Genomic DNA, 60,868 nt, shown 5'->3' with positions numbered 1-60,868 from the left:
ACAAGTTAATTTTTTGTGGAAAAATCAAACCTACTGCAGAGACCGAAAAGGAACAGAGGTCTTCTGAAAACTTGACTCGAGACGTCAGCTCACTGGCAGTCTTGACAGCAAATGGAAAGCAAAGTCTAGAGGTGGGGGCTGCTCTTTGGTCTTGGTGGTTGAGGACTGGAAGAGCCCTGAGGTGGACTCCTGCACAGCATCAGGCCATGGGAAATGCCACCAAGGCCTCAAGCAGGTGGGACACAGCCGTTCCTCAGCCATCAGTATGACCATGGGCTCTTTTCCTCTGGCTTGTGTGGAAGCAGGTTGAATGTTCAGGGTGAGCAGATGTATTTTATGGGTTCATATACAAAACCCATTATCATTGAAACAATAAAGACTCTGAGGGCTTAGCACTTCTGAAAAGTCAAGTTCGTGGTGTTTTCAAGGTTGACAACCTGAACTGAGATAGAGAAAAACTGAAGGACACAAAGTAGTTTGATGTGATTTAGTCAAGGGCTCTGACAGAGCCAGGGCTGGACTCTGGGTGTCTCAGGATCCTGTCCTCGATGCCAGCCACCAGAATGTGCCACCAGGATTAGAGAAGGCGCGCAACGATAATGGCTAAGACTAAAAACAATGAAGGAGAGCTGCTTCAAGGCAGAACAGGCTACCTCTGTCTTCTCATCAGACAAAACCCTTCCACAGACTCTCCTAAGGCACAAATCACTGCGTGTGTGCCATCTTTCTAAATGAAATGTTGCTACAATAACAAATCTCAAGTGTCCCCTGAAGGCACGCTGTTCGATATTTATAATCACTTAATAAACACATGAGAAATGGCACAGTACAGCCCTACATAATCTATGTGCAATGATCCTTGGTGACAAAGTGTAAGTGACCAAATCCCTTTCCAGGTCTAATGATATTTTGCTCTAGTAAGCCAGTGATATATCTCGTATGGCAAAAATAAAGCACTCATGCATAAAATTAATACAGTAAGCTCTGAAGTCATAAAGCTTTCAGTCTGTGATATATTAGATGGGAAAATGACAAACCTGTAATTCAAGTTCTTCTGGTGCCTTATTCCCGATAGGTTGTAGGGTCACCTAGGCATTGCATGATCAAACCGGGCCATTTCAAAAGCATATGAATTATTAACAAACCAGTTAGGAAGCCCATTAGGGTCCTGTGCATAAAAAGCCCTGTGAGGACACAGGTAGCAGCTTTTCTTCATAAAGGTCAAATGTTTCTGTTCTTTCCAAACCTGCATGAGAAAACTTACAACAAATCACCTCCATCCATTTTGGTCCCCTCACTCCTTCTAGGAGAGCTCGTGATACAACCAAAAGCATTTGGACACTTACTGAAGTATCTGGGACCTCTTTCTAGGCAGATTTCCCTGCTATTTAATAGCACAAATTCGATTCCCATGTAGGCCTCCGATATAATTGGGAACAGTTTGCTAGAAATCCATAAAAAGCATGACAGCAATGTGCACATGCAGTCTGTGCCATGCACTGTTTCCAGAAACACCGCCTTATTTTTCACTCCCGTGAACCTCCTCTACATCTCACGCGTACCAGCCATCCCAGCGCAGTGGCAGACTGGCTGCTGGTTGTCTCTGAGGGGGTGGACCATGCCTGGACCACGGTTGGGCTTGTGTGCTGTTGCAGACTCACCCATCACATGTTGCGTAGCCCTCTGGGAGCTCTTGCAGTGTCCTGGTCTTCTGTACCAGTGTGAACCAGTGTCAGAGAAAATTTCTCCAGCTACCTGGAAGAAGTGAGGAACCATCCAGAAAGCGAGAGCAGGGGTGGTGAAGCAACCAGCAGCATCACGAGTCTGCAGCATGAGTGAAAGCTATGAAAATGCATTGCCATTGCAAAGCCTGTTCCACGCAGCACCTTGCTGGAGCCCTGTGGAAAGCAGGGCATGTAGTTGCAAATACAAAAACCTTTCATAAAGATATGCTCAGTAGTGTCAACTATTGAAATTACCTCTCTGCACGTGTGTAGCATACCTTTTCATCATTGATTGTAGTAATTCAGGGACGAGAAATCCAACCCGAAGACAATTTTTCAAACTCCTTCCATAAGAAAAATGCAGACACTGCTTGCTCCAACTGTGGGTGCGGCAGGGATCACACACAAGAACATACTGTGGACTCCATCGATCTGCAATCCATCCCCTGTTTCAACCAGAAAAATAATTCTCCTTTGCGTGTGAAATGATTGAAGTGCTTAAAAAAAATCAAACGCCAGCTCCTCAATCAGGAACGCTGCCAAGCTATCGAATCAATAGGTTGTTAGATACTTGAAGTATGGGAATATGTGGAAGCTATCAAATGATTTCTTTGTTAATAAACTGCTACAGTAATTACCATTAGAATAGAAATGGAAAGATACAGATCAGAAATGGAAAGCTGTGAATGGTTTCTCATTAAGTGAAATTAAAGCGCATGGGATTTTTTTTCTTTTGGCCTTGATTCTGCAACATTTTGAACTCACATACCCAGAGCTGCCCATGCACCCAGCTTTGTGTCCGCCAATTTCACCTAAATATCTTCAAGTCAGTGAGCCTCCAGTAGAGGAGAGCTTACCTGGAGAATTAAAGTCAGGGGCATGGGGATGTTGCACCTTGCAGAACTGAGCCCCATACACGGCGTAGACCATCCTGGAGCAGCTCAGCCTGCAACAGTCATCACAGAGGTGTCCACACTGGGGCTCAAATAAGACCAGTGCAGATGTGCTCCATGAGCCACAGATTTTAGCGCCAATCCTCAGTCTGAACAACAATGTGGTACTGGGAAATAAGATTGACAACATTCAGAAACTGGGAGCTGCTGGTTCACAGAGCAGTGCCTCACCTTGCATGTAGCATGTCTGCTCTGCTGCCCAGCCCCTCAGCTCTGCGAGGGGTGGAAAGTGGGATACCATGAAGCGTGGACAACCGGATTAGACGTGTGGAAGGCCCTTGGGGAAACTGGAGACCTGAGGGCTGAGTCCTGGTTTGGGGTGGACAAGAGAGCATGGGAAGACTGAGGGTGATGGTGTGGCTCTCCATTAAGGTCTTGGTAGGTGGCTCCAAGGGCGAAGAGGTTTAGCCCATGCTGACAGTGTTAAACACAAAGACAACCAGCATGAGCATATCATGACCCAAATTCTTAATTTTCAAAGGTCTGTGGCGCTAAAACATAAGGTTTCAGTTAAAGAACATGGCAAGTTCTTCAAATCATAAATACATCAGGAGCCCTCCCTACCTCTCCCCGCTTGCTACTTGTGGTCATTAGTGTAATAGATTTTTTCAATAAAAAAGCTTGACCTTGTCTAAAGTGCAGGTCAGAGAATGCAATGAGATACACTTAGGGTTCAGCTTCACTCCAATTAGCCAGACAGCAATTGTCATGTTGGCTTCGGGGCGAAGAGGCAGAAAACCATTTGCTGCAGGTCGAGGAATAGTCTAGCTGTTAAAGTTAGCTCAGCTGCCCACACGACAGCCTGAACTACCCTGACATCGTTCCTCCTTAGCTTGCCTATAGCTGAGAGAGCACATGGGTGAAAGCACATCTTCCTTCATGATGCAGAAGATGAAGAGCAAGTAGTCCACTTGACAAAAAGAGCAGGTCTCAAAAATCCCAACTCTTTTCAAGAGAAAAAGAAAGGTTGTGGAGGCTGGAAAACACCTGAAAAGTATCATTCAACATCTGCAAATCCCACTTCAGCCACAGTGCTTAGACAGGGCAGTATTAATAGCCCCACAGCTTTGCACGTACAGAATTTCAAGTGCTTCCAGACCTAATGTATTTACTGAAATTGGTTGTCTTCTACTAGCACATAAAGAAGAAGGGGGGGGAAAAAGGACTAATGGATGTACATTAACCTTTTGGTACTAGATTTCCCGATACTAGCTACTAATGCAAAATCCATTAGAAGGAAATGTCTGGGAACCATGGTGCGTAAATGTTATAATGCAGTGAATGAGTCTGTAAATATCTGAAGCAGGCATGGCAGGGATAGAGACCCATGCAAAGGTGGTTGCAAGTGCAAGACGATTAAAAAAAGCTCTCTGATTTGCTTTGGGCAGAGAAGCCCTGCAAAAAGGGCCTGGAGAGGTGAAGATTTAGAAACTGAGCTTTGCAGCTGTCCCTTTTGCAGGAGAATTTTGTTGCTCACCCCAAGGGCAGAGCTTTGAAGTGCCTGCATAAACCTCTTCCGTTACCACACAAACTCTTTTCCTTGCCTCTGTCTCTTCCTCCACTTGCCTGCCTATGCAAGCATTGCCCAGCGTGCTGGTCAATGGGAGATGTTGTAAGGGAGATGAAATGTCTTTCTTGCTCCAACACAGCCTTTCACCATGGGTGCCTGGCTGATGGGCAGTGCCACACCACTCCGTATGGACACGAGCTCTTTCTCCCGTTCTCGTGCTGGCCTGGGCAGAACCAAAATGATGATTTTCACCCTCTAGGTGTCTGAGCTCCTGCTCCTGCTTGTCATGGGAAGAGTAATCCCTCATCGCTTGCAGAAGAACCACAAGGTGTTTCGTAATAAAACACAAGCATCCTTCTGGGGGGGATCGCCGCAAAAATAACTGCCTGGAGAAATCAATTGTTTAGTCCCCCAAGCAGGTACAAAATGATCCTTTTTTTTTTTTTTTTTTTTTTTTTTTTTTTTTTTTTTAAGAACATCGTTTTGAAGATGAAAGAAATACCAGGAACAGCCTGGGCACGGTGTGAAACAGGAGTTGAAGAGGTGGGGGTGACCATGGCATTGCAGACACAAAACAGCCTCAAATACCTTTCTTTGAGGAATTCTTTGCTTGCTGGGTGCGCTGCTTCGAAATTGTAACATTTAAGTGCTTTTCTTTCAGGGATGTGAAGAGAAAGGGGAAAGAATGAGACCAGGAGAAGTGAATATTGTCATTTAATACACAAAGACAGTTTCAATAGTTACCTTAATGTGCACTAATTAGGTGTGGGAATATGCAACACATCCCAAGGGCTGATTATAGCCTCTTTCCGTGTTGCATTCAGGCATGTTTCACCATCATGATCGAATATTTTAAAATGTACAATGATTTATCACCTGTAGGGCACAGAAGAAAACTGTGATTTAGCCTCCTTGGCAGTCACAGCTAACAGCCATCTTCCTAAAACAGACGAGGCCACAGTTCAGTTTCATTTACCATCTGGAGCCAGCCAGAAGCCGTCAGCGCCCATCTGGAACTCCCTGTGGCTTCCAGGATGGGAGCTTGGACCTGGACAAAAACTCCCTCTCTGGGTGCTGGAGCTCCCAGTGCTTGGTTCATCTCACAGCTCCCCATGAAACCTCTTCAGTCTCCAGTTGTCATCTCTGTCCTTTCCTCCAGCCAGCTGTGAAGTCCTTCAAGGACTAAGTGTAGGTATGACTGGGCATACACCACCACCTTGAAGGCAGCTTGCACCTCGAATGGGGTCAGAATGAGATCCTTTATAACAGACACCTTTGCAACCTCTTGGCCTTGGGGCTTTCTCTAGGGTCCCAAACAGCACAGCACCTGGGGTGAGCATGAGCTAAGCAGAGTTATCTTCCACCTATGGCCCTCTTCTGCTATATCTTGAGCATTGCCTGCTTAAACACAGAGCCAGTTCTCCTCCTGCCTCACCAGGGTGCACATTTTTTGTCTTTATAGGATTACAGCATGCTGTCTGCAGGGAGAAAGTGAGTGAGAACTTCACACCTTTGTGTGTTCGTGAAGACTTTTCTCTCCTTTTCTGCTCATGCCTGTCACTTCTTTGCTCAGGCCCATAGTGCAAGTGCCATCTCCAATTTAACAGATCACTACGGTGTCATCCAGAGATTGATCCAGAGCTGGTAATACCTTTCCTGGCCTTCAGTAGGAACTGTGGTTCCTTCTGACTTGTGGGTCTTATACAATTTGCCCTTTGAATGGCGTATGCCACAACCACAGCATCTTAACGCAGGAGCTGCTGCATCCGATTGCTTATTCATTTGTGCATGAATTTGGGGGCTTCAGTTTCAAAGCCCAGGGCTCCATTTTGCATTCACAATCTGTCTTTGGAGTCCAAATCCAGTTCAAAGTACCTGATACCAGCAGATCACCAAGTTGGGCGGGAGTGCCGATCTGCTGGAGGGTAAGAAGGCTCCACAGAGGGATCTGGACAGGCTGGATCGATGGGCTGAGGCCAATTGTATGAGGTTCAACAAGGCTCAGTGCCGGGTCCTGCGCTTGGGTCACAACAACCCCATGCAATGCTACAGGCTGGGGGAGGAGTGGCTGGAGAGCTGCCTGGCAGAAGAGGACCTGGGGGTGGTGGTTGACAGCTGCCTGAACATGAGCCAGCAGTGTGCCTGGGTGGCCAAGAAGGCCAATAGCATCCTGGCTTGCATCAGAAATAGTGCGGCCAGCAGGACTAGGGAAGGGATTGTCCCCCTGTACTTGGCAATGGTGAGGCCGTACCTCGAGTACCGTGTTCAGTGTTGGGCCCTGCACTACAAGAAGGACATCGAAATGCTGGAGTGTGTCCAGAGAAGGGCAACGAAGCTGGTGAAGGGTCTGGAGCACAAGTCTTATGAGGAGCGGCTGAGGGAGCTGGGGTTGTTTAGCCTGGAGAAGAGGAGGCTGAGGAGAGACCTTATCGCTCTCTACAACTACCTGAAAGGAGGCTGTAGCAAGGTGGGAGTCGGTCTCTTCTCCCTAGTAACAAGTGATAGGACAAGAAGAAACGGCCTCAAGTTGTACCAGGGGAGGTTTAGATTGGATATTAAGAAAAACTTCTTCACTGAAAGGGTAGTCAGGTACTAGACCAGGCTGCCCAGGGCAGTGGTTGAGTCCCCATCCCTGGAGGTATTTAAAAGACCGGTAGATGTAGTGTGTAGGGACATGGTTTAGTGGTGGACTTGTCAGTGTTACATTAACAGTCGGACTTGATGATCTTAAAGGTCTTTTCCAACCTAAACGATTCCATGGTTCTGTGATTGCGGGTGCTCAAAAACAAGTGAAAAATGTATAGCTCACTCCAAACCTGGTCCCTGCTGATAGCTGACTACAGCTGAGCTCACTGTGCCTGTCCATTTTGCACCCAGATACTGTTAGGACCTACCTGCTTCTCTGCATGCTAATAAGGTTTCATGCTGAAATGCATGGGCCTTGTAAGGAGGAAATAAAAGCAAGCTTATGGGATTTTCCTTGGATTTGACAAATGTAGGTGGAACACAACAACAACAAATGAAATCTTGGCCCCTTTTCTCCCCCCACTTTCTCTGCCTGTTGATGAGACCATCCTCAGCATCTGCAGAGACCGGTGAAAACTTGCCTTGCTGGTGGGACCAGTTGTGTGCTACGCTAGCCCAGGGTGCAGGGTAGGCTAAGTGTCTCCACCCAGCTCCTTGGGCCAGCCTGGTGTCCTGCGATGTGTGGGAGAGCAAGTCTGTCGCTCACAAGACCTGAGCTAGCTAGGGACACCCCGCTTCTGAGCCACAGACGTACGCTGCTGCACAGACCACAGGAACTTCTAATTCAGTGTAAGCAGTTTCTCCATCTCTCATTATTGTCGAGGTCAATTTCATCAAGCAGTTTTTCTAAAACCAGAAGCCAATAGTCCATGCAAACTCTTGAAAGAGTCCACAAAAAGACATCACTGGAAAAAAACAAATGCTTATTCCAGGCTGTTCCTGGATGTTTTTACCACAGCTTGTTCAACGGGTACACAGCAAGCGAAAAACAGAGACCAGAAAACTTGTACTGTGAGTGGATTGAGCTCGGGAGAACATTTGCCGCCAATTTTTCAGTTAAACAAAACTGTGAATTTTAATTCAATAAAAACCTTCAGCCTACAGCCACAAATAAAAATCATTCAAGCTTGGCTGAGTTTAAAACCAGAACCTGGCACCTCTTCAGAAGCACGTTAGAGAGCTTAGGGTAGAAAATCTTCCCATTTTGAGACACGCAGCTGCCAGTACTCAACTGCTGAGAGCTGGAATGAAGCATTGCATTGGGCCCAGGCTCCAGAAGCAAAGCACATGGAGGTCATGAGCAATATTTACATTAATAACAATATCGTTTGTGTGGGGGCTTTAAAAACTATGCATACCGCTATGAGTGGCTGTTTTGAATCCAGGTTACATCAGCCATGCAGGTGACCCTGACTTTATACAGTCAACCTGAGGGCACGTGAAGGAGTTGAACCTGGAGTGCAGCCTGGCTCCTTTGCCCTCTCTCCATGCTATTATCCCCTGCTCTCCTAGAACCAGCCTAGGGGACGCAGCAGGGCAGAACATATGGGCATTACATTGCTGCACATCATAAAATGAATACAGGGGCAGAGAAGATCCAGCACTGCAGACTTATTGAATTAAACATTATTGTGGCTAATGCAATCAATACAGCATTGACTGCGTTATCCATATTAATATTTAATTCAATTAAAAGGCCCCCCATTTCTTTTTTACTTTTTAATGTTCTTCCAGATCTTTTATGCTGCAGAAAAAAAACTTAAATTTTGCAACAGACCATGAATTCCAGCTGGACCCAAAATATTGCTGATCTGGGTTTCCCCTGGCACCAGCTGTTCAAAGCTGACCCTTCCAGCAGAGCAGGGGACAAGCATTTCCCTGGCCAGGCTGCCACTAGCACCCAGTACAAACCCCACAGAGAGACTGGGACCCCCTCAGGGGAATGTCAAGTGCACGAGTGTGTAGGGCAATCAAAAAAGCTCACTTTCCAAGGCCTTCATAGTACAGCCGAGCCCCAGCTGGTCACTGCCAAAAGAGGCAGTCTCACACCAGCTCCCCCCACCAAATACTTTTTTGGTTCCTCTGAGAATTAGTACAATTTGCTAAACTAGCAGGAAACTAACCCAGCCCCACACTTGCTGAAGAAATAAGTAAATTTTTATCAGTTCAGCAAGCTGAGCAAGACAGCCAGCTTAGCTGTCACTTCACATCCCATTTTTTTACATATATTTTTAACCCCTGTCTCACCGTGTATAGAAATAAGCCCCAAAGTACACTCAGACCCGAGAAAGGGCTGCTGTGGTTTACAGCTGTGCCCTGTCAGGGAAGAAACCTCTCTGCTTCTTAAACACACTTGGACGTCCAGGGCAGCTATTGTAACGCAGCTAACCGTGGCACTGCACAGTTAACTTCTCCCAGCTGCAGTGCACAACGCTTCCGACATCCACCGGAGCAAACATTGCAAGCCCTGCTGCGCAATAAAACCGCGGGCACCAGCAATCCCGTTACCTGTCACTGCCTCAGCATCTCCGCTCGGTGAATGACGCCAGTGTCTCAAACACGCAGCGGGAGCTGACGTTTCTCTGCTACTTCATCAGACCAGACCTCCTGCCAGGAATTAAATTGAAGCACAGAAAATGCATCTTCTCCATAGGGAAAAAAAAGAAAGGTGAAAACCTTCCTCCTCTTCCTCCACCTGATTACATACAAAATGTTCTGCTTTTAAGGGCAATTTAACACTAGTTAAACTACCGTTAATTTAAATCAAACAAGTCTGAAAAGATAGAACATGCTGCACTGCCATTAAAAACAGCTGAATCTTCATTTGTTCCATCCCAGACACTGTTGCCCATTTCCTAGCCAATATTATCTGGCAGTCCAAAGACCCCTTTCTGTAGTTTTTAAATTGATATTTAAGCCTACTTTGTTGGCTTTTGCAACACAGGGCAGTCTGCTTTGGTATCTGAGAGAGTTAAACCTTTCCATCAAACTGTTTTTTCTTGCAAAGCATGGGAGAAAGTCAGAAAAGGAACATGGTGCAAAACGGATTAATATCAATTAATCTGACATCAAATTCACCCCCTTTCCAAGAGCAAAACAGGTGATCTTCCAGCACTGAAGTACAAAATAGCCTAAGGAGGAAAAAAGAAAAGCTTTGCTCTTCCATGTTTCATAGACATGTCCTCAACAAGATCCCAAGATGCTGCTATCCATACTTTGCTGGCAGTGCAGCGGACCCACCAGACAGCCCAGAACAGACGCTCCCACCCAGAAGCACCACTGGCACCGCAGCACTGGCAGTTATAAATTGATTTTTCCCCTTCTCTCCACCACCCTGATGGTAAAGCTAGCCCATATGAATCGGAAGCAACACAGAAAGCACAGGCAGGGAGATCAGATGATCCCTACATTTACACATTTTCCCTAAATAATACACACCAATGTGTAGTTTTGCAACAGTCTGTGGCTTCCATACAGACAGCTTTGTCCTGAGCAGAATATTTGCAAGAGTTTCATTAGCCAAAGTGCTGATCTGCTGGAAGACTGCAGCATAGAATAACTGCTCCAGATTAAGTTTACAAACCCCCGCCTAGAATTATTCCTTTCCTTGAATTAATTCTCTTCAATTGCTCTTGCTCCTTCTGTGAGCCTTGACCAGGCTGATGACGGATAACTTTGTGGTGGGTCCCGCACAGCTGGTAAGGTCCAACCTCAGCTCAGACGCTTGCAATAGAGCAGAAGAGAGGGGCTTTAGTTCAAGCCTGACAAAGGTTGTGCAGAAGCCAGGTAGGTGAAGCACTTGCTGACATCTTCGTTATTAGAGAGATGCAAGACTTTGGACCCTCGCATGCTTGTTACTCATTCGGAAGAGGACTGCATGACGACCCTGAGCACCTCCTAGGCACGCCAATTCTAATTTGAGAGCAAAAGCAGCTACCGCTGTTCGGTATTACTCGTTTGCCTGTTGTTTCTGTAAAACACTTGCAGAAATAATGCAACATCTGGCTCTCCTGCATTGCTCTGATAAGTTCTTTTTATGGGCCACTCACTTCTACCTCAGAAAAGTCACTTCTGAGTATCTCAAATAACAAATTAATCCTCCATGTTCAGCAACAGAGAACAGGTTTTATTTTGTAGCTGGACGAACAAAGTCCAAGGAGAACTATTTCCCCAGGCATCCCCACTACAATTAGGCTTCCTCTGACTTGCCCACCATATATTACTTTCTTAAGAAAATTAATCTCTCCCCCTCAAAAATGTATATCATTTTAATTACTTCAGACAGGGGGAGAGATGCTTTAGGGATAAGAAAAAACGATGAGATCTTTAAATACAAGCAATCAAATAGAGGTAGAAATGGCCAAAAGTATGAACTATTCTATAATCACATTCCCCAGGATCTACCCAGGACACTGATGCAAGGAAGCAATCTCTGTACTCTCAAGTATCTTTCACTTCAATACACACACAAAATCCAAAAAGCCCCCACAAAACAACAACAAAGAAAAGCAAATGAACAAACCAGCCAGGCTTCATATATTCTCCCCTAGACCACAAGCCACAGCCATTCAAAAAGATTATACTGTATTTATTAAAAATGTTATCTTCTATTAACTGTTAGTGATGTTAAACTGATGTCACTGAACCGCAGACATTGCTACTGAAGGGGTTATCAGGTGTCCCTGATCAACTAATTCATAATGAGATAAACAGATAAATTTCAAGGGAAGCTGCCTGAAAATCATTGGCCTTTCTGAGACTCACAGCATTTTTGAGGTATAAATACTAGATTAATAAAACCATCTATAATCCAGAATGCAAGTCTTGGACTTTTACCTCTTCAAATGCCCCAAACATGAATGCACATTAAGTATATGCACTTCAGCAGAAGAATACTAATATAAATTCATGTTATAGCTAAGGTTCTTTAGAATTATAGAATCATTTAGGTTGGAAAAGACCTTTAAGATCAAGTCCAACCATTAACCTAGCACTGCCAAGTCCACCACTAAACCACGTCCTCAAGCACCACATCTACATATTTTTTAAATACCTCCAGGGATGGAGACTCAACCACTTCCCTGGGCAGCCTGTTCCAGTGCCTGACCACCCTTTCAGTGAAGAAGTTTTTCCTAATATCCAACCTAATCCTCCCCTGGGACAGCTTGAGGCCGTTTCCTCTTGTCCTATCACTTGTTACTAGGGAGAAGAGACCGACCCCCACCTCGCTACAACCTCCTTTCAGGCAGTTGTAGAGAGCGATAAGGTCTCCCCTCAGCCTCCTCTTCTCCAGGCTAAACAGCCCCAGTTCCCTCAGCCGCTCCTCAAAAGACTCGTGCTCCAGACCCTTCACCAGCTTCGTTTCCCTTCTTTTGACACGCTCCAGCACCTCAATGTCCTTCTTGTAGTGAGGGGCCCACAACTGAACACAGTGCTCGAGGTGCGGCCTCACCAGTGCCAAGTACAGGGGGACGGTCACTTTCCTGGTCCTGATGACCACGCTATTCCTGATAGGGTGCTATTGACCTTCTTGGCCACCCAGGCACACTGCTGGCTCATATTCAGCTCTCCATTGACCAGCAGCTTTAACAGATTTTCTTTGATGAACTGATCTACTCCCTGCTTCAGACTGTGCCGAAACATACTGCACCCAAAACAGGCTACGGCTGTCAGTGCCACAAGTCTGCTCACACTGCATGAAATACCTCTTCTATTTTTGAGCCTGCTTCCTACCAGGTTCCTTTAATGCACTCTTCTTGAACTAGAAGAGACAGCAAGAAATGATCCCTACACACTCTTTACCAGATGCCTCATGATTTTATAACCTTGCTTTCATCCAATCCAAAATTCATCCAATGGATTAAGGGACTTGATTTATCCTTACTACGAGACTTTTTTTTAGACATGTTTTATCAAGTGCCATCCCTCTGCTTTTAATGATTAGCAAGAGTCAATTAAGCTGCGTCTGTGTTACCGACCTCTAGCTTTTGTGTACTTACCTATTGCTTCAGTAGTGTTCGACATCTGCTGCAATTTTGGCATCAGAGTCTACTTATGGCAGTTCTGCGAGGCTCTAAGTGCAGAAGTCTGCACAAGCTGATCACACTCAAACTCCGAATTCCTGAAGAGACCTGAAGGAGACGGGCCAGAGTTGATCTTGAATGCACTTCAATGAGAAGGGTAAGTAAGGATCACTCCTCAGTAGGATATGGAAAGATTCTTAATGTGATTTGATAGTAACTCTGCTTGAAACCACCACTTGATTCAAAGGAACAAGACCTTAGGAAAAGTTCAGTGCGGCTTAAAAAAAAAAAAATCATGGTAATTTTCTAACAGAGTTTCTTTTGAGCTGCCAAGGAGCAATGGCTCTTAAAATCTGTAAATCTGCTGCCCCTACTTTAGGACATAGAACAGGATTACTGATGGGCCGAATTTCTTCCTGGTACACAGCAGAAAAGCTCCACTCTTAAGAATTTTGCCGAGACTCACTGCTATTTTTGCAAAGAATACCGCATTAGGGATATTGATGTGCTATGAAATGCCAAGTTAAAATGTGCTACAATTCTTAAAATAAATGACCAAGTCCATGCAGTATCGACTCAGTACCTTATTTGCTGCCAGTGTTTATCTGCACAAAAACCCAAAACACATTCATCCCATGGGTTGTTCCATTTATTAAGGAGCCTTGCATTTTTGCTCGCTCACACAGACTTGCAAGTACTTGAGAACTGCATTTAGTGAAGAGCAATGATTCAGTCTAGCTTAAGTGACAGATCAAGATACTCCAGCTACTGAAGTCTAGTAGATGCTATGGAAAACTATACCTGTTATACGTGAAGTGTATAGTTCTAAGAGTTCTATAGAGCATATTGAAAATTGGTATAGGATCTCCAATGGCAATGGTTACAGAAAACAACTGTCTCTTACACTGAAGAGCTGGTGGATACGCTATCTTCACAGCTGTATCAAGTTCACAGAAGAGTACTTACATTTCCATCTACCTGTTGAGATACATACGGACTATGTACTTATTCTGCAGGTAAGCTCATGCAATAAGATACTCCAAACTTACTGGCACCAGAAGTTTTATTATTACAAGCAACGCAAAAGCAAACACAAGAAATTTTGTTTTATCCCACAACTATCATTCTCATTGTATATTATTACCATTTTTAAATGAAGAATTCAAATACTAAGGCAACGCAAAAGATGCAAGACATTACATAAGAGCACAGAGTAAGGAAGTAATATTCCGACAATAACTTATGATCAATTATGAGAAACTGATTAAAAATTTATTGTAACAAATATGAAAGAATCAAATATTGCTCCAATGTAGCCAGCTAAGTTTAAGTATGATTGTGCAGAGTGAGGCATAATTCTTGTAATCATTAAATTTTTTTCATTAAAGTATCCATGATTGCAACCATCCATACTCACAGAATATTTTTTTATTTTAATAAATTAAGAAGGATCCTGATGCTTAGAAACCTTCCAAAAATAGAACAGAATTTGAGTTAAAGCATAAAAGAGGACAGAAGTAAATAAAGCATTACTCTTGCTACAAATAAGGAATTTTAGACCAAGATTTTTAAAGAGAGTGTTTTCAAAATTGTCTACTTCCAAATGAATTTAGGCCATTAGCTCTACTCTAATTTCTACAAAGCTTATCCCATGGCCAAGAATTTCCTGCAAAATTCAGTTGTAAGAAGTTATAAGAAACATCACGTCATCCGACAGAAGAGATGTCTATCCAGGCAAATGACTATGTTCAAATGCATAGTCTTTTTTTTAAACAATACAAATTCTGGCCTGGCTGGGAAATCTTGACACATACAGTAGATCTTGTCAATGGGTATTAAACAGAAAAGAAACAGGGTCATGCTCTATGACCTAGGAAGGGCTGTTTTAATTTTGCAAAATCTTAGTTACAAAATGTCAGTGATTACTACACTTAGGTTAAATGCAAAAATAAAGAATACTAAATAACCCAAGGCACATTTTTCAATGCAGTATATTTATCTTCCTCCTCCATTGTAAATTCATTTATTCCAGCATACCAGTGATCTTAGTAACTCATTTAAATGGTCAAAGCTCTCCTGTATTTCCTAAGTGTGAAACATAAATCATAGCTCCAGCTCCAGACCAGTGTTCACCAGAGCATTCCCACTGCTCAAGATGCACCACATTTTAAAACCTTACTCATGAGACCTACTCATTTTACAGGCAGGAGCTGAAATGACATCACACAGTCTATAAGCCAGCTGGAGGGGGCCATCCAGACTTTGCCCTGACGAATTTTCTCTGGCTTGAATTTAGAAGACACATCATAGATTACATACTGAGTGCAAAATCTCTGGTCAGAAGTAGATTCTGCATGGTAAGCCACCGTGTTGATTGTCTGCGTCACGTCGCTGTCTGGTTTTGGCTGCCTAACCAGAATTTGTCCTCCTGCTGCTTTGACCAACTCCACAAGATCACTCTTCTGGTGATGCTTGAAAGATCCCAAAAAATAGAAGTAGCATCCATCAAACAACTTGGGCAACTAAGTGGAAGAAAAAAAAAAAAACAAATATAAATACAGGACTTCACAACTGAGCACACAGGAAAAAAGTGGAAAGGAACAATCAGTGCCTACAAAAAAAATACAATTTAAAGTGACCAATACTGGAAGCTAGAACAGTAACTTAACATGTAAGGTCCTCAGTGTAAGTATGCAATCAAGAAAAGCTTGCTTACATGGTAAGTTCTTGCTTACGTTCAAATATATTCCAGCACAACAGGGTTTACTTATGAGCTAGGAATATTTACAGCTACTGTTACAATACATTTAATGGACTTCTCCAGTGTAATCCAGAAAGTAACCAGAAATTAACCCAGTTACATGTAAGAGTGGCCCTATATGGAAACAAGAAGTAATAAAAACATTTTTCTTTCAACTATCAGATAATTTCAACTAGGTTCTAAAGTTGAGCAGAGAAGGCCAAAGCAGCATCACTTCCCATCCCGTACAACTTCTTCCACGAATGTAATAACAGCGCTCCCTCTGACAAGGTTATAGCAACATATCCACCGATAGAGAAAAATGACAGCTTTATGGGTGTTCGCAGTTCTTTCAATCACCTTGCACATAATCAAATTTCTCTACAAGACCACATTAAAATTTTACATCTACTGAACCTGCACATGTGGCAAAGGGCAAAAACGCATGAACCAAAGGTCATTAAGATAATCTGTCTCAAGCAAGAAAACCCACCAGCTGTTCTCTGTTGAGCCGGCTTCTTTGTGGGCCACCTTGGATTTCATACTTCTCTTCTTGTTCTCGAACTGTGGTTTGTAGGCAGGCTTGTACCCCTACAAAAACCACAATAAGGAAGGCAAAGATTAGAGATCCCATGTTTTAACAGAGGCTTGCATGTCATTTTAGGGACTAAAGAGTTGCACTAAAATAAAAGGACTACTCACAATGCAAAACATAGCATCAAAGCTTCTGTGCTTTAGCAATTTGCTTTTAAACTTGAAAAAATTTACAACAGCAGCTGAAGATGCAAGTTAGATGGAGAGAAGCAATATCACACTAAAATCACTGCTGTAAACACTAGGAATTATTAGCTTTTCCTCTTACCCACTAAAGGTCAACCACTTAATGTCAAATGTCAAATTGTTGATCATTTGGGAAACTTAAAGCCAGCATGTAGAACCAACTCCGCAGTTATGAAATGGAAGCAATTGCCTGATAAAGAGCAATTACAAAGCAAGCACAAAGCTGTTTCTGAACAGCTATGGCCTCAAATAACAAATCAGATGGGATTTCAAGGTCTCCAAGATCAGCACAAACCAGAGATTTATGCTAGGGTTTAACAGTGGCATTCATTTTTGTTACCACTGCTGCATAATGAGATTGTCTTTTAGAGTCAATGTGTTTTTACATTGTTTTAAGGTTAGTTATTTTTTCCAATACTGAATGCGCTGATGCTAAAGTATCACTAACATCAGTTAAACGTACTACCTGACCTCACTTTGGAAAGAGAAATTGCTGTGGTCACCCATTCAAGGATGGCACATTTTGCACTCATACATACACTGCACTCATTAATAAAAATTACCCAAGAAAGTAAGTTTGCAAAGCTGATTTTGAAAACTGTTCCATGAGGATTTATAATGTTGTCAAGGTTGTAACTTTTAAATTAGGACCTCACTCCTTGCACAGCATTTCTTCTTCAAGCAACTTATTTCTACTGTGCAAATATGAAACCCACAGTATTAAAAAAATACAAACTAAACAAAATCAGAAGCAAAATGCAGGGGTTTGATCCTAAAAAGGAAGAAAGCACAAGACTATGAAGAGAAGTATCACTGACAAAAGTACTGAGATACCACGGCAGCCAATAGATAGGAATATCTAATCTAGAGAAATCTTGAAAGCCAACTGTTAGCAATTTACCACCAGTTCATACAAACTCACAAAATGCAATGGGAACTCATATGTTAGTTACCAGAAGTCCTCCAATGTACTTAGAACAAAAAAGATAAACCTATACAGAAAACCACAGCTGGTTGAACACTATGCCAGCATATATCTCCCTCCATGTACAAGTATTGGGTTGATAATTTGCACTTGTTTGTTCCTTCAAGGAAAATTAACATGAACTTGTAAAAAACTAGAAGGGCAACCTAGTCATGTATTTTCCAGAAAAGCAACCTGCGTATTCATTATTGATAACAGCAATGAATACGGATAACTTATTTTCAAAGTACTCATAACTCAAAAATAAATCTAAAAGTTATTTCAATATTTTTTTTTATCATCACAACTCAACAAGACTTCCTCTGTCAATTTGCCTCTAACTTACACGGCTATTCTTTCCTTCCAAGAAAACACAGATGTTAATGGGTACCACTTACAATAAAGGAAAAACCATCTCATCTAGTCTTAAGAACAGAACCATCCGTTCATTAAGAGCATGTTTTATTTCAATCTACTATCAAAAGCTCAATTTCAAGGACTTTCACTACAGAGCTGAGGTTTTTATACGAGTACATCAGAAATTGAGCATCCAGCGCCAGCATCAGTAAATGAAGCAAATTTGATACAAAAGTAGTAAAAGACTGAATGAATACAAAAGAAGATGTTGTCTTTTTGTACTGTTACTTCCCCCCCCCAAAAGTAATGAAAATGACTAATGTTACTGGAATGTCTATTTTAGCAGAAAATGCAAAATAGGTTATGTCTGTTTTGCCTACATGTCTGTCCATTTTACACTACCAAGTCCCCTAAGGAATCTGTATGCCTCAAAGTTCCTTGCAACATGTAATGACAATCCTCCATGAGAGCAAGAAGAGAGACCCATCTGCATGTGTCCTCTTTTCATTGTATCTATAAGAACCACAAGATAAACAAGTTTCCTTGAAAACTGGAAATATGCAAACAGATCGTTTGTCTAGCCAGTGTCTGCATGATCAGCACTCTCATTAATTTTAACTTATCTTAACCAGCTAGAATCAGAACAGATCTGTGCCTTAACAGATTTATGGCACAAAAGCTCTGTATGCCAGATAAGATAAAAAGCCCCGAACATAAGTTCTCAGTGCCCAGGTGTTTCTCTTTAACATAAATATGTTAAGAGGCAACACTGTTAGGCCTACACACACACAACTTTGTGGAGCAACAGACTCTGTATGGTTTTTGGTGATGGAAAAAGTAGTACATTTTCAATTCCTGAACATATTTTTCATGCAAGATGTAGAAGCAGAACTTGCTCTGACTCACGGGTCTTGTCATATTTGATAGATAAGAACAAATGTTTTTTGGAACCGTTGTGCTCAGGAACATTTCAAGCAGTCTCATCTAAAACTTTGTCTACGTGCAGGTAGCAAAAAAGGAAAGAAAGTCATTGAAATCCTCAAGCTCAGAAGAGGTGGTGCTTCAGGCTTCAACATACTTCGTGGTAATCTTACCATCAACAGCACAACTAATCCGTACTAAGAGTGTCACTTGGAAAGAGACAAGACAACACAGGGTAACAGCGAAAGGAGAGCCCTAGGCACAAGGAAATGTGGCAAACGGCATGTCATGTGTCATCAGAATCATGGTCTAGCTATATATATATTTTTTTTTTCTCCAAAAAACTTAGTTAGCAACTGATGTTTGAGGAAGGTGCTTAGAACCCTAAGGTGAATAGTCAAGGAATACCTGTCCATGGAAGAAGGCTTCCTAACTAGAAAAAGGAAGATAAAATAATTTAAGTGATAAAGACAAATATGTCCTTTAACTGCAGAGTTTGTTCAGACTGATTTCTTCCCGAGTTGCTCATTTCTCTTCAGCAACTCCTGCATACTATAAAGAGATTTTTGTATTAAAGTTAAAGGATTCACATTCCATAAAAAAAAAAAAATCAGCAAAACAAAAAAGGGAAATACGCCCTTGTTCTCATATCTGAGATAAAATGACAGGGATCAAGCTGTGTTTCTACCTAATTCATTATCCATTTCTCTAAACAAAAGGTTAGTTGCCCATTCTTTTTCCCCCTCTCCAGACAAAACTTAGTGTCAAGTCACTTGGTGCTAGATCACTAATTTTGCATTATCATTTTCAGATGCAGTGACTCCAACTGGATGCAATAGTCTAAGTGACATTGTCGGAGACGGCATAATCAGTTTTGGTTGCGTTACACTGTCATTTGGAGGCACCAGGCATGTACAAGTTTTATCATTCTTCTAATAGATGGTACAACTACGACAAGATGACCTTGTGGTAAAAAAACCTCAATTTCACGCTTAAGAGTAGGAATACAAGGAGAAGGTTAGAGCATACTGTAGGCCCTTCCAATTTTTTTCCTTTTTTTCCACAGCTAGGGATTTTATCTTGACACCTGAGAGCTGAGTTCACTCAGTAAGCCTAGATCTTTTTCTTGAGTAGGTATTATTAATTTTAGAGTTGCTAATGTGTATAAGTGGCTGGATAACATGACAGCTCCCTTTTAATAGTCTCTCCATCCAACTGAGTGTCATCCTGGTTAAAAGGACATATAAAAGGAAATAAAATTCCATACTGTACTCAAAAGGTATATCACTTTGCTATTTTTACAGGGACATTTCCAGAAGCTCTGTTTACCTTACAGCACTCCTGTTTAAGTCAGAGGTATAGTGCCCTTTGACATCAAACAGGAGTCATGTTAAATTGATTCCCAGAACTCCTGCGATTACAGACTCTCATTTATTTAGCAGTGTATTGAAAAGCCACCAGTAAGAACTTGATGCCAAGACACTGGTCAAATGAATGGACCAAAAAAAGGAAATGCTATTATCCTAATTAAAAAGTGATCAGGACACCATCAATACTATACCATCTCCCTTCTGAAATTAAGATGGACATCGTAAGTACTTATGCAAAAAAAGTTTAAGAACAGGACAATCTCTGAAGGACAAGGACATCCTTAAAGAAGCTCTCTGAACAATGGAGAGGAAGTAAACTTACTTTTGAGAGGACACCTGTAATTTTAGAAGTGGGTAGAGATCAGGCTTACATTGTTTTCCTTCCCACATTTGCAGTCTGTGCATTCTTTACAGGCACGTCTGAAAAAAAAAATCTAGTCTGTTCTATTATAAAATAAAATAAAACCATTCAACTTACTCAGGATCTCAGCCAATCTTGATTTATTCCTTGGTACTATTGCCAATAAGAGCTGTGGACCTTCTAGGTTTGAGGTTGATCAAGTTTACTCACTTAACATGTTCTCTTCCCTAAAGAGAAGAGGGTGATTATTGCAACCATGCTTTAACGGCCCTCTAGTTTAATCACAGTAGTTGGATCAATTACCCGCAAAAGGGTAAGAGTTGTACCAAGGCAAGTGGCAATTTTTCCTTTTCACATGGACCAGAGCTGTTTCGCAATGCCCAGTTCAAGTGTGCAAGCACTCACCAATAAAGCTTGCCTGACAGAAGACCACACTGGGGCAAGATTGCATGTGCACAGGGGTCATGCAAGGTTCTTCCCTAGAAATGCAGAACACTAGAAATTTGAAAGCCTCTTAAATAGCTGATTTCACACTAGATAGAAACAAGATCATTTGCACCAAATTCTAGCAAAAAAAGAGCCTGCATTAAAGTCCCTAGAAAATATTGCAGAAAAAGGTTTTAGCTTAATACAACTGCATTTTAGCTTGATGCCACCACATTTGGCAAGAAGAACACTGCTCATTTTTTTCCCCTCATTAGCAAGATCAGTAAAGCATCACTACTTACTCTGATCCTTATTACTTCACTGAACAGCTGCCCCTACCTTCTCACCTTCTGGTATATAAGGAGCAAAGAGGTTAAAAGGGTGCCCACTCTAACGGTATCGTTAATTGACCTTTGATACAACTGTAGCTACTAGTACTGGAAATAAAGAAATCATTATTTGCAAAATTTAAGATCAGAGCCCTATAATCCTTATTCATGTAAGTCTTATTGGTTTATAATGAAACTAACTGCATCAGCAAAAACAATTTAAACAGGACGAAGTACAAAAAGCACTGGTTGCCAAGAACAAGTTGTAATCACCCACAGATACCCAGAGGTAGCTCTCAGTAACTCAATTAGCCTTAGTGGAGTTTTGTTGGATTTGCATTAATAAAGCAAAGAGCAGGGGTTAGTCCCAAAAATCTCTTAGAACAGCTAAAAGTAATTTAGAAATACAGGATAGCAACAAAGAAGATAAAATACTACATATCCAAGATCCAGTAGAGATTGCAACTGAACCTTCCTCAGGTCAGTCTGCACTGGGTTTTAAGACTTACATGCAGATTGAGTAAAGCTTGATGATATTATTTTCCTAGAAAAGGAAGAAATCTGGACTGAGGGAAAGCCTTAGGGGAATCTGGCATGGCTAGCTTCAATTTGCTTTCATCAACAGCATTACTGGTCTCTGCTACAGCACAGAAAAGAATTTTTATACTGTCTCTTACATGCTTGTAAAGTAACTTTAGAATCACAGATTTTCATGGCGTGAGGTAGACATCTCATTTGGTGAAACAAAAGCAGTCCATTTTCCAACACACAGAAATGACACAAGATGCTGCAGAGACTAAAATGAATCTGCTTAAGAATGGTAATTAACAAGTTAATCCAGGTGATATTTATTAAACATGATGGAGCATATGCTTAGGAAGCCCTTAAACATCAATTCCCAGAAGCCAGGAGCACGTAATATGAAAATCATTACTTCACCTAAAAAACCCCAAGTATCATATCTTCTTTAAGAAGCCACTATTTGCCACTGCTGTTTTCTAAACTGATCAAAGTGACTGGAGGCAGCCTATCCTAAGGTGCAGAGGTCAGGTTAAATTCCACTGGAAGTACTCATTCTCTGGATCCCATCATATGCTTTTAAATGAATGAGGTAATATTTCCCGTCCTTCTCCTTACAATGGGCTTCCTTAATGCAATGTTTTCTTCAAACCAAAAGTGAATTAGAGCAAAAGGACTCTCTGAATATGAAAAACTGAGTATCTGGATGACACAGAACAGAGGGAACAGTGGACACATTTTCTTTTTCCTCTAGACCTTATTTCAAACCAGCCCACTTCCAGCTCTGCAGTTGAAGGCAAACACACATTTAAGACATTCTTGCCCCCATTTTCTCCTCTGCAAACCCCAGCACCTTCACAGTCTAAATTTGTGCTGACTTTGAAGCGAAATTGTTTCTCTCCTCCTTTCCAGAAGGTGTAGGCACTGTGGGAGTGCAGAAGTTCAGACCCTGTTGACATGAAACACTCCCCTCAGCTGTACCCCCAATACAACTAGCACGTGCATATGCACATTAGATATTTCTACCACCTCCCACAGAGCTGCGAGTCCTTTTCTAGAAAGAGGCAGTTGAAGAAAGTCTCCAACTGCAAAACAAGCATGAAACTCCAGTGATCAAAAGTTTTGAGCTGTTTTAAGGAGGCAGGGCTTTGCTGAGTATCAGCCTGTTATCTAAAAGATGTTCATGCATGGCAGAGAGACAGTCCAGCCTGAGAAGCAGTCAGCTCAAACAGCTTTGCACTTGTCTTGTCTAATAGCCTAAACAGGAATGGGCATATTGCTCCAAGAAATTCAGAAAGATGTTTTCACCTTGAAATGTCAGTCATGCAATCCCCTAGCTCTTCCAAGTCAACTCCCAGTTGTTCCGAGTCCTTACAGGAAAAGCAGGGTTTTTCTGCATTCTTTTAAACGATCAGAGCTAAATCATTGCTGCTGCTCCAGGTAAGCAAAGCAAGTGAAGGAATAAGCAATCAGATGCTTAAAATTCTTCCAGATACTTTGCTGCAGAGACTGACACAAGCTTGTTTCGATGCATATCGTTACCGAGATAATTTTTCATTCCCTGTTTTAACAGATGACAATCAGTTTAAGAAAAAACAAGCTGAAAAGCTATTAAAGGCTTCTGCTGGTTTTAATTACACTATTCTATGCTCTACAAAAAGCATAGAGGAAATACAGCGATACTTGAATCTTTGCCTCAGCCTACTTGCAGAAGGATAATGATATGCTACTTTGTGCCCTATTACCGTCCCAGAAATAATGAAGGCAATAAAATAATGAAACCAATGAAAGATATGGCCAAGGGCAAGGACCACAGTGACAACAGTGTCTCAATTGAATTCTAAGCTGCTTTGAAAGTGGATGTGTTGCTGACAGGGTATTATATATGGAAAATACGGAACGGCAACTGGTAATGTGAAACTTTTCTGCTGTAAAGATCCGATATTGCTCAGTGGTGACATCCTTTCATCCTAATCTTCCACCTGAAGACAAAAGGGAACCCCAAAACAGAAACTATATATTTAGATCTTGGGTCTCTAATACTTAGAGGCCTTACATTTAGCTCAAACTCTGCTGGAAAATTCCACATTACCTCTCTACTGATACTAATGGATACTATATCTGTGTGTATAGACACATGTAAACAGACGTGTCACAGAATTATACAAGAGAAGGAAATTGCTTTTTATTAGAGAAACACAGCTTGAAAGCCTGCTATAACAGAAGAGTTAACATAAGAAATACACCCTTAAATTAAACAGTTTTTTTCAAGCATGCAATGTTTTTTAAAAAAAGTAGTATAATTATGTGTAGACTATAAATATAACTTTAGAAATAACAATCAAATGCAGCTTACCTTGTAGTAAAAAAAATTCAAATACTCACTTATGCAGAGTCAGCATTTCATTAAGTGCTACACTGAGCTTTGTTTTTTCAAATATTTCAGTGAAGCTTTTCAACATGAATTTACTTTAAGTGAATGGTTTACAACACTGAACTATAAGCAACTCCTTCAATTTATTTGCAGTGGCTTTGACAGAAGCAAGCCAGAATACGCACACAATTCTGGAAGTTTATTTGCATCACATTTAAGGAAACTTATCCAAACAGAAGTCAAAAAGCCACGATAAATAAAGAGAGAAATTATGGAAAAGAAAATCAAAGACCTCTTTTTCCTAGACAAATGTTCCATCAGCAGGAGTCCCATTATTTGTTATAACAATCTTTAACTTGTAATGACTCTGAAGAAGACTAATAACAGACTGGTGGGAACAGATGGAGTGGTGTTGTTAATTATAGGCACTTAGCTGCATCAGACCCCATGAGTTATTACTAACATTTCCCACTAGGGAGGAGAATCACTCGCTTTTAAGTAGTATGTTGCTTACTAAGCTGGGAGCATTAGCAGTCAGGATTGTACTAATCAGTACTAACAACATAAAATAAAACTCAGCTGCAAACAAAAAAAAAAAATGAAAATATTCCCTGAATAACCCCACACTATTTAATTTATTTTTTTCTTTTCCAATCACTTCTAAATATAAAAGTTTTTCCACAAAGATTTAAACTTGGGTCTCACTAATTACATCTCCTTATCACTCAGCTGAAGCTTTCTAAGCATCTGACTAGCAAGAAGATAAAATGCAATAAAGGAAAACGACCCTAGCACACATAAGAGAAGGCATGCAGACCTCCTGAACTGAGTGAAGCCAAGAACCTGCAAAGTGGTTCACCACAGAAACAGATTATTCAGTCTTAGTTAAACAGGGTATCATTACAGAGCACCTGCACACACCCTTTCCAATTACACAACCCAAACATTGCTTCTAGGCCTTATGAGTTTCTTTCTGCATCCCCACCTCCAAACAGGAAACCATCTCCCTTCTGCTTATCAAAGTGTCTGGAGCTTATTAAACCCATGTGCTTACTTAAGTGTAAACAGTATTTCTCCATGTTACATATTCAACAAGAAGCTACACCTATTTGTAATAATCACAGTACAAAGACAACACAATGTTTCCCTTTTGGAAATGCTTGTAAGGCCACGAACAGAAGCCACTGCAGGCGTTGCAGAAACATCTCTGTGGGGACACTAATTCAACAGACCCTTTATAAAAAGCATGGAACAAGTCCACTGACTATCTGGAAGCCAAACACACACCCTGAAAGAGAGTCCAATGTTCAAAGAGTCTGATGATGTGCCTATTTGAAGAACTACTATGCATCTTTTGAAGCTTTAAGCAGTGCCTTCATAAACATTAGTGACTGGAAAATTTAGACCATTAAAGAATCCTTATATTGTGATGTTTAGTCACACAGTAGAAAACTAGAATGAAATTTGTCTGTGAGTTTCCCATGGATAATTAACTCATTTGTAGAGTACTTATTAGCTAAAGGGACTTAGCCATAAAGGTCAAGGGGAAGAAGATGGCTTTTACAACTACTGTGAAAGCAGATACTAAGAAATACATTAGAAAGAATGAATAAAAAGCAGAAATTGGGGTGTAAGTCCACAGAACAGCTGTACAAAAAAGCACTCACTGTATAAAAACTAATTACAGATTGCATGAAAGACAACATCAAAACTACTTGCATGCTAAGGGGACACTATGCAAGTAATCTTTCCTTGGAGGTTACTATTTTAATTGAAGAGCACTCCAGTCTGCAGGGCCCGTGCGTACAAAAATGGGTATTGAAAGTTACAAATACATTTGATCTGCCTGAGCCTGTGATTGCATAAATTCTGGCAATTTTCTCAACAAACAGAGAACTTCAGTGGAAAGTACAAACAGGGGTTATGATCAGCTGACAGCCTAACTTTGGTTAGAAGTTACAACTTTCAACAGATCTCAACTTATATGTAGATAGGTAACACCTTACCTTCCTACAGGCCTTGATCACACACCCCAAGCAAGCAAAAGTTTCCTATCAATTTCAATGGAAACTGCTTATAAGAAATCCAAGAATGTAATAAATTCCTTCCTCCTCTCCCAGGATATTTTCGATAATCTTCCAAATCACTCTTAACGTAGCAATGAACAAATTCATTCCCCACTGATACTTAGGGTATGATCTACCCAATACATCTAATAATGAAATTCACACATTTGCCAAGGAAGGAGTAGTTGTATTTAATTAAATCTCTTGTCATTCAGGAGATAAAACACTTTATGTTAAGCTAGTATTGATATTAGGGCAGTTGTTGAAGAGGACAATTTTCTCTGGAATCCCATCTACAGTTTCTGGTTAAAAAGCCTGAAGAATCCCATATATTTAATACTTACATTCAAACTTGAGGACCCAACATCCAGTCAGAACAGCCATCATACATTTGACAGTACTTGGCATTGGAACATCAGGGATAACAAGATGAGTTACTAGGAGAAAGATTACATCAGTAGAACTAAAAGCACATAAAAATCAGAACCATGCCTGGCTGAAAAGCAATCACCATTTAAAGAATAAACAGACTATAATAATTTATCAACCACTTTCCAGCACAAGTATGTGACTTTTGAGACTAAGATATAAGTAGAAGCGCTATTACAAATTTTGTGGGTTTCAACATATACTTGCTGTGAAAAAGGGAAGCCACATTTTTATAGTTCTAAGCTAATACTTAAATCTTCAAAGGAGGCTCTGGTTTATAGGATAGTATTTTTTTTTTCAGTCCTTTTAAAGTTATATTCAACTTTGACAGGAATCTTACTATGGGATCTCACTGCTTTAACACAAAGCTAACAGAACTCAACTCACAATTCTGGAGTAGTAATCAGAGTGTGAAAGATGGTAGGGGAAAATTACCTTAGCATTTCTTTCACAAGCAGGAAAAGCAGCACTCTAAAGAAACACTAATAGGAGGGACTAAGACAATGTTCCCCTCCTCAAAAGGGAACAAAAAAAAACCCTAAGCCCCATAATTTGGCTCCATCATCTTAATGAAGAACAATATTTGAAGGAAGGTAGCATATGAGAAGAAATTTGTGAACTTTTAGTCAATGACATGCTCTTTCTAAAGGCACCATCTGCCTAAGACTCACTTCTGGAAGATAAAAACCTTACAAGATGTCTCTGATGAGCAGAGACCTTAAAGTTGGTAAAAGCAGTGTAAAGAGAAGAGGTCTTTGAGGAAGACTTAGGGATAAATAACAGACGATATACTGTCAAACTGTGGCTCCCCTAGAAGTCTGCTGCCTCAGTAACCAGGCAGGCTTTATAAGCATTTATATGCAACAACACACCATCATTCTACTACAGCTGTAATTCAGGGATTTCAGAAACTGCACTTATTAGGAACGATAAAAAAACCTGTTGCAGCTAGTATCTTAAAGGATTAACTGCAGAACTGTAGTTACTTATATTTGGACAGAGACATTTCAACAAGATTACATACCTCTGCTGTTAAATTCAGTACACCTTTGAGCCTTCAGAACTGTTGCTAGTTTGTTCAGCAATTTCTGTTGCTCCAAACTAAGATTGCTCCCCAGTATACCAAGAGGTCCATCTCTTGGCTGGCTGGGGCTCAGCACCTGCACGAACAGAAAATCCTACAATAAGCTGAATGTTTGGTAACATAAAGAAAGCAACTAACTTGGTTGACAGCTTCATTTAATAAGAATAAGCATTTTGAAAAACAATTCATGGCAAGCTTAGTGGACAGCGTCCATAAATAAATCTCTATATAACAAACCACCTCTAGAGGAAAAGAGCTTGACATTAGAGGTACTTCGTTTAGCTTATGCAAGGTACCAAAATAGCTTGTGCATCAGTTTTTCTTCCTTTTTTTGTTTTTTTTTTAAAGACACTGGTGGGCACACATACAGCTGGTTGAACATTGTGTAAACAGCCTTGCTGACTGCAGTGTTGAAGGAGAAAAAAATTTCCCAATAAAGCAGTAAAGCCTCCTACTTTTAGTGAAGCATTACCAACAGATACACTACCAATATGTTGAGTAACCTATATAATTAACACCTGCATTTCCTTTTACTAAAAAGTCCCTGATACATTGCAGTCCTGGAAGTAACGAATGCTTAAGTTTTTTTATGCGGATACTACTAATGCAAAATAAGAGGAGCTGCTTTCTCAACTGTTACGCTGACAAGGATGTGATACTTCAGCTCCTGGGTCTTCCTAAGTACTCCCAGATTCCATAATAGAGACATACCTTTGAGACCCAGTTACCCTAAAGCCTCAGGCTTTGGATCAAGTCATCCATATGACCTGGTAACCATCCACTGGCACACACCCCAAAGCAAATGCAAATACCGAGTGTTTTGTTTGCGACAGAAGAGCTGCATCTTACATTCGCTACACGTGGGAGGAACAGTCATATCCTTGCTGATTTAGCTGCAGTTTACTTTTGGCCAATGGGTATCTTATTACCTCAACGAGAAGGGATCATAACAGGCTGTATACCCTGGAGTAGACTAGGACTGCTTGTAGCAGCCAGGTCAGTTTAAATCATCACTCATTAGGAAGCACAAAGCATTTCACAATGCAGTAACTTGTTAAGTCTGAATACCCTGATTTTGGTCACAAGTCCTGAGAATTCTTCAGCAAAAAGAGGGGACAAACAAAAAACAAAACCCCAAAACAGTCTTCCAAAAACTGTTTTCAACTGATGAGCTGATACCTTCGTTGTTGGACAAAGGACGATACTGGAACAGCCTTTTAAAGGCATGCAAAAAGCATCGAGAGCAAAGACTGCTGCTGCTTTCAGCCAGTTTGGCAAGTAGAACAAATTTAAATATGCAGAAGAACAACAACAATAGCAAAGTTCAATTGACGATACTTCAGGAATAACACAGCATTCATTCTCCTATAATAAATCCACATTACAAGAAACATCCTTTGTTTTCCCAGAAAAAGCTATAACACAGAATATCATAGCTTGTAAGTGTCCCACCTACATTCTAGAAATATTGTCCAAGTTAGTTTCCCAACCTATTTTAAATCTCCCTGTAAATGCAGGTGATGTACTGCACTTAGGTCCAAGCCTTCAATACTTAACAGGATGAACTTACATTTTTTTAAAAAGCAAAACAAACCCCCCCCCCCCACTTACCTCAGAGGGTTGGTTAAGTGAAAATGATTCGTTCTTCACTGGTAACATTAGCACAGACTTCATCTTTTCACTTTCTGCATAGTCCACAGGCCGCAGACCAAATATATTACTGGCAAAACAAGCACAGATGGGTTTAAGTAAATAAAATGTGACTTGATTCTTAACTAACTGGGCACATTAGCTGGGTAGCTTTCCCTCCCACTTTCTTATTAATATGTAATTTCAGCTAAAAAACACCAAGCTTCAAGTAAGAATTGCATCCAAGACAGATGGATACTGAATTACAAGCTGCTGCATTCAGCTGAGGAGTAAGGGATGTTCAGAGTAGTATGTTCAGTTAAATAAACCACAGTCCTTGTTAAACTGTTTCAAGATGCACTTTGATATCATTCACAAGACCCAGAAATTTCAGCTTTAATCTTTCATTGCAGTCATATAACCAAGAAATGTATTTTTGGCTTACCCATTTGCCATAAAAGACATGTCAGAAGATTCTACATACTGTGTTAAATATTGGAGCTTGATGTGGTTATGCTTTTATGGGAAAAGCTGTCTGCTTCCTCCTTGGGAACCGAGACTCCCTCACGCTTCCAAATTTGAGCATGCATCTCATTTTCCCCTCAGTGTGCTGTTCCACAGAACACATTACAGCCAATTCATTCAAATTTTAGTTGGTTTGCCAATTTTGTTGAACACTATTCACCCTATGTGGCACCTCATAGTTATTAGATATGCTTCAAGACCCCTTTCCTCCTCCATTCTTTTAACATTAGTCTGATGGATACGATTTGCTATAAACAGAACATCAAGCACAGCCATGGCTTCTCTCCCTTCTTCAGACAACTTCACAGCTGCAGGATGGTAGTGAGTGGAGGAAAGCTTGAAACTGCAGAACAGGTATAATTGCTGTTAACAAACATGATCCTCTGCCAGCGCTCTCGGGAAATATTCTGCTTGCTTTGCCCTTTGCGAGAATAATGGCTACTCCAGCTGATCCTCTTCTCCCCACCTCATGTAGCTCTGGCTCTCAAAAGGCATAATAAGAGCTTGTTATGAAGGGGAAGCTTGTCACGGAGAACAAAGCCCTGACTCAGTATCTGAAATCCAGCAAGCTTAGTCATCAAACAATGAAACATTTAAAGAGGTCGAAGATGCAGTGGTTTTTTGAAGCGCTGTCTCTTAGTTAGCCACACGTTCCTGAGCAGAGTAGGAATCCAGGAAGCTTTATAGGGAATTCCACGTAAGGCCATAACCCAATTCAGCCCAAAGAGAAACTCAAATCATTAAGTTTTCACTCTGACTTAACTGGGGGCCTTTGGGCAGTGCAAAGCTGAAAGATGCATCTGACCTTAGCACCTTTCTATGCTCCTCACTGAGCACTGCTCGCTATCATAGCCTCTTGGGAAAACAACAATCCACAAAAATCCCACACAGAAGATTCTGGGATGGCATTTTACAATTGCTAATTTTATAGTATTACCAACCCCAAGCTATTCTGTGTTACTAATGAGAAAAGAGCTAGCATAATACAAATTCTGCAGACTAAAAGATAATTGGTTAAATCTCAGCCCAGTCCTGGGAGTTGCAGCCCATTAAATATTGTCATGCTGTTCCTGCTTTGTCATGCATCATCAGGGAAGCTCTTGCCCTTTCTTTAAATAAGGGGCCATATTCGACTCAAACTGCTGCAGGACAGTTCCTTTGAACAACACATTCAGAGAGGGGGAAAAAAAAATATGTATTAGCACATACACTAGAATCACCTTTAGACTAGATGGCTGACCTCTTGCTGTGAACTAAGCAAGGGGAGAAAATCACTGCATGTCAGCAGCAGAGGTTTCGGAGTGTCTCCCCCCCCAGGTCACAGTAAGATCCTTGACTGTTGAAAAAAAAACCAAACCCTCATGCATGTTTACCATAGATAAATATATAGGCCACCACAGTTAAATACAGAACACTTTTTGCCAATTAAACTGTACCAATAAGAGCTCCAGATACCCCCTCTGTGTTCACTTAATTTTTTTTTTCCTCCATTTTTAAGATCATTTCAGTTGCTTCTTACCAGTGTGTTGCAAAGTGCTATCCCATCATTATGCAGCATTGAAGAATTAACGGCTATTCGTAGGATGTTAAGGTCGCACAGTTAAAGTAAAATGTGACAAACTTGGGAGCTCAGGTCTGAAAAAAGGAACACCAGCCCAAGGGATGGGTTTAAGAGTTTTGAATATTTGCAATAAAGCAGCTTGTTGAGCTTAAGGAAAGTGAGAAAAAGTAGCTGAAACAGGAGAAAAGAGGGTTTACAAAATAAAAACTAAGACAAAGAACACATTCAGACCACAGATTTCAAGTATGGCAATATATATAATATGGTAATATTTCGAGTATATAATTTACACATCCTTTTCAAAAAAAAAAAAAGATGAAAACCAGATTTGTTCTTTTTAGTTAGGCACCCACTAACCACCCAAAAAGCAAGTAATCATTATCAGACCTTGCGCAGTCTCTGTTGGGCTGTTACAGTTATCAGTGCAGTTACTCAAGGAACCGTCTTTAATATATTAGGAATGTATATTATTTTTAACCTTATGATCAGGATCAAGGGCGACATCTATGCAGCTAAAAGAATACCAGTAAGGCACAGGAATGGAAAACAGAAGCTTTTTGGCAAAAACGTGTGCCTAAATCTGTCTTTATTCAGCCAAGTTGAACAAGAGAAATCATCCGCCTTGTTCAGAGAAAAAAAAAATTTGATCCAGTTTGCAAAACAAAATTAAGCAGGACATGCACATTAGGTCCACCCTAACACACACACAGCACTTTTAGAAATATCAATAACTACGTTTATGTGCTCCTACTATAGGTCTGGATTTGTTGAGAATGGGTCCAGTGCATGTGACTGCTTAACACGACAAGTTCCACACTCAGAAGGAAGACAGACACAATTGTTTCTACAAGAGAGCAGTAAGTGTCTCTGGTGCTTAAGCTAGAATACCAGGTCTCTAAGACATACTTCTTTCTACCAGAATGCAAGTGGGCTTTTTGCAAGTTGTTTTAAACACTCAAGAGTCAGATGTATCCTTTGATGCAAGCAGTCTCCTATTAGTCAGTCATCAAGGTACTGAATAGTCAGTAGAGGGCTCTTACAGCTAGAACAAATTCCAATCAAAGAATAGGATGTCTGTGCTGAGAACAAAGATGAGCCCAATGAAGAGCAACTCAATGTAATCTGCTGAGTATGACTTTACATGAGATGACAGATGATATCTTAAGGACTGACAGATCAAAGAACTTCTTATGAAGAGCTTTAGAAATGGGATTCAGTTCATGGTGCAATATCGCTGAAGTCCTAGGTACAAAGACAACAGAGGTTACCACTGTAGTCAAAAAGAAACTTAACAGCTACCTGCCAAATGTTTCAGTAAAGTTTCAGGAAATAAGCAACCAGAGGAGAGAAGATAAATAAGGAGATACATCCTTGTCAATTCTTTAGAAGCCCCAAACTTTCACATCTTTTGATACAAGCAAATAATCACTATATAATACTTCGTAATGAGGAGTTTTAAGCTGCTCCATTTTGACACCAGAAGTTATTTGCTGTTCCACAGCTGAGCATAAACCAACTTTTACCCCAGCCCCACAAAAAGAGTTCAGTATTGAATGTAAGTCCCACCAACCAGGTCCCAGTGCAGTACTGTAATCACTAATTCCCATATGAAAATCTGACCACTTTGAGGGTCTCCAGTCAGCGCCCGTATTTCGAGAGTGTGGTAAGCAGAAGTCTTTTTTGAACCTAACAGAAGGAAAAAAATTTAATCTGTGTAGCCATAAAGACTGTCTTAGATATCCAAACAGGGCCAGGGTTTTAATTAACCTGCTGTCAGCAGGAAGTTAAGCATACTGTCTTGCACTTCGACAGCAAAGTCGTGCTCTATCTTGACTTAGAAAATACAGACAAAATTATGTCAGTGTCAAAGGTCTAATGCCTCCTGGAATTAACTGCAGTTTGTAATAGTTTTCACCCCTATGCCACTCATCATTGAGGGCCACGGTCTATCCCTAAGCATTCCCACAGGTTTGTTGAGAATCAGACTCACAACTACTAAAAGACAGCTAACACCTAAAAAATTAGGGCAACACAACAATTTTTACTAATGCTAAACTTCTTGTACATGAAGAACTGTCAAGATAGCCCATTTGAGTGAAAGCATTTACGAAGTACTGTGAAATTGCAAATGCACAGATCTAATTTTTCAAATCACTTGGCTTGCTGTGAAGCAAGGAAAAAAGACAGAATTCAAAGACTGAGCACATGAAAAAAAGCTATAAAAATATAAATTAGCTATGTGTAGGAGATTAACTTAAAAAAATTAACTCGACCAGCAGGACAATTAATAGGTCCACTGGTCCATATAATATTTTTCATTTGTAGTTCATATTTTTCCCAGTCAGTGAAAACCTGGCATGGCAAATGAAGTGCCACAACTATTAAATCTTACAGATTTCAAAAAAAATTTTTTGCCAAGGAATACTGATATCCCAGGATTGCTTTTGGCAAAAGAGGTAGCTCTCATCTGTATTCACTTGGTGCAAAAGATATGTAGCTGCTCCATATTACATAGTTACTTCTTAATGCACTATATATTAACATGTAAGGAGAAAAAACTAGCCTGAAAGACACTTGGAATGAGATGTACTTGATGGGTCTGTGAACCTGATGATCTAAATCTGAAATTGTGAAGTCTCAGCTCTCTGATGGCTAGGATTATGCTAATATCTGTGCACATCATGAATTGAGGTCCACTAGAAAGCAGCTGTATTTGCTCCCAGATACATGTTACATCCCTCCACAGACCAGTGGATCTTATCTGCCTCTGGGCCTGCAGTCAGTAAATATTGCACATCTTTAAAAAAATATTTCATCTTGCACAATTGAGTATCATACTAAATTTCAAAACTACTGCTCTAAGCAGGCTATTCAACACAAGCTCTGTTTTTATTCCAGTAGATTAACTCTCCAACACACAAGGGACATTAAGACACAAAACTGAGTTAATTCTACAGTCAAAACAGCAGCAAGACATCAGTCACTTTTGTGAGGTTTCATGCTATATATTTCATAGTGTCCCAAGTAACATTTGAATACATTTATCATGCTCACATTTTACTTAGCTTAGCTAAAAGAAAAGACTTCAAGTAACCACAGTGAACTAATCAAACTTTCCTCCCTGGCCCCATGAGGTAATGAAGAATAACTTTAATATGCTGGTATAGAGAGGGCCCTCTCCTGGGCTGAAAGTTAGTTCATTAAGAGCCCACAAAAGGACTAGAGTTTCACACACTCCAAAAAATGCAAACTAAAATTAGACAAATTCATAAGTTTGACAAAATTGGTTTGGTATAGTCTTAGCTCACACACTGCATACCTCTGAAGTTAAGGCGCTCCTCAGGTATATTCCTAAAAAAACCCAAACCTTTGAGAAAAGATGCAAGTTCTACTCATCACTGCTCAATTTCTATTTTAAAGATCCTAGAGTAATAATGTGAAGGTGAGCAGATCCTGCATTAAGTACAAAGAGGCCAATTATAACTAGTCATATTGAAAAGAACTATAATTGCACCATCTTAAGTGATCACCCTGTTCTTGCCTGCTGTTTTTAAAACTGTGGTCTGCAGGTCTCGGGGATCTAGGAAAAAAGTCACTGAAGAAAAGCAAGCTTCTTGTCAGATGTGACTTCATTATAAGGGTACCTGCATCCACTAGAAAAAAATATTTAAACCTTCTACATTAAAGAAGGTTCAAATCCACTTACCTAGACCAATCCAACCATGGTGTGATTAGGACTACAACTACCAGAGGCAGTGGCAGAAAAAAAAAACGTGTAAGATTTGCAAAGTCATGATCCAGGGAGGATCATGGCACAATTCATTGCTGAAAGCTAGCAGAGCGCAGGAAGGAAGGGAGGCACAAGACATTCTCAGAAGTCTCAGACATACTGTTCTTGTTTCTCTTGTTTCTTGGTAGTGTTTCAAAGAGGTCAGTAAAGTCTTACTGTTCAAAAGCCTCAACACTTTGCTTGTACATCCCTTTCTCTGTGTCTCTAATGCTCTCTGTAGAAATCGGGGAAAAAAACCCAAACGACCCCTTTCCATCATCAATGCAACAGTAACAAGCACAGTAGCATTTCAGCCAGAAACAGAGAGTCTACAGAAGATTTGGAATCCTCAATTTTTCCAGCGGGGACATACAGGACTGGATGTTTGCCAAAGCACCTGTGGTTCCTTTTGCCAGACAAATGAAACAAAGATTAAAGGCAGCTAAATTTGTTCCCAAAAATACTTTAAGTTAAAAGAAATGTATATATATTTATTAACAACACACATTAGAGATTCCAAGTACCCTTGAGATTAAGTCAAGAACAGTGCATACTTAGAAGTGGGTTAGAAGCCATTTTTGATACTTAGAGGTACTGCAAAAGGGAGCTAGTTGCAGAGCTGACACATATCCTATGTCACATTGTTTTAATATACAACTGAACATTACCTGTATTCAGTGAAAAGCTAAGACAGAGTTTAAGGTTTACATAAATGTCTCCTTCCATGACTAAAAAGCTTCTGTTTCAGTAGAAAGTCATGTTTCCTCATGTAGAATGAGCTGAAAGAGGTTCGGCTTCATCTCAGTTTGCGTGAACACATGCAGCAGAGACTAAGGCTAATGAGAGACCCAAAGAGTCCACTGTTGGCATTTGGAGCCTCAGCTGTGCAAATCTACCAGTGCTTAAGTCCTGTCAAAACCTTGCATCAAAGCTGTTGACTGTGCTATGCTTTCAAATACCAGATAGACAAGTGATAAGTGTCACACAACCAGTTCCCGATATTCAAGTGGCTTGAAAATTAGTTTCTGAAGCTGTCAGCTTTTCAAGATGTAATGCACTGGTCTTTGCTGTTCAAGAACAAAGTCAAGATGAACAATTGATCCTTGTTTTACTTTTTCGTGCTTAAGTTTCGTGGGTTTGTTTTGCTGTTTTGTTTTTTTTAAACTCCAGTATATTCAAGATTCGGACTGCTTTTGAAAACCCTATGCTTTTCCACAGAGTACCTTAATTCTGTAAGCTTCAAGAGCGAATATTGAGAGCTGAAGTGATTAAGCTGAATTTGTTTATGCTTCTTTATGCAGCTGGCAAGGAAATTCATGTCATGCAAGACTTCGTCCTATCGTATTACTATATACACACACCTATTGACGACATGCATTGGACTCAAATCTTATACACACAGGCCCTGGCACAACAGCAATACTACAAACACCCAAAACCACATTTAGTGTCTGAAATAGTAATAGTCTATGAAAAACTTGACAGGCTAACAGATTTTAGCACCTCGCACAAATGCCAAAATCTTCAGGAGGCATAACCGTATAGAAGGTTCAACTGAAAATATTTCTAAGCTTTTTTTTTTTTTAATTAAAAAGTGTACCAAGGATTAGTGTTTTGATCCAGAATGGAAAAAATAAAAAACCACTCCCCAGATCTCAGCCTGTGTCTATGTCATTTGTGAAGGTAGAAGAGACTGGACCAAAACACCTTCTGCTAGCAAGTAGTGTAGTAAAAGTAAAGAGAAAAACCAGCTGTAGCAGTTCAAAACTCATCTAGCTCAGCATCTTAGATCTGACAGTAGCTGTAACAAGATGCCAGCAGGAAAGTGTAAGAAAAGGGTAAGCATATTTTGTTACTTTCCTAGTACAGTCTCCAGTACTCCAGCTATCTATGACTCGGACATCCTCAGAAAAGCTTAGGACAAAGCAATATGGAAAGGAAACACCTACCTGGAAAAGGAGGGCATAAGTATAGCAGACCATACGTTTAACACCCACACCCTCACTTCAAATAAATCACATTTATTACTAGCTTTGCTTCATATTTACTTAATGTGCACCTTGGAAGCTGTAGCTGTAGCTAATGCCACAGTTAAAACAACATTCCACATCTACTTACACTGCATCACGGGAGGCACCATGCAAAAGCAGCAGCTCAACGATCCTCACATGCCCATTCTTGGCAGCGTCATGAAGCGGAGAGTCGTTCTGATACCCCGTAGTATTCACTAACGCCTTGTATTGTAGCAACAGCTCCACCACTTCTTTGTGCCCATGATTACATGCCTCATGCTAGTAAATCCATAAGATAGGAAACGCAAGTGAAACAGAATTCACAGGAAAGACTTCTGTCACAGCAGTTAGCACATTCATTTTCAAACACCTTTCAGTAGATGGCCGGGGAAGACAATGCAAGGATACTGCATTACACTCCTGACATGAATTAACCTTGGAAGCTGGCACTAATAAAAAGCACAGAGAAGAACTGAACAAAGGACAATTGTGTGCAAATTAGACTACAGGGAACAAAGCCTCCCAGATTACAGACTCTGTCAAGAGTATTCTTCAGGAGAGGAAGAAGTCATGGTTGAAAAGAACCTTTTGTTTATTTTCTGTAATTCAAGTGAGCAATTTTTTCATTCAACTACTTGATATATTTCCAAAATGGTAAAAAACATTGAGGACATTAAGAACCCATAAAATATACACCTTGTCTGCAATTGATCGTTTTCTAGTGATCATAGTTATATTTTCCGCATTTGCAGAATAACAGGCTAATAGATTTCTTGGCATGCCCTACCCCAGCAAAATAGAGTTGGATTTGGGCAGGTCAGTAGCTGCTAATAAATTCTTTTAAAATTGTTTATCATCACCTCTTCACTTTGCATAATTCTTTCTCACCTAAATGCATGTAAAGGGAACTAAAATATGGGAGAGGAAAGGAGGGACGAAATGAAATCTGATTAGAAGACAGATGACAGACAAATGTCTTCCAACACTCACCAGTGGTGTCCAGCCAGCATTATCTTTGACATTGGGATCTGCCCCATTTTTCAGCAGCTGTTCAACAGCTGCTAAGTCACCCTACATAGGAAAAAAAACCATAGTTATTAAAAATTAATGAAGAAGACACACAAAGAAAAAAATTTTAAGAGATGCAGAATTATAAATTTAGCTGCAATAAAAATGTAATGATACAAGTCTTCTCTTTAGATATTGTCAGGATGACAAAATCTCGACTGGTTTAGAGACCACGGTTTATCATCACTGTTCATTTAGAAGCACCTACACACTTTACACAAATATATATTTTTAGATAAAAACAATGCACAGAACAGAGTTAACTCAGAATAAATGGACAAGCTTGTGCTGATTGCAATCTATCCACTAGAGTCAGCTGCAAGGATTAAAATCAGGAACATTTATTCAGAATTTCCTTGTCCTTCAGACTGGATTTTTTTCAAACTGATCTAAATAACTGGCTAGAAACACGCATGGGTGAAATAGATTAATAAGCCTGACAAGCTTCTATAAGCTGTTTTCCCACAAGTCAAAATGAAAAGGGAAAGTGTTTTATTTAACGCTGCAATGACTACCCCTGTCGAATCTCACTGACGCTTTCTCTGACAGTCTACCAAAATAGTTTTCATTTGCTTTTTGGAAAAACCCTATATTCATTTTTTGCTATAAGCAAGGAAATGTATGTGGGAAAGTGTGGAAACTGATGCAGAGATTATGGGAAGAGGCAAGAGGCTGAGTAGAGACAAGGTGAAGGAAGCAACTGGGCAGAATTTGTTAATCAGAGGTTTTGACACTCTTAAAAGGCAACTGTAAGAGAGAAAGTTGGTAGTAAGATTGGAGCACATACAGATGCAGCTATAAATAGGCAAGAAGCCTCCTGCGGAAGCTGAGGCAAGGAAATCTCTGCAGTGCAGGTCTTCTTAAAAGCAGGTGGGAAAAGTAACCCAAAGAGACTAAAACCAAACAGACTCTGACCCCCCCTTCTCCTTTCACAGCACTGTCTGCACCTTAAAACTCACTTTGTGCCACGTCAGCCAGTTCCTGCTTCTGGCATTTATTACTACAGAGCAGCAGTTGCAAAGGTCTGCCCTACTGGAAGAGGCTCCATGAATTCTGTTCCAAAATTTTTGCTGCAATGCCGGGAACCCTCCAGAGCTGCAGGTACACAACTAATGGGGCCAGGCTGTCCCACACCTCTCAGCATCAGGTACCACCTCTCAGGCCCAAGCAATGATTCACCTGCACTATTATAGATTAGGAGCAGTTACGCACCATTTCTCAGCTGATGGAGTAACAGGGAAAGAGGAGACTGCAAAGTGTCATCTAATGACCAAAACTACATAAATAACGCAAGCTTTTCAAAGGCTAAATTACCGTAGTAGTCCTCAAGTTTCTGCATGGCTTGCCACCAATGTCCCAATTCTTTTTATTTTAGGTTTTGGGGTTTTTTTGGGTGAGTTTTTTGGTTATGTGTTTTTTTTGTTTTGTTGGGTTTTTTGTTGTTGTTGTTGTTTTGTTTGTTTGTTTTTTTAGGATCCACTCCAGCCAAACATTTCAAGACAACCACTAACACTTTACCTAGACCAGGCTATTGTGATCCCCAATGAAGAGACTAATATACAAACTGTTATCTAGCTCTTGCCCTTGGCCAAACTTGCACTATATAAAATATTAGGACCTGGAGGGAGTAAGAGAAGTTTAATCCATGATATACAGAAAGTTCCGTGCCCTTAAGTATTGGCAAGTCAAGGAATTCCTGTTACACCACAGTGTACCTTAGAGAAAGTGAGACAATATTAAATTAAGCTTTAAATGCAAGAAACAAAACCCTTAATCCCATTTTTTTGTTATCAAGGAACACTGGAAAATGAAATAGCTTTAATCTTTACTCTTTAGTTAGAGAAAATATTAAGACAGACTCTGCTCAGCAGAAATAAATCCAGCAAGCAACAATTGGAAACTCCAAATTCACCAAAAAATGCTGAGAATCACTGGCTTTACAACAACCAAACAAATTAATACATGAGAGATAAATTTCAGGTATTATATTCACAACCTAGATGTCCCAGCAAAATGTTACCTTTCAAAGCAATTAAAGAATACACTGCTGTTAGAATACTTCATGGTTGCAAGGTAATAGACATGCATCAAATCTGAAGAGTTATTCAGAGGCAGCTAAGACAGTGCTCAGCATTAGATCTTTTTCTACAGAGAGAAGATACAATTATCTATAATGAGTGAGATCTGAGCTTATCACTTAAAGTTAAGTTTGCAAACACGTACAGCAAGGGTTTGACATTTCAAGAGTACTCCTTTAGAGCAGTAAGCATAGCTAATAATTTGTGTGGGCATTAAGTAGTATCACAGCTTTTCAGAACAGTTACGTGAATGTTGATTTGTAAAACATTACTGCAGTTTTATCAAAGGAAATGTTGCTGGTATGGACACCAGTACTGACAACATCCACAGAACAAAATCCAGGTCTAAGTCAAAATCAGGAAATTGGTGTTTTGCCATTTACCAAAGAAAAATATTGTCATCACCTCAGCTGTAAATGGAACCTGCTCCCTGCAATCCAAACCTAGCAATGAGAGTGACAGAAAGGGAGGGAAAGCTGTCACGCCAGCTGTATTGCGCAATGACTGGATGGGTGCTGTCAATCAGGATTACAAGAGATATGTTAACAAAATACCTCATAGCTAGGAGAACATGCCTTTTGTCTCCTCAGAGGCTCTTCAGTCAGTTACTATATTGTGAATATTTAGTTAAAAAGAGGAAGGAGAAATTTCAAGAAGCAGATCCTCAGTAGACATGTGTTAGGGTCCCTCCTGCAAAGAGGACCGCCATCATCTGATAGTGATCCAAAAGTAAAAACAGTGCAGTTAACACATTGACCAGTTCTATCAGAGTTGATGGAATTACTTAGACATTTAAAAGTTAATAAATGTTTTGCTCAATTCTACAAGAAAGGCTAAGCACCTGGCAGGTGCAAGTCCTAGCCACAAATATCTATATAGCATGTGTCTTTCCTCCACAAGAAAGTGGAAGAGACTACACTTATACCCACCTATTGCTTTGAGATTATTAATTCAAACATGCTTCATAAAGTTGTGCTTTGACTAGCATTGACTTTGTACATTTAGCCCCTTGAGTTTACTTGATCTAGCAATGCCAGCATAAAATCACCAGTCCCAACTACAGAGTCATAACCTTACCAGATGATACGAGGAGGGGCCCTCACAGCATGTCTTAGCAGTCTAGCAACAGCAGAGTGGAAATGTAATTGGAGATACTACTTGTTCAGAAGTAGAGAACAGGACAAACACGAGGTAGAAAAATGCTAACATTAACAATGCACACGAAAGTGTTTATTTTTAAATCTCATTATCAATGAAGGATTACAACCAGCTTCTGAAGAGGCAGAAACCATTGCAGAATGTAAAATTATCCTTTTTGAAGAAACAAAGCAAGGGACATTTTAAGCTCATAACCAAGCTTATGTATAGTGACAACGCAATGATGCAATGGGTTTGCTCTTCCTTTGCTACAGCTTAAGGGAGCTCTGAAAAATCATAGGAGCAAGAAAGGCACTGGGGCCCTCTGTTGGCAGATCTAGAAGACAGCATTAGCTTACACAAAGAAGGATATTTACACAGCTTTACAAACACTTCCCTCCCAATGAGAATTTAGTTCCTGCAGACACAGATGGCATAAGCCCAGAAAACCATCCTCACTTGGCTTAGACAAGGTTTTTTTCCTTTGTGGTTTTTTTTTTTCCCAAGTCAATTGTGTCACGATGTTAATGCAGACAGATGGTTAAGAACAACTGCAAGTGTTCTTTAAGCCCTATTTTCTAGGTGGTTTTTTTTTTTCTGTTCTACTCTTTACTATTGCCATTAACCATAGATATTTTTCACCCAAAAGTCACATTTAAATTATTAAGTTAATGAAAACGTATTCTACCAGCTCAAAAAAAGACAGACCCAAAGACTTAGGGCAGTACATGAAGATGAAGCTAAAAACCTGTACCACATCAATCAAACACTTCTCCATCTATTTACAAAGGTAACCAAGTGACTTCAATCTTTAGGTCAAACAAATGAACAAAAAAAACCCTTTCAAATCCATATATATTTCCTTGTCATGGCGGGGAGGAGGAAAAGGAGGTTATTTGCAACTCATAAGTGGTCAAAAAGGGCAAAAATGCATTGCAGAGTGCTTATAATAATAGTGAGCGCTCCAACCAACTCCTTCCAGGAATCAGTGGTTCTCACCTCAAATTTCTCTAATTCCCTACCCAGCAGACCATTTATTAACTAACAAGTAGCTATGCTTAACCTTTAACAGAAAGAAAAAATTCAGGAAGTTTAACCCATCTCAGAAACAAGAGAAGTAACAACCAAGCATTATCAAAAAAGAAATGCAATTTGTTTCTAAGCTTTCAAATCAGCACTTGGGAAGATGGATTGCTTTGACTCATGGCCAATTTTCATATTCTTAAGTTCTGCATTTGAAACTATTACACTGCTTCGTATTTGTCTTAAGCTACCTGCTGGATACGACCCATAATCAGGAGGCTGCTTAGCATTCCAATACCACTTGGCTTTAACATTAGAGTCAATGTCAAACTACAACTTCAAAGCAGTCTCAGGTGCTATACCTGCATCTGAGTCATCCTGCTAGTTTCTGCCAGCAGACCTCATTTCTCCAATGAAATGGGTATTATACACACAGCTAAGTCACCTGCCACACAAAATCACGAGGTCTGGACAAAAAGGCCTTGGACCAACAGATGCATTCATTCACTGTGAAGCAGCTGGCAGGGATGATGCTATCCATCCACTGCCTTTTGCTCAGGGGAGGCTGGGAGTGTCCAGCTGCGCAGCAGCACAACTCCCCCCTTGTACCTAAAGGCTTAAGAGGAAAGGCAGGAGGGGAGACATTCCTCCCATAGACATGTGTGACGCAACACTCAACCATGATATATACCCATCTGGTACCAAAAGCGAGGAACTGCACAGCTGATGAGGTCAGAGACACCTGAAGAAGGATCTAAAAGGTATTCTGATGTTGGCCATCACATGCTCACAAAACCACAAAAATCTTTCCCTCTTTCTAATGTGTCATTAACTGGTAACAAAGCAATAAAAAGGAAGAACAGTCTCACAGGCTCAGAAGGAATTATCTAATAGTTATTAGAGTGTTAAGTATAATGCATATGAAGAGCCCAGGACAGCAGGCTAGCCATTGGTGAAGCCTTTATGAAGGCCCTCTTGGTCAACTGTCAAAACTAAAGGGTCCCTGGAGCAAGAGGTACCCAAAACTGGTCCCAATGCTCCTTCTCTCTTTTTTCAGACTAGGCAGATGCTCTGCACAGATGCAATTTCTTCTTTCCTCTGAACAGGGACAACTCTCTAATTGCTTTTAACTTGAAGCATAAAAATCAAAATCTTTTCCCAGCGACCTGCCATCCACTCCTTTGTAACTGTGCGGCTGTTGCCACGGTCCTCTGTTATCCTGTTGCATTACAGTTTGCTGCTCCTTTTCCTGGAATCCATAGTGGCAGCGATTCCACACTGTGAACTGGCCCATCATCTCCCTTGTCAATGAAGAAGGAACATAGGCACAACCAAGACCTGAAATACTGTACCAAGAAACTATGATTTTTTTTCCCCATTGTAGAGTGAAGACTCTGTACTAACTAGTTAAGTAGTACTATGCTGCATTTTTAATTGCCACAGAAGAGCTAGTCCTGTGAACAACTTGTTATTTTACTGTTAAAAAATTCCTGTGTGGTAGGGCTGTTGATTGGGCAATTTCCCACCAGTTTAGAATATTAGGAGTGCAACAGGTCACATTTTGTATTTTCACTAATTGGAAGTTTTACCTTTAATGACTATGGAGGAAGATAAACATGACTGCTGTTTGCTATGGGAAGAGCAGCATTTATTTTAACTTATTAGTTTAACTCAGTATTAAGTCCATCCACACTAGAACCTTTCTTGAGAACCATTTTGATTTCAGTAAGTTAATAACTAGTAGTAGTGAATAGGTGCAATCCCTCAGAATCATTTGAAACAGCACAATACATTTAATTTTAATGCCTGATAATGTTGTTTATCATCTCTTAAATAAGGAAAATGGGAGAACTCAATTAGCTTTAATTAAATTCAGGGTATTAGACCCTAACAGCTAATGAAAATAATACAGATTTATTTTTATAATTAATGAAGTCCCAGAGAATTAGCCTTTATTTCACTTTGGGGAGAGGGTGGCAGCTACAAGTCTGTTTCCCATTACACACATGGAAAAACATTACTGGCTGGAGAAAGAACAAGAAAAAAAAACACCTATAAAACAAACTTAGTCTTAATCCACTTTGACATGGACTAGTAACTGTGGCAACATTTACTGGCTACCAGGGGATGCAGCACCTTCTTAGGAACACCATAATATACCATGGTTAAGCTATATAACAAGAACAAAGAACACCACAAACGAAAGTTGATAATCTGTATAACTTCCTTCTACAGATGAGGACCTGAGGCTCAGAGACAGTATAACAACTTTCTCAGAGTTGCATTGGAAGTTTGGCAGCGGGAAACAAAGATACATGCAAGTGAACTAAGACCATAACCAAAAGACCACTCTCCTTGCCTTATTTTAATTACTTTTAAAAGAGAATGGTAACTTTGAAATCACCCTGAAGCCCTACCTAGTTAAACAAGCCTTTACTAATGAGCACCTCAATGCAAATGGATTTGACAAATTAAAACCACAGCAGAACTAGCGAGGAACAGAAGCAACTTCCCAGTTTAGCTCAGTAATTATAAACATTAAAAGAAGACATCAAAATGAATTCACACACAGGACTGAAAAAAGCATTCATGTGTCCGCCCGCCCCACTGCCTGCACTGCAGCTGGAGGTCAGCTTTTCAGCCCACAGAAATAGCCCTATCCCTTCCTCAGAGGGCTGTACCAATGCCAACAAGCAGTGCCAGCCACGCTACTAACCTTGGAGAGCCAAAACTTGTTTATTCTTTTTGTCTGTAGCATCAATCGTTTAATTTTTACTCCTTTATCTTCAAAATTCTTCGCAATGAAAAACCACATCATTGGCATATCACTGTTTACTCCAAATCTCACAATAAGTATCAGACATATTGCTGGAAACCATACCTTTGAAAATTTGTCAAGGGAGATCAATTTTTTTTTTAGAATCAGTCAGTCATAGTAGTATTCCTTACAAATTTGCAGAAAATCATGGAAGGATAATTTGTAAACAGTGCTTTGATAAAGAGGAATATACAGGACTTATGATCAGAGGTAACAAGAGATCTATCCTTTAAAGCTCTTGAGTCCTGTGAGGACAATGTTTCATTTTCTCCTCCCTAATTCCATATTAATGGCATCAAGTAAGATATTTGAACTCAACTCAGCTCAGCTGCCACTTCCATTTAAAAAGGTCTCGTGCAGCAGGAGTGGCTTATTAGAATGCCTTTGAAAGAGGACACAGTTATTTATCAAGAACAGCCTTTGTCTCAACAAATAGAAGTGCTGCATAAATGTCAGGATGCTTACAGGTGAATCAATTCTACCAGTATAGACAGTTTATTAACCACACAATATTTCTATATTATGATTCAGCACAAAGTACATTTAAATTGCCAGGCTACAAACTCTTTGAAATGACCTCTCAGAAGAGAGCTGCCATATTAGTGCATCTGACAGAGCTTGACTGTAAGCATTGAACTCACCCTACCTGCATGCAGCTTTTACATAGTAACAGGGAAGGACAGCCCTTGCAGAGAGCAAAGCCATGAAGTTCTACCACAGCAGGAACTGGCTAACATAATAACAGCAAATGAGTCACAGCTGTCATTACAAGAATAACATTGATCCTAAGTCTACCGAGAACATCCCAACTCTCTCCTAATTCTCCCTTCTCCACTCTGTGTGAAGACAGCATGCTCAGAGCATAGGACTCAGCATGGAAATCACAGGGTGCAGCATTTTGTTCCTGTTGAGCCAGCGCTTGCATCAGATGGAGGATCTCAAAGATGATGAAATAGTTCACCTCAATTAAGGCTGCATAGAGTTATCTTTATGTAGGTAATTCAGATCTTGTCCTGGCTGAGCTACCATGTTAAGTCAAACTCATCAAGTTCTCTTGGTGAGAACTCAAATACTTAGCTAAACTCTTTATGACAAATCACAGAGACAGCTTTCTGGCACCATAAGGCCAAAAGAATTGAATGCTTATCACTTCCTAGAACTCATAGGTATAACTGACACTGTAGTACACTGATTTTCCCAAGTATAACCATCTTTGATCATTCCAATAGTAATTTCTTTATAAAATCAGAGAATCAGATTGGAAACTCCCCAATAAACCTAGAAGAAGACAGACCACAAGATGAGATTCCCCCCCTAGAAATAGGATATTGTAACTGCTTTCCAGGATATTTTTAATACAACATAGTCTTTCTAAACCCATGTTTAAAGTTGAACTAAAAGATGATGGTCCTACCTTGATGGAAGCAACATGGAGCAAAGTCTCTCCTTTGTAATTTCTTCTGGCAATTGTGTTACCACCAGGGGACTTCAACACAGAAGGACTATATGGTATTCCTACTTGATTACAAGTCTTAGAACTAGATGGGGTAGAGGGACATTTTGAAAGTGCGGGACTATTTATTGCTTGAAAGACTGCAGAGCTTCTTGTCTTCATTACGGTGTCAGTAAGTTTCAATACAGAGGAAGAAATCTGAAGTGGCGTCTTCTGTTCAGTTGCTGGGGAGACAGGGAAACCCTGCGGTAACTCCTCTGAACAATTTGCCTGTGTGCCTGACTTCCCAATAACGCTCCTCTCAGTTCTTCTTGGTCTTTTAGACTGAGAAGTACCTGGAAGTCTGGATTGCTCCCGTCCACGTTTTAAAGGTGTAGTTTCATTTTCTATTGACAGGGATGTCTCTGTAGCACATTTTTTTTCCTTGCTGACTTCTGCAGGGCACGCAACCTCACTGTTATCTTTCTTCACTGAGGATTTTACCTGTGGTGATATTTCCACATTTTCTCTATTTTTGCTGGAGTCAGCTTCCTTCACAGACTCCTGCTGAAGTGTCTCTTCAGGGCTATTTGGTTCTGGACTGCACAGGACTACTGGTTGACTGCAGATGGTCACACACTTTTCCTTGGTAGTCTTCTCCTCAACTCCTCCTTTCTGCTCAGGCTTCTCTAAGCTCCACACTTTGTTAATGTCTGCTAGACGTTTCTTCTTCATCTTCTTACTCTGTCTCTGTGTTGGCTTTTTTGTTGGCTTGGAAGGCTTTTCATGAGGAGGGGAAGGAAAGAAATCATAAATTGAAGACGTGTCTTGACAAAGGTCATCACTTTTAGTCTCAGGCTGACTCTTGTTCAGGACACATCGGATCTTCCTACTTCTTGGGCTGAACCACATTTTTATCTGTTCCTTCTTATTCTTTTTTCCAAAGTCTGAGTCAGTTGGTGTGGACTTATCTTCTGTTGAATCTAAGTGCATCAGGGAAGAGGAAAAATAATTTATAGAGTACTCTTCAGTAGAAGATCGCAAAGAAGAAAGATCAGAATAACAACCGTAACAACTGATGAAGTGTTACTAAATACAACCCATGAGTGCCTTCATTTCTTCTGAAAAGACACATGTAATGGCACACATCACTCTGGAGTTCAGGGATCCCAGCGCAGCTAAAGCTATCCACCAGGCAAGTGAGCACCCCAGTAGAGAAATTTCCTCAATAGATTGGGCTCACAACGCAGCACGTGCACAGATGATTTCTGACCAGATTATAGAGAGGAGAGAAGCTGGTTCTCTCACTGGCTTCTCCTTGGAAATACGTTTAATAAAGTATTCTGTGGATACATAAAAGAGCACAAAACATCTTCTAAAAAGATATTACAGTTCATCTGAAGATGAACAGGAACAATAACTGCAAGCAAGCAAAAATAACATCCTTATAAGAATGCTGAACATCCCTGAGACATTTTGACTGATTCCACAGATATAGCAGATGAATCAGAGGAATGTATAGAAAATCTGTAAGTAATTGTGTCCTGTCGTTTGATCCTTTACCCCTTGGTAGTAAATAATTGCAAGGAAACTTCACATCTTGATGATCTCAAACATTTCTTTAAAAATATGCAGTGGAGCAAGTTTGTAAGTCACATCGTACAGCATATTACAAATCAATAACAAAGATAACGGAGGAATATCCTGTACTCCCAGTGCATGAAATAACAGTTGAGAACAAGGACTACAAATGGTGTCCTCAATGGCTTAAGAAAAAGTTAAGGAGCATAAAGTGACCTCTAAGTTAGACATTAATTTAATTTGACAACTCTTTCAATACAAAAGAACTATAACAGATTTTTTTACAGATGCCTTCGTGGAAACGTAAGTTATTTTAGGTTATTTGGACAAGTCCTCCGAAGTAAACACACGGCTCATTCTGTTGCCTCCAACCTCAGGGATAAACTACGATTCACAAAAGTCTGGTGATTTATAGCAATCAATCAGAAAAACCAATATTAATTTTGCCTAGTGAGGCAAGTAAGGTAATATTATTTTTAAACAGAACTAAGACAAAGATTAGTGGGTTTTTAAAATATTCTTAAAATAAACTATACCAAGTCTTGATTATTAAAAGTGAAACACAGACACTCACTGCAAAAATGTGTTACTTTCACTTCAGTGCGTTAACTTTCTATGGATAATTTGTCTTCTCCATGCCTTGTCTTCTATTTTTGGCGTTAATAACTATAAATTCACAGATAGCAGACAAACTAGGCCCAATCCCTTAGCCACAAAAAACGTAAGTTTGAAATTTCGCTTAAAACAGAACCATATAGCTAGTAATTCAACACCAAAATAGACATTTGCAGTTTTCTTTTAGAACAATATTTCAAGGTTAAATGTTCCCTCAATCTTGATCTAAATTACCCTACCTACCCCTTGAATTAAAATATGCTAGATATTAGAAGATTTAGCTAGAGGAATATGTAAGGCATCAGACCAAAACTGTCTTTAAGAATACAGATTGAGGCTAGCTAATCAATCATTTAGGTACCTAAAGATAATCATCAAGCACAGAACTGCAGCTATTTGGTTTTCCTGTAGGGCTAGGCTTGGTGCAAACAGGAAAAAAAGCACTGAAATTGGGACTGAAATCTCATAACTAGCTAGCCTTCAGAAAAATATCATATCCAATTTCCTTCTGACAATAACAACTAAAAAAAAGGAAGAGCTTGATTGCAAACAGATGCAAAATATAAAACACAGTTACTATTTACTTGTCTTGCCTTCACTGTTTACACAACCAGCAGATTTCCTTCTAAAATATTTACCTTGCTAGAACTATCAGTCATCTCCAAGTAAAGAGCAAGAATAAAATCAGCTTACAAAAGTAATTTGTGCGACAATTTTGTGATGGCCAGAATTCTTTTTGATGTGTGCAGCACAGTAAGACTTTAAAGTCCAAGTGGCAAATTCAATCAAAGGCACTGTCCTTCAGAAGTAGGATCTAAAGCAGCATAACACAATTAAGTATTCGCACTGGAAGCTATGTATATACCACTTCTGGCAGCAAGAAAGCTTGTGAAAAATCAACCACTAGGGTTCTTAAACCGATCTGTTCATTACTGGTTGCTCAGCAGGGACTTACTAGTCAGGTTATTAAAAACCTGCTGAAAATACACCAAATAAATACTTTCCCAGGATTATTTTTCCTCACATGCAACTACTTCAGGTGTAAAAGAGTATGTTGCATGTTTTAGAACACGGAGGCACTCGTGGAACATGATTAAAAGACCCCACATACTGTGAAAGAGATCCATCCCATTGAGAGGCCAGCCATGCACACCCAGGGCATCTCCATAGCCTACTGGGGAAGAAACTGCAATTTCTGCCAGGGTGTGTGCTGTCTCTCAGCCATTCTTCAATAACTCCATCTTTTGGAATATTCTGTAGCTAACATCAACTTTATCTAAACAGTTCAGTGTAGCAGCTGCCAAAAACATTATTCTTAGGCTTTGCTGCCCCTTTCCTCCATTTCCAAAGCATACAAGGTAGGAAGTAGAAGTAATAAGGACAAACGGCCAATCTACCCTCCCTGAAAATCTAATCCTTTGATGGACCTAGAGCTGTGAGAGGGAGGGACAGGAGAGACACGGTGCTAAGAAACTGAAAGGAAGTTCCTGTGGTTTAATATGTAAATGTTAATTTATACAAAGAGGGTATTATATGGTAGCTAAGTGCATTCAGTTAAACTGCCTTCAGAGAAAATTGCTCATAGAAAAATCAATCCAAAGGAATTCTTTGCTGTCTCCAAGTTGGAAGCCAGAGTTTGCATCTAAACAGGAATGAAAAAATTACTATATATGATTTTTAATTGTCTTTTTAATAGAATCATAGAATCGTTCAGGTTGGAAAAGACCCTTAAGATCATCAAGTCCAACCATTAACCTAACACTGCCGTGTCCACCACTAAACCATGTCCTCAAGCACCACATCTACCCATCTTTTATATACCTCCAGGGATGGGGACTCAACCACTTCCCGCAGCCTGTCCCAGTGCCTGACTACCCTTTCAGTGAAGAAGTTTTTCCTAATATCCAACCTAAACCTCCCCTGGCACAACTTGAGGCCATTTCCTCTAGTCCTATCGCTTGTTACTTGGGAGAAGAGACCGACCCCCACCTCGCTACAACCTCCTTTCAGGGAGTTGTAGAGAGTGATAAGGTCTCCCCTCAGCCTCCTCTTCTCCAGGCTAAACAACCCCAGCTCCCTCAGCCGCTCCTCATAAGACTTGTGCTCCAGACCCTTCACCAGCATCGTTGCCCTTCTTTGGATGCGCTTTAGTACTCTGATGTCCTTCTTGTAGTGAGGGCCCCAAAACTGAACACAGTACTCGGGGTGCAGCATAAGAAGTATCATCCCAAAATTTTTAGAGATGCATTGAGACAAGGTAAACCAGTAAAACATGCCTTACTAATACTAGATTTTAAGCATTTGCAATAGTGTAAAGACTATCCACAATAACAGTACTAGAATCAGCCTATAACAAATGCAGTAAATTTACTCTCCATTACCTATTAAATGTAACATTCATATACACAATATATTAACTGAATTCTTTCTAAATTAGACCTACTTGCAAATAGTAAGCACAAGTTTCTTAATGCTGACATTTAATAGAGTTTAATTTCTTAAGCGTTAAAAGGGTTGAGAGTAGACAAAAATATTAGGAGACACACAGCACCTTGCAACGAGAGAGCTACATCTCCAAGTTCTGCTGTAGTGCAATAACAGGCTAGAGCAGGAAAAAAAGGAGCAATTAGAAAATGTGGTTTAGCTATCATTAATCTGCATCAAAGGAATATAATGATGCACATTGTGTGCCTTTCAAATTATTCTCTATTATGGGTTTCAGAACAGAAGTTGAGAAATCTCTTTGACAAACTAGTCCCTTATTAAAAATCAAAGGGAAGTGCTTTGGTACCATCTGTGCAACATTAGTGCCTTCACTGAAGAATGATTATTTTGCAAGTGAAGTATTCAACACAGGGGGAAAAAGGGAGAAATTCCAGCTATTCAAAAACTCATCTTTAGCTATTATGAAAAATGTCATAGCATACATGAAATGCAATGTAATCTGTTACAACAGGAGTTCAACGTCTTTCCCTCCACATCAGTAAATGTGAAACTAAATTATGATACTATAAAGGCTAATCAAAAGTTAATCTGTCCTACTGTCCACCATCATCAACATGAGCTTAGGAAGCTTTGACCAATACCTGCAGGGTCTAGCTCTGTATGAGAAGAGGGGAGGAAGGCTTGCTGTTTGACTGTGTTAGAGTGAAGCAGATTATGTTACAAAGAGTAAGGTAAAATCATCTATAAATGGCTGTGAAAATTTACGACAATCTCTTCTTTTTAAAGAACATCACACAGAAAAATCTGCTGAAGTATTTAGAAATTCACTTTCACAGTCATTACTGTGAATAAACCTTCCTCATCTCCAGCATACTATATACACTATGTCCATGATTCAACAAGTTCTTACTAATTACCCACCTATGAAGCCTATCATCCAATCAACTCCAATTCTCAAGATGCCTTGGACTCTGCAACGTTAGAGCTAAAGATTTTGAGGTGCAGACATCCCATCTCTGAAGCCTGCCAGCCAGATAGCTTCCCCTTACCTCGTAAAGGTACACCACCAGGCAGTGAAAAGGTCAGACGGCTCTCCTCACCTTGCCACAGACTAAGGATATGACATCTCTAACAAGTGAATTAATTTTGAGACTCAGCATTTGCTACCTATAGTTTGCATTTTCTAGCCAGAGTCAGGTTTGTTTTTTGCCAATTTCCCTTCAGTCACCTCAGTACTATTCTGTAGTGTCATTTGCTGTGCTTCCCTTTAAAAGCAAAGTATTAGCTGTTTTGCACAGTCTTTCCTGCATTACTTACTGCTGTTTCTTAGAAGACACACGCTGTTTGGCAAAAAGCTATTCTTATCCCAATGGAGTCCAAAGTGAGATCCCTCACATATCTACTGTGGAACCTCAGGGTATTCAACACGTGAGCTTAACCCTATCCTTTTCAGTCACAGTAGTTCTGTGGTTTTTTTTAAAGACAACGCACACAACTTACTGCGTTCACTAGGTCTGTCGTAGATTAGAAAGTGAGTAATATGGTGCATTTGCATTAGAAACTTCAGTGTGAACAAGGATCTCAAACAGAAGCCTTGAGACAAGCCACAATTGTCTCAAAATGAGGCATATAAAAGAAATATGCAAAAGGCATATAAATCAAATATATGGAAAGATTCCTTTTTCAACTGCTTCTCTTCCTTTCCTCCACAGAAAGATTGATTTTTCAGTCTGTTCCTTTACTGGAACATAAAATACAATTTCTGACCTTCTAACAAAAAAGAAAATAAAATATTGTTGACAGAAACGTGGCAGAATTACAGTGCCGTAAGAACATGAAAGCAACTCCTTAACAAGAGGCCCTGATTCTCCAAACTCAAACGTATTTCACTTTGTACACATTAGGTTCAAGACATACATCTATGGGAGGTGACAGATTTGCCAGAGATGAGTGACAAAACATCCTAAAGTATTTGCTCTCAGAATCTCTAAAGCTACAGCATCCTGTGAGTTGCCATAGTACAACACATAAATGGCTGTTGTCAGAGGTGTGCTCATTTGCTTAGGTATCCAAACCATTCCTAACAATGCACTATCACCAACTTGGGAGACTTTTCCTTTAACCTCAGTATGAAACATCCAAAAGGCCATTAATCCTTAGTACAGGACAAAGACTACAAGGGACGAAAAGTAATCTCCCACATCAGTTCATAACTTTAGCTTCAAATAAAACACTCTTGTAAACTTCATTTTTGTGTCTGCTTTTAAGTTAGAACAAGGAACAATAAAAAGAACCTCATTTTGTTCTGTGGTTTAGCCACACCATGCAAACCTTATTTTAGAAGAACTATAGGATTAAGTGTATCATGCAACTTCTAGTACAGTGAAACAGACCAATTTGTAAGAGTTAATCCAATCTGTAAGAGTTCTCCAAAACATCTAAACAGTATCAATACTACCGTACTGTATTTTAAATGCTTTATTTATAGCATCACAAATAGCTCGTCTCAGAGATTCTCCTCCAACTATGTTTTTAAAAGCCTTCACCACTTAAAATGTTTCCCTGAAATCCTATTTAAGCCATCATCTACATTTTCTATGCTCCAGGAGATTTAATCACCATAGGATTTTATAACTATATAAAATGTATTCCTTTACAGCTGGACACAGACTTCCAGCCTCCTCACTTCAATGTATTTTGATGCTGCTAAAGAGCTACCCCACAAATGAATGTGAAGGTGCCGATGGGATTAGACTTAAAAAAAGAATCTTTAATTTAGACAAACATATTAGGAAGCAACAATGAATGAAGAATTACCTTTTCTGTATCTGACAGTTAAATGAATGTTTTCTAAAACTTGGTATTACATAAAATAGTCCTCTCTGAGCTTGCAGAAGAGACATACATTCACCTACACTCATTTCACTTCATTTTTTCCTACTTTGACAATCAGCCTAAAATTTGATAGAGAGATGAATTCCCAGAGTACGATCTCTGTAATCTTCTAGCAGTCAGCAATGACAAAATTCCATTGTAGCAGACTAGCTGATTGTTAGGGACCAGAAAATAAACAAGTTAAGACTTGCCTCCTTCCCCTTTTAGGCAAGGAACACAGATAATTTTTTCCGTGTGCAAAAACCCTAAACTGAAAATTACTGGGACAGCATGCATGCCTCGGTGCACAAATACACAAGTGGCAAGAGAATATATGCATTAATCCTTTAACAGGGCCCCCCTAAAGAAGCGTACACTGCAGAACATTACACATTCGTGCTCCCCTAAGAGCACCAGATATGACAACTTGTGCCCCCGGTTTGTGCAACTAAATGCCACATGATTTGGGCATCTATCCCACTTTTGTCTAATTTTGGAAGACAGATTCTAATGAATTATGGACTAACTCCCTCATGCTGATTTCTTAGTAAAACAGATTCAAAGAACGAGCAATCCATACAGACAGTTCTCTTCAAATCAAATTTTCCAAACATGATTCGGAACAGCCTTTCAGAATCTTAAACAGGGCTGCACTGCTCATTCTCTATAAAGCCCATGAAATGAAACGGAGTGGTCTGGGTTCAACGGCTGCCAGAGACCCAGGTTTGCTCTTACCTGAGGTGTCTGCACCCAGTAGATGCCGCAGCTTGCTGCAAAGCTGAATCATGTTATCTAGTTGCCGGTTTATCTGTGCATCTTGTACCCAGGCTGGCATGTGGCACACTGGGCATTCTGTGCCAACACAGTCACCCACGCAAGATCTGAAAGTCAAACGTAAAAATCCATTATCCATCATAAGTTATCTACTGTACTCGCTATCAACCTTTTCACAGCCAAATGCTCAGCGAGAATCCCTTATTTATTGACAAACCACTATTGTAAAGCCCACGAGTTAGTCACAAATGCAGGAGAGGACATATTTATCATGGCAAGTGACAAGCCATAATTAAGCAAGCCAAGTCCAGAGCCTTGTCAGGACACTGTCATGAAAGATGTGGTATCTTGGGACTCCTACAGACTCACATGCTGATCCAAATTTTCAAGGTATGCTAAAGCTCCGTTGCCGTTTGTCTCCAGATAACAATTAGGCTCAAACAGTTAAAACTCCACGTTCTTTTATACCTCAGCTAAAGGTAGGGCTATTCTTCTGCAGCCTTCTATTTTTAAACAAGTGTCAGAAAGCCAACCCATAGTAACATATCATTTCCATTTTTTCCTACTTAAAATTTTCTTGATATTGTAAAGTTTCACCTGTCTGAACACTTTTCTGTAAGAATTCCTATGAGGATCTGCAGGTGTTCAGAGCATTTCATCACTTTTCCAGAGCATTTATGTCAGGAGATGATCAAGATGGGGTGGGGGAACACATTTACTTAGTAACGGTCATTTAACACTTGTAGCTTCTTAGCAATACTACTCTCCCCATATGAGCCTAAAATCATTTATTCATTTGATTAGTCCAGTGAGAGGACCGTATGATGCGCCATCTGAACTGCAGCATTCAAGGGCCATTGTTACTTCTCAGTTCCAATCTATCCTATTACATATACGTTACAATTTCATACACTCAAGACTGAATTAATTTCAAAAGTCTGTTATCTTACCACCAGGTAGCACGCACAGTTCTAGCCAAAGGTATAAAATTAAATGTGAGTAGGTCATGTTAAACATTCAGAGGAACAGAATGTAAGTAATACCAAGGCATTGCTACCTGGAGAGGAAGATCAAAGTCTATGCATCTAGACTCTAAACATAGAGTCAGCTTGGAAGCCGACAGTCATACACCGCAAAACTAGTAGCATATATCAGTTAACAATACCAGAAGTATAACTACCACCAGTTTTCTTAAGAGGAGAGTTATTTTCAGATCTGTTCTCTGCACTGGCATCTCCCCTTCAAACACCACACAAGTATCATGCCTTTGGTCAATTCCAAGACAGGAAATTTGGTATGTAAAAATTCCTGCTAGGTGTGTTTTCTGCTTTAAAGAGCTTGCTCTGAGCAGGCAAAGGACCTCGTGGTGGAGACACTGCTATGATCGGGAGACTGAAGTACAATTCTTGGCTCTGACGTATTTTAGATGACACTGACAAATCATTTGGAGCAAAGATAAGAACGGATCGGGTCTCACTCTCTAGGAAAGTTGGCCTCAGGTCTCCCATGTCTGTAAAAGGTGGTGCAAAAGAAGTGCAGAATGACTTTTATACCACGACATTTCCTAATTACTTCTAGCTGTTAGGTTTTTAGAGTCATTATCCATTAACTATAACTAATGTAGTAGAGTTACTCAGACAAAACTGCAGAAACTGATCTTAATAAATATCCCTGCCCTCCATGCTGAGGGAGAACCAGTTACATTACGTGTGACCTGATTATTGCAGTTCATCAGTTTCACATATTTCACTTCATATATATCAGGAGCCAACTCCAGCCATTCACCTCACTCCCTCCTTGGTATATTAATAAATGTCTGTCTTTAGCAATGGATCAGAATCAGTTCATGTCAGAATACTGCAGATTCAATCCATACCCTACCAAATTTGCTTGTAAACAAATTTAGATTAATTTCTTTAGGTTTATTTAAAAAAAAGGCGCTATCCAAGACTCTGTCAGCAAAGGACACATTAAATGGATGACTAAAAGGTCAGGTATACAAAAGAGAAAAGATCAGGTATAACAATAACTTGGATAATAGCAAATAAACTCTTTTTCTGGAGTAAGAAATAGCTGCTAATGAGTGCTTAAGGCTCCTATTAGGTATTCTTTCCAGCCTCATCAATGCTAACTGCACCATCTTCTGATGTCTTGACAATTTGTCTTAAAAAAACAAAACAAAACAAACAAACTTCAACAAACAGTGGGTGTTTGAAATCTATCACCTAGAATACACTGAGGTTATCCAAAATAAAACTGCAAGGCCTGAGATGCCCAACAGCTAAACAATTATGCTTATTCAGCCACCCTACGCTACCCTTCAGCAATCCACACCACACCGGAGAAAGAAACATTTTATAAGATAGATATGAACATATTTATGGATAACTTGTAAAAGCTTCTGGGGGTTATTTTACCAAGTACTCTGCAGACAGGTAGTACAAACAGAACAAATAACAAAAAATTTCCTTCAGATGGCAGAATCTTCTACAGCAATTAATGGCCAAAGCTGGGAAAGAACCCATATGTCTGCACAGAAATAAATCATTTGTGTATCTTTTAATACATCCATACTGGGAGGAAGAGATGCCGAGGGCATCTGTCCCATAATCAGTTACTCCTTTAAAAGCAAGAAAATCTTTTGCTAGTATTTTACTCTTCAAGCCTTCAACACTTTAAGCTCCCATTAGAAAGGTGCAGCTGAAGACAGGGAGTGAATACACAGCCATGAGGGAGGGCGGGTTTTCCTCTGCTGTTATTGACATAGTGACAACAGTATTAACAAGAGGCAAAGCTGAATATCCTGACTGGCTTACAAGCAGAGGTTAGAAAGCATCTATCCTCTCCACCGTAACAAGCATAAGATTTTAACAGACAGCTCACACCTGTGCTGTGCAGAGAAACTGTTTAGGATATATGACTGACCTTTAAACTCCCTGTGTTTGCATTTGCATGCCGTGAAGAGCAGTGACATACAGAACAGCCAGAAGGTTCTACCACCTTCCCCAAATGAGGTTCTGGGGCACAAACATTTCAGACTCTGCCTGTACTGACAATGCAGTGAGACAGGCCACGTGAATGCCACCTCCTCAGACCTGCCTCGTTAGCAGAATGTTTCTAACTTAACTCAGTTTTTTTTAAACACTCAGATTATTTAACAAACTGTAAGTAGAGGTACTCATGCTATCCCACCATGTTCAGATGGAGATGAATACAGGAACGGTTAGAGAGGCAGATCTGAAGGAGCAAAGCCATTAGCATAGCAGAAGGCCAAAGCAACGACAAGCAGCACCCCATCCTCTCAAGCAGAGCAAAACCTCCTTAGAAATAGGAAGCATCTTCCCAGGCTGTTCTTTTTTGTTTGTTTTGAAGGGAGGAAGAGGAAGGAGTCGGAGACAACGAGAAGAACTAGAAGTTGTTTTCACCTCCTACCCCACTACGAGCGGGCACCTCGCCCCCATCAGACGGAAGGTTCCCGTTACAGCTTGCAAACATCCTGAAGCCTAAACCAGCACTAGGAAAGGCAGGCCTTTACTTTAGCAAGCCAGACACCCGCCCCAGAAGCAGTGAGCTGGACCTACTGGGGGAGAGCAGCTCCCGCTTTCCTCTCCCCGGCCAGAAAGCGCCACCGGTGCCCGAAGGCAGCAGCCCCTTCCCCAAAGCACGGCAGCAAGGAGGGCGGGGGCCTCGGCGCGCCCTTGGAAGCCCGGCGGCCCGGGGAGGGAGGCGGGGCGGCCGAGCCCGGCGCATCCCGCTACTTACAGGCAGAAGACGTGCTCGCACTGCCCCAGGGACACGGGCTCCCGCAGGACGCCGGCGCTGTGGGCAGAGAAAGCAGAAAGGCAGCAGTATGAACACGCACAGCCTCAAGGGCACAGCGCCAGCGGCGGCTCCACTCGCCTGCCGGCGGCCGGGACGTAACGGCCGCCCCGACCAACGGCCGTAACGGCCGCGGGGCCGGGCTGGAAAGGGGAAGGGGGGCATCCGTTACCAGCGGGAGCAGCTCAGCGCCCTCTCCAGCCGCCCCAGCGCGGCGCGGGTGCGGGCCCAGGAGGGGCCGGGCAGCGCCATGGGGGCGGCGGCGAGGGGCTGGCCGCCCGGGGCCGGCCGGTTGCCCGAGCGGCCGCGCAGCACCTCCCGCATCGCTGGCCGCCGCCGCTCCGAATTCCCCGCCCGCCAGCACTGCGCAGACGCCGCGGGCAGCGCGCACGCGCGCTCAGGGGAGCCGCTCTCACCACCCCCAGGCCGCCGCGCTTCCCGCGCTCTGGGAGCGGGGCGGGGCCAGAGGAGCGGAGGGGCTCCGCGGAAAGGGGCGCGGCCACCCCGAGGGGAAATGGCGGGCTGGCTGGCAGCCAGCCTAAAAGGCAGGGTTGGCATAGCTGAATAGCGTCCAAATCGACCAAACACCCGAACCCCATGCGGCTATATGCATCTTTCCAATATCTGCCTATTTATAACGACCGTGTCTAGCACCTCCCACCCAAACGAGGCCTGAAAGAGGTGGGCGGGTGCGGGGTTGTGGTGCTGAGGGCCTTCTCCCCTCGCGCCCAGCACACAGCCCAGGCAGGGCGCCAGCCCTGTGCTGATGCCTTTCTGACCCGACTCTAAAATTCTCATTTTCTTCCCTCTCTTCCACCCGCTCACCAGCTTCAGTCTGATGGAGATACTTCACCAGTTGCTGGTACTTTGGGTTTCAAAGGTGTTTTTCTTCCTCAGCATATGCATCCAGTAGCACGTCAGAGTTCAGCCCAATCTCCCATTTTTTATAGGTTGCTGTTTTTGAGGTGGTGCTTCCATAGACGCAGCCCCCTGCCTTCCCCGTACAGTGTAATTACTGAAGCACATAAAGCAGTTATAGCAGGAATTTATCACTTTCAGGTAGAAATACTCCTGGCCAAATAAAAGATAGAGCAGGAATGCCAGGAGCGATTTATAACAGGCTTACTGACATTTTGCATCGAGAAGCTCCACCGGTGAATAAGCATCAAGCCATAAATCTTGGAGCAAACATGATTAAAGCAAGCGAGTTATTCTTTGAGGGAACTTCATCATCGAAGGACACGGTGGCGTGGAGCCACAAAACAGCCGTCAGCACGGGGTCCCAGCAGCCCATCTGAAATTTCAGTGGCGTTTCTCATCCCGCATCTCCCTCCGCTTGCTTCCCGCGGGTGGGTGGTGTCCCCTCGCCCCCGCTCGCCGGGCGAAGCAAAAGCAGCAAGGGGTGGGGTACCGCCACTCAGCTGAGCGACAGCAGCCTGACGAGAGGGACTAATTTGACCGCTGGGGGAAACAGGGGCATTTTCCACAGCTCTTGCCTCATCTAGAGAGAAGGACTTCTACCCAGATGCCTGTTACATAGGGGCTGAAAACGTTTCTTAATCAGTGATCCTTGTCTTCCAAGAAGGAGGTTCTTCAGTTTTCAGGTTTCACACTCCTCTGCTTCGGTACTTTGTTCCCTCTGTGGCTCCTGAACACCGGGGATGTTTTATATTTCGGATTTTTTTTTTTCTTTATTTATGGAAGGTTAAATATTTATCTTTGCTACTAACATTAGCCAGAGGTGCAAGGAGTTCAACGCCACACGGGATGGGGAATCGTGAAGTCTCTCAGTGCCATTGATCCGCGAAAAATTGCCTCTGTTGTCCGGCACAAGCCGATGTGTCACAGGGTGGAACACTGCCACGCTGATTTGAATGGTGCCATATTCAGCCTTTATGAAATCAACGCCATTGTATCTGCTAACCTGATTGTCCCCAGCAAACACCGTCTTGGCTTTCTCTGTCTTTGTGATAACTCTTGATCTTTATCCATGAGAAAGGAAACTGTGGAGGTATGTGGAGGGTCCGAAGGGTGAGACAACAGCCTGTCCTTTGCAGGTGACTCTGTCCTTGCAGAGTCGGGGCCTGAGCCCTGAGGGAGAGGGATGGTTGTAGGCATCCCCATCCACACAAGTCTTGGTTTCACCGGCACGGAGAGGAAGGCTGTTTGTTGTCATCGACAGCGCAGTAGCTGCATCTGTGCGCCTGGATCCAGCTGTGAAAAGTGCGGTTGTACCTCTGTAATAGCCTGTT

At 40.9% G+C, this 60,868-nt stretch overlaps 1 protein-coding gene across 2 annotated transcripts; it reads right to left on the bottom strand.

Annotated features, from left to right (window-relative positions):
• Positions 1-13,510: 13,510 nt before the first annotated feature.
• On the bottom strand, positions 13,511-60,110 carry BARD1 (BRCA1 associated RING domain 1). 2 transcript variants are annotated; one of them, XM_087732043.1, is made up of 11 exons: positions 58,789-58,956; positions 58,560-58,616; positions 54,759-54,904; positions 46,491-47,491; positions 37,943-38,023; positions 37,059-37,231; positions 29,068-29,176; positions 27,397-27,532; positions 26,288-26,380; positions 15,970-16,067; positions 13,511-15,258 (listed from the first exon to the last, which is right to left on the bottom strand). In XM_087732043.1, the coding sequence occupies exons 1-11, from the start codon at positions 58,938-58,940 to the stop codon at positions 14,929-14,931; spliced, it is 2,376 nt and encodes a 791-aa protein (XP_087588169.1). In that variant the 5' UTR covers positions 58,941-58,956; the 3' UTR covers positions 13,511-14,928. The 2 variants fall into 2 exon arrangements, with proteins under 2 accessions (XP_087588169.1, XP_087588170.1); XM_087732044.1 differs by lacking the exon at positions 58,789-58,956 and adding an exon at positions 59,442-60,110 and having other exon boundaries at positions 13,512-15,258.
• Positions 60,111-60,868: the final 758 nt, after the last annotated feature.

Source organism: Nipponia nippon, unplaced genomic scaffold (genome assembly GCF_047370975.1).
Source record: "Nipponia nippon isolate SJK-2023a ecotype South Korea unplaced genomic scaffold, ASM4737097v1 scaffold_5, whole genome shotgun sequence".
In the NCBI taxonomy this organism is placed as follows: Eukaryota; Metazoa; Chordata; class Aves; order Pelecaniformes; family Threskiornithidae; genus Nipponia; species Nipponia nippon.
Note: the sequence above shows the minus strand (reverse complement) of the source record. Positions and strands in the feature narration are given on the sequence as shown.

Bases quoted from the DNA above. Each gene is read 5' to 3' on its own strand.
- BARD1 (XM_087732043.1), bottom strand. From the start codon at position 58,940: ATGCGGGAGGTGCTGCGCGGCCGCTCGGGCAACCGGCCGGCCCCGGGC. The intron at 47,492-54,758 runs GTAAGAGCAAAC...TGATGCACTTAG, and splicing joins ACTGGGTGCAGACACCTCAG to ATTCAACAGAAGATAAGTCC. The intron at 38,024-46,490 runs GTAGGACCATCA...TTTCCTATGTAG, and splicing joins TCCATGTTGCTTCCATCAAG to GGTGACTTAGCAGCTGTTGA.